The sequence below is a fragment of the Cygnus olor genome, chromosome 2, assembly GCF_009769625.2.
Source record: "Cygnus olor isolate bCygOlo1 chromosome 2, bCygOlo1.pri.v2, whole genome shotgun sequence".
NCBI classification, from domain to species: Eukaryota; Metazoa; Chordata; class Aves; order Anseriformes; family Anatidae; genus Cygnus; species Cygnus olor.
The window spans coordinates 33,306,031-33,378,119 of NC_049170.1; the positions used below are offsets into that span (position 1 = coordinate 33,306,031).

The 72,089-nt window shown below is 42.3% G+C and overlaps 1 protein-coding gene and 1 long non-coding RNA gene across 3 annotated transcripts; one reads left to right on the forward strand and one right to left on the reverse strand.

Annotated features, from left to right (window-relative positions):
- Positions 1–13,259: 13,259 nt before the first annotated feature.
- SP8 (Sp8 transcription factor) lies at positions 13,260–15,772 on the reverse strand. Its single transcript, XM_040548697.1, has 2 exons — positions 15,737–15,772; positions 13,260–14,765 (listed from the first exon to the last, which is right to left on the reverse strand). Exons 1-2 carry the CDS (start codon positions 15,755–15,757, stop codon positions 13,260–13,262), a joined length of 1,527 nt encoding a protein of 508 aa, XP_040404631.1. The 5' UTR covers positions 15,758–15,772.
- A 7,342-nt stretch (positions 15,773–23,114) lies between these two features.
- On the forward strand, positions 23,115–28,585 carry LOC121066312. 2 transcript variants are annotated; one of them, XR_005817665.1, is made up of 3 exons: positions 23,115–25,532; positions 27,237–27,358; positions 27,694–28,585. It is a non-coding gene; the product is annotated as an uncharacterized LOC121066312 (long non-coding RNA). The 2 variants fall into 2 exon arrangements; XR_005817664.1 differs by lacking the exon at positions 23,115–25,532 and adding an exon at positions 26,082–26,315.
- Positions 28,586–72,089: the final 43,504 nt, after the last annotated feature.

The window sequence follows — 72,089 nt, forward strand, 5'->3', positions numbered from 1 at the left end:
AGAAGCAATTAATAGAAGTTAGGAGGTAGATGCATTTAATTGTTACAATTACCTCTTATAAGTCATCACACTTTCACATGAATGTAAACAATTCAAATTCAAGCTCTGGTTTTAAAAATCCAAAGATGATTGCATCTGCTCTCATCTGAACAGTCCATTTCACAAGGGACCCATTCCAAAGCCCGTTATAGTTAATGAATGGCTCCTATAAATTTCAGTGAGCCATGAATCAGGTTCAGAAAGAAGGCTAAATGTGATCCTTCACCAACAGTAAAACAAAGTTCTGCAGAAGTCAGCATTTTATTTTATTTTTAAGATTTTCATTAATTAAATTAATTAATTAGCAAAATTGTCCTAAACGATTTTTTTCTCAAACCATAGTTTTTCACATAATAATCAAGGAATAAGTTAAACAAATGTTGATTTTATTATGCAAACATGAAAGGGTAAATGAATAACCCACTCAACCCTAAATATTCAACTAGTATCTCAGTCTGTTCTGATGGTGGGACTTACCAGAACAGAACCAAGAGTTCAGGATCAGACTAGTCCATCTCTCACAGAATGTGAAACGGTGCATATAGAGTAGATATCCTACAGCCTCCAGCAGTCACATAATTTTGCAGTTAGGAGGCTAATCACTTGACAGCATATCTCCATAGTTTCAGAGATAGTAAACTCCTTGTAGAGCACTGCTTTTATTATCTCTATAATACTTACCAGGGACTTCCCTAAACTATTTCCTGCCTGCACTACATCTTATTTCTTTCAGGGAAAAAAAAAATCAAACAAAAATGTTTAAAGAATTACTATTAACAAAAGTTTTACTGTAGCCTTTGATGATTATTACAATAATTAATTACTTTAATTCCAATGGCCATTTGTCATCACAGTTAAAAATTTGCAACCTGGAGTTTAAAGAACGTACAAAACTTTTTGTACAAATACTTCAGGTGTAACTACTTATTCTTGCCTTTCACAAATTAGAAATAAGTGTTCTTTCAGGCTTTTTTATGTTGTATCCAGTTGTTCAGTTGTTCCTGTGGATTTCCGCTGCTTATTTTTTTCTGCATCTTCCTTCAGTTACACCCTCACTAATATCACTAAATAGCAAACTAAGAGGCACAATCTGTGTCTTTTGACAAGGCAGTTTGTTTTTTGGTTTGGTTGATTTTTCTGTTTTGTTTTGTTTTGTTTTGTTTTTTTTCCAAATACGATCATTTAAATTACCACTTGATATCTGCAACATTCATGACTGTCTTTACATACTGGAGGCAAACATCACCAAAATTTCTTGTTCTGACTCATTTCTACTGTTTGGACCATCTTTACAGATTCTTCCAAGTTAGTTCCTCTTCTTCCTTGCTGCATTCCAACACCTAATTCTGCATCCAACTTTCTGAGTTTAATGACAAGTACCTGTTACTTTCTTTTTGTGTAAACTCATTCACACTAGGATATGAACAAGAGAGCAGTCACTGCTGGGAGTAGGGCATCCCAGCAGTAATGTTGGGCAGGAGACTGTGTCCTAAAAGCTTTAGGTGACAATACACACAAGTGCAAACATGACTGGTCTTTTGAGAGGGAAATGGCAGAGAGGATGGAAGGGAGGAAGAGGAAGACCGTTGAGAGGCAGGCTGGCGTCCCATCTCTGAATTTTTGCATTTCTTAAAGATAAGCTTCTCTTTCACCTTTGTTTTTCTTAGAGCTAAGCTCGTAAATATTTTATTTTACCATTTTTTTTTTTGACAATAAGATTTGTCATTTTCTGAATTTCAGTTACCATGTTTGTCTCCTTTGGGATGCCTTACAAGTTAGGTCTTCTTTTCATCTGTCACTTTGCTCTGGGAAGCATTCTTTCTCTCCAGGGTGCAAGATGAGATTTTCAGAAGAGTTTGGCTGCCTGATTGCATAGAGGTCTACCTGGAAATATCTGATTTACATTATAAAATCTGGAAAAGAAAAAAACAAGCCAGGCAGCAGTTGGGAACCTTTGGCTGAGACAGTGACTTACCCTGCAAGTAGATACTGCTGCTCATTTGGGCCCTCTGCCCTCTTCTCCTACTCGCTCGTTTCAACTTGTTTCAGATACTTCAGGAAACAAACCGTGGCTATGCCTATATGGAAAGCATTTGTTTTTTTACAGAACCTCAAGTAGACACTTCCTGTGATAGTGGTAGTTTCACCTGAGCTTTGCCAGAGGGAGGTAGTCTAGCCTATGGTCCTATAAAAATAAACTTTTTATCTTACAGTAGACAGGACAAGTACTGACCTGAGCACCCAGCACAAGACCTTCAATGTTGACTGAAGTCTTCAGGCACTCTCCCCATGCTAATAATAGTATATCTATTGTTGTTAAAAAGGGTCTTTTTGTGTGAAAAACATGGGAAAGAGACAGAGAAATTCAGCACAGGAAAGAGACAGAGAAAGTTGGTATATTATTACAGAGTTCACTTGTGATTTTACCTAGCTGCATCAGCATCTTTGATTTAATTATACTTCCATAACGTAAGTTTTGAAACTGACTGGAAATTACTGTAAAAGTGTGAAAATATTCTCAGAAAAGTTTACAAATAAAGCAAATTAAGACTTCTCATTTCATAGAAATTACCAGGCTATTTAATAAATTAATATTTATTGTGATGGTCACATCTCCTTGTGTAGATAGGAAAAATGATCTATTTATATATACTACTCCCCTGTTAAATTTTGAAAGTACTCCAGGTATTGTATTTCTTTGAACTGCAGCATAACTCAGGCACATTTCCACTATTCTTCCACTTTAATGTGCGCTTAACTGTTACAGCTGCTGCAGTTTGGCTTTGTGTTTCTTGGAAGGAAGATCAGAGCCTCACCTTACTCACTGGGAAGAAGCTACTTTTAAACAACCCTAAATCCATCCTAAATATGCTGCTTTCCACATTGCTATTGCCTTGTCATACAGAATATCCCCATGGTACCAGTTTTATACTCCAAGCTTCCCAAGGGAAGGAATGCAACTGGTACTGGGAGCAAAACTTGCAGTATGTGAGGTGCCCTCCCATCTGACGGAAGTGAAATCTAGGGTTCTGTCTGCTCAGGGAAATTTGCTGACTTAACTTGATCAAACAAAAGCTATTCCAGAAAAAATCCCCATGTGGAACTAGGTTGTAATGCAATACTTTTTAGTACAACTGATGTGCAGTTTAGTGACTGCAATTTGCAAGCCTTTTGTATGAGGTTCTGTGTTGAACACTCTTTTGTTAATAAACTAGTTTATGTTTCTGGGATAAGTGTACTACAATTCTTTTCTGAATATCTTTTCTTAGAATACTGCACCCATTACCTCAGTTCCATATACCAGCTGTGTGTAACAGGAAAGTGAGTTGCGGTCAATGACACTTGTCAAATAAAATGTAAATGCAACTTCAAGCAATCAAGCAGTGTCTAGTCATAGCAGGACATATTCCTGTACTAACCAAAAAGTGTACAGACTACTGTGAGATCATGAGATTCTGGTTGCCTCTGTTGCATATGCCTGGTTAAGTTTGTCTTTGTTTTGAAGCCATGTCTTATGGGAAAAACAAAACAAAACAAAACAAAAATCTCACCTGATAAAACTGCCAGTCTGCCTATGTACATCTCCTCACAGGATCTCTTGTATCCATTGGCTGGTTCAAGGGGCAATCAGCTTTCTAAAACTTAAATTGGCAGCTCAGAAGTGGAGATTATTACTGTACCCCAATTAAAGAGAAGGCCAAGTTGACATCTCTTTACACATCAGATTATCTGTACAGCATGGCAGTTTTTGTAAATGTTCCCATTGCAGAAGAAGGTTTCATCACAGTTCATATCTCTCCAGAGATACAGATCTCTTTGTGGATTAGCATGAATCCAGGAGAAATGAAACATCATTTGATCTCTGGAGTAAGCGCTTAGCTCTACCCATGTGCATTTACCATTTAGATAAAGCTTGGGTGCAACATAACTGAAATTCTGCTCTCTTCTTGACTTGGGCACCTCTTCTCCAACTGCTCATAAGTCCTACCCTGCACATATCCTCCAAGTAGGGTCCCAGACAAGTAGTGATCTCACAGGAAATAGATACACAGCTGATACCTATAATGTCTTCCCTGCATGTTATGTGGGGACTTAAATGGGGAATCCTCAAAGCATATCATCAGGGTCAAGCTCATAAGAGACCTGGCAGGATAAGGCACCAGACTGGTCAGCTCTACTGAGCCCAAGGGTGCGTGAGGAGATGCACGTCTAGGCATACAGGGGCCTGTCAAGTAAGGTGCCTATCAGTGCTTGCTGGCAGCAGCCAAGCGCCCATGTTGTGTTTCCTGTTTCTTTTCTCTTTACTGGGTCTTATCTTGCATCTTTTGGCAGCAGTGGGAAGGGGAAAGAAAAAAAAAAAAAACTTGTCAACATTCTCTGCTGGTATTATGCTCTCTGGAAATACAGGTTATGCCTCACAAAGCATTGAAATGCCAACCTAGAGAAACTCCTGCTGGCAGGGGAAGCAGCATAGCAAAAGCAGCCTGGAGATCTAGCTGTAATCAAGATCCCTGCTTCTCCCACCTGTCTTAAGTACCTTACCATGGAGGCACAGCATGAATTTTCAGATCAGTCTTCACCCTGGCAAGGTCCCCATAAAATCTGTGTTTCAGTGGGAATGAAAAAATATCCAGTAAAGACTACACATAAGCTATGTCAGAGAAGTTATTACAGTCAGTTTAGAGGTGGCAGCTAACAACAAAAACAAAAAGCAAGGGAAGGATACCAGCTTCAGACAGACCATGATTCCTACTAATAGAGGAGGTGTGGCTAAATTATGTGCCAAAAAATGTATATAGTAGATGCAGCTATTGCCTTCCGACCCCTTCTGTGCCTGTAGAAACACGATAAATTATATGAAAGTATTTGTAACATAACTTCCTTGAATTAAGCCTGACTTCACAAATGCTTTTTCTCATCTACCAAATGAAAAAAGTAATAATAATAAAAAAATAAATCACATATCTTATTTTAAATATATTTCAGAAAGTAAAATGTGTGCTCAGCCCAAAATCAGGAAGTGCAATTCACTGAGACTTTTACAAAAGACTGAACATAATTTTCTTTCATACTTGGTTCCTTGGTCATTCTCTCGTACTATTTCATCACCATGTACATGATGGGAAGTGCCAACGAGAATATTGTCTTGAGCTTCTGTATTTTTTGAACTCCTGTTAATTCTGCTATTAGCACCTTGGTAGCAAGCCAGCAATCACATTATGAAACAAACTTGAATTTTTGCTTCCAAATTGCAAAATCAAAACAAAACTGATAAATACTACCTCAAAAAAGTCTTATTAACTAAGACCATTAGCCATATTTTAGTCTTGATTTTTATCTTTTATTGAAGTTTAATTTAAAGATATTGAAAGCAATTAGTCTGTCCTATATAGACAATTTTGTCAGTTTCTCCTGCCATCTATAACCGTGTAATGTGTAATATGTTACTGGAAATAGGAATTATCTTTGCCTACTCTACAGTTAAAAACAGAAGATATTGAAGCAAAAGGAGGAAGATCTTTTGTTCTGCTTATCTTTATTTCAGCTTGGACATATTTGTAATGGATGTTGTACATCCACTCTCTGACATGTCATGATGCTGTATAAAATGTACTCTGGAATATTTAACTGCCAAGAGGCTGGAAGGAAGAGATGTGGAAACTTAGCACCTTGGCTAATAATTAGAAGTCCATCATCCTTCTTGCCTGACTCATACAGCCAGAAAAATACTAATGTCTGCCACAGTGAGTGAAAATTAGCAGGGCCTGACATGAATATAAATGCTAGCCAGGTTGTGATTTAACGTCTATAAAATATTATAAATCTTCACATACCATGTGTTTTGTAACTGGGTACACGGTAGTTATTCAGAACAGAAGCGAGATTCACATCGTGGTTTTGAAGTCAAGTGCATTTTTTCATTTATGAGTAGAAACAGGTCAGACTGAATTTTTTCTTTTCTGTGTCATTAAGGGAGAAGATAGAAAGGATTAGGCAGAACTACAAACAAATACATTGCACCTACTTTTCCAAGGATGTCCTCGGCAAGTGCAAACTTTTCAGGATCCAAGTCCTTCAGAATTCACACAGCTTTGAGAACTTTTTTCCTAGTAAAGATAGGCTGTTTGCTGTGCTTTCAACTCATTCATTCTTTTAAAAATTCTGTGCTTGGCAAAATGGGAGGTAAATTTACCCTGCAGCTGTTCCCACAGGTGTGGCTCTGTTGACCACATAGAGTAGATGTGTAGTAGATGTGACCTAGTGTCAAAGTGGGCATTAGGGCAGAAGACTGTTTGTTGGAAACCCTAGGCTTGGTGCACGAGACCGGCAAGCCATGCTGGGTGCTGAGCAAGGGATGCATCACTGCACATGAGTGACACCTGTGCTCTGCAGAGAAGTCCTGCTGTGGAGACCTCTAAAAGATGAGACCTGCGTTTGTCCTAACACAGAAAATGTCTGTAAAGAGTTAGCAGTGTGTTTCTGTATTCGGCACAAGAAACAATTTAAAACTGCATTTGGCAAGTGTTTTCCCTGTTCAGCTTTGTTCTTTCATGTGTGTATGGTTAAGTAAATCTCCATTCTTATAGTGGTAGTTGTTGGACTATTCAAACCAAAGCAAACACATAGCAGGCAGTGATACCAGTTCTTTCTGACATTTTAGGTACCAATTCCTTACCCGTTAGGGATTTTCTTCTTGAGATAGCCTGTTGCCCGTGTAAATTCCTAATCCAGCCTCAGCACTCCCGGTTTTTCATCGATTTCATTTTGTAAGTCCTTTATCTATTTGGAGAAAATCAACAATGACTATGGGCAAAGAGCAGAGGCTTGCCTGCTTTCCTCTGCGGGAGCACAGGACTCACCAGGATTTTGTGCAATTGGCAAGGTGTGCAGGCAACACCTTCACACCAGTTGGATTACTTTAGTGGAGAAGAAAATCCTCATACCTGTTTCCAGACATTCATATCTGATCTTAAATTATGAAGATTAAAAATGAAAATAAAAAATCTGAAGGCTGGAGGAGAGGAGGCGACTGAGGGGTTAAAAGCTTGCAAGGACTGTGTGAGAAGGGACAGCAGCGCAGAGGAGAAGTTCCCTGCACTTCTGAGCGTTAAAACTTCCTCCCAGAGGTAGTTCAAAATCTGACCATCGGTTCCTTGAGACTGGAGGCAGCAAAGGAAGCGCTGTAAGCACTTTGACACCTCGCTTAGCATTCCTGGCGGCATTTTCTTCGGCGGCCACCTTTCCTTTGAAAGCACACCTTTGCTCAGCGTGCCCATTCCGCTGCACTCTTCCCCCCCTGGGGAAAACCTCAGGAGCATCTGGGGGAAAATCTGCCTTCTCCTCGGGAAATCTCAGGGGACGGCACCGCCGGGAGCCCCGGCGGGGTGCGGGGGGAGCCCGCCCGGCTTCCGCTCAGCCCTTTCCCCATCAGCTGCCAGCGGAGCTGGAGGAATATCGCACAGCGCGAAGTGTTCAAACAAAACAAAACAAAAGGAAAAGAAAAAAAAAGAAAAAAACTTTCGAAGAAGATTGCGGAGCTCGGGAGCAGCGTTAATTAAGTGTTAATTCGGGTCCCACGACGCGAAGGAGCTCAGGGACAGGGCGAGAAGGGCCGGACCCCCGGGAGTCCCGACGAGTGCCGTCGAGGACGGGAGGGGAAGAGCGCTCCTCCACGGGTGGAGGGAGGGAACGAGGGAGGAAAGGATGGAAGGAGGGAAGGAAGGAGCTGGCTGTGATCTAGAGCGAAACACGACTTCTAAAGACACTTGCGGCTGGTCGCTTAGCCTGCCGGGTTGCGGGGGTGCCGCTTTTCGGGGCTGGGGGTGACGGCCCGTCGGCAGTCCCCAGGGCAGCCCAGCCCACACGCACAGCTCGAAGGTGTCGGCGAGGAAAAAGGTTCGGTGCCAGCTCCGGTGACGCCGAGGCACAGCGGGGTCGCTCCTCTCCTCCTCCTCTTCCTCCCTCCTGCGCCCCCCCGCCAAATCTGCGGTGGCTTTGGCGATCCCACGGTATTTGCCGGCCCGACGGCAGCCCCGAGGCCGTGTCCTCGCGTCCCGGGGAGCCGCTGCTCCCGCCGATCGAAGCGGGAGGTGCTCGGCCCCCGCAGGCAGCCCTGGGGGCAGCGGGGCCGGCACACACCGGGGGGCGCTGCGAGCCCACGGCAGGGCCGGGAGAGCCACTCTGTGCCTGGATCCGTGTGTCCGTGTGTCCGTGCGTGTGTCCCGGACAGGCGGGCAGCCGGGGAAGAGGGGCGGGAAAAGGGGAGGGGAGGGATGGGGGGGCAGCTCCCTCTCGAAAGAAGGAGCCGGGAGGTGATGCGGAGAAAGCCCAGGCAAGGTGCAACACCTGCCGCCTGCCCCACAGTGTTGCTGGCAAAAAAAAAAAAAAAAAAAAAAAGTAAAGAAAAAATAAAATCGAAAGGCTTCTCGCCCTCTCCCTGACGGGGGAGGAAGTTTCTCTCTCACTCTTGCTCCGGGAGGAGTTGCAGCATGACAAGCCCACAACACCCCCTTCTCCTGCCCCGACCTGAAGAGAAGCTTGACTCTTCACCTGCAAATGCTCCGTGGCTGCTTTTTGCACTTTGTAGACTGAAAACCAGAAATCTCCCAATGCCAAGCCCGAGGTCGGTCCCCACGAGAGGTGTCCATCAGCCACCCTCTCACGGGGACCTACAGCAGTACAAGTACACCTTTGCCATTCCAGGAGTAAGGCAGAATCCTAGTTTGTTTCAAATCCACAAGCGTAAAATGGAGTTACTCTATTTAGAGTGCCCCAGCAAAGCTCCTAGGAGGTATTCCTTACGTTATCCTCTAGCTCCCTAATTCCTTTCTGAAAAAGCGAGTAATTCCAAGCAGCATTTAGAAAACCATAGAACTGGAAACGCAGTAATTGTCCTAAATGGCGCTGTTTTTCTCAATGTACACTTTCCTGAGGCATAACAATTTCCCCATACGTTTCCACACACGGTGGCCAGCTAGCTTGAAAAGATGTCACATAAGCAATAGTTGAAAACTTGGGGTTCTGCGTTTTAAAGCAGATATGTGATTTCCTCCGCAGAAACGTTGAGGATTTAAAAAAATACCTTTAGTACCATAAGGTGCAATGGGGCAAGCTCAAAAAGCAGACCTTGATCTATGCTGAGAAACACGAGGCTATTCTGATACAGCAAAAGTTCTGTCCTTTTATCCTATCTACTGAAAGCATGAGCAAGCACACACCTCATTTGGTCACACCTTTTCCTGGCTCTTTCTTCCCAAAGCTAAAGCAGAGGTCGCTTCACAGAACGTAACTGAAGCGTGGCAGGTTTGGATTAGTGCATATTTATAACCATTTGTACTGAAAGATTTGTTGTACTGCATCAAGTATTCCTACTCCACCGCCCCTATAGCTGTGAAGGTGTTGACGGCCGGATTAGCCATCACATCCACAAATAAACCACTTGGGATTTCACTTCTTACTTTCTACTTCTGCATTCCTAGACTGGAAGCAGGCGAGAAGCCAACACCCCTGGGTCACAGTTTAGCCTCGGTAGGCACAGGCCGCAGGTGGTGGGAAAGGCATGAAGGCAGGCAGAAGCGAAGTGGTAGTTTAAATAATTTCAGCTGCACACATCTCCCATCACCGGTCTATTGAAAATTTAAACTGGAAAATGACAATGAAAAGCTGGAAGAATGGGAAAAGCAGGACACAAAATTCGATAGACATTGCTATGAGCTTGAAGGGGAGAGACTTAAAAGGTCAGAGAGCAAATGGGAATGGCCACAATCATCTGAAGGCAGTTGGAAGGTAAGTTGATGGACACCGGTTTGACCTGTGGGTCAGCAAACTAGTTTAACTCTACCTTGATCTGCACAACGTGAGACAAGTTCCCGGCTCCTATCAAACAACTCAATGCCCTTATCTGGAAGGGTTTAGTAAAAGTAAATCAACTACTAAAAGGAGCTATTCAGCCTTCAAGTGCTGGGTTTTGCTGCTAAAAGAAACAAAAAATATGTGTGTCCTTGCACAGCCCGGAACCAAAAAGGCAGCTCTTCCCCGGAAGAAGGAAGAGTTTTGTCACCAGCTCTGTCCCACTGTCAGACAGCCCTAAGACAGAGCAAGCAGCGCCCTACACACACCTGCAGGCACCTGGCTGGTGGTTATTTGGTAGCCTTCTCTTTTCAAGGGCATGTTGGAGAAGCAGTACTAGATATTACCTACCACTACATTTCCCTTTCCTTGTCACTTGGTGCTCATCCCATTCCATCAGGACTAAAACCCCCAGGTAACACAAACACTGTCTCTCGCTCCCACTGCAGAAATCTGGTGCTGCTACATGGCTCCACTTCCATGGCATTAAAATAAGAATTATTATTATTATTATTATTATTATTATTATTATTATTATTAAGGAAGAAAAAAAAATAAAAGCGGAGCAAACTGTTGCTTTGTTTCTGCAGAAAACTTTGCAGGCCTCCGATGACTGCAATAGTAAAGCCACAAATTCAGAACACAGCTCAGAGAAACTCAACAGGAGCAACTCCTGTTCCCGGTGCTCTTTTAAATCCCCTTCTAACCCTATACCATGCACAGAACCGAAACCCTGAACACATCTGGAGTTGACTCCTCTGCACTTTTTCGCTCCGCATTTTAACGCCTGCTCCTCAGGCTGTCGCCAGGAATGTGCTTTCCACGTCTGCACGGAAAATCCCTCTCCTATGCAAATCCCATACTTCAGTCCCGATTTCTCGGTGCCCCGACAGCGTGCTTCGCCTCCCTGTGTAATGCAGGAGGCCGCGGTTCCCAACAGGAGCAACACCTCCCCCCAAAAAGGTGTCCACGGAGTGGTCCCGGTACTTCTTGCCCAAACGCCAAGCAACCTCCCTAGTCGCTTTTCTACCGAACAAAAGGCTCTGAGATTTTTTTATAACCACCCTGCGATTGCTACAGGGCCAGCGGCTAAACGGGAGCGCTGGCCCGGCCGGTGGGCAACCCGCTGCGACCCTGGGGAGCCCTCGGCCCCCTGGTCCTGGGGGGGAAGCGCCCCCAGCCCAAGCAGGGACTTTTCGCACACAGCCGCCAAGTTGCCCACCCCCGAGACCTGCAGAAGTCCCCGCTCGCCACGGCAATTGCCATCGCCCAGCCGCAAATCGGTTGTCTCAAAATAAAAAGCCGCAGTCCGCTTTTTATTTTGTCCTCTGAAGAAATAATTATCATCAGGATTTCCACCTTCAGTCGCCTTTCGCAAGGGAGCCGTGGCTCGCTGGGAGAAATAAAAGCAAACGGGGAGGTACGCGCAGAGCTGTCCTTCACAGTCATCTCAGCGAGAGGCACCGCATCGTTAGTTTGATTTAAAAAATAAAATAAACCGAACATAAAGAGTGTTAACGCCTTTCCTTTAGTTTCCTCTACCAGTACATCACAAAAACATCCCGCAGGGTGCCAGCGAGTTGGTTGGAATACCTCAAAGCCGCTCGCATTGGGTGCTACGATTTACAAACGGGGTTGAATTCGTTGCATTTTCCCTCTTAGATGAAACTCTAGAGAACTCCTCGAGTCACAGGAGTTCAAAGTAAATCATTGCCTGCAGTGGTGGAATTAAAAAGAAGAAGAAAAACAATTAGCTGACCTAAGGTAGAATGTTTTATCTGGAGTTTATTAATACCATTTAAAATATTACAGATAAAAATCAATTACATTTCATGCATTTAAAATGCAAATCTAAAATGTTCCAGCGAAGGGCTTTCCATTTCAATGTGAAATATCCAAATTATTTCAACATTACAATGAGACAATTAGTTTGCAGCAGTGCAAACCGCTAATGTAGTGTCAAGAGTGTTTATTACCATTTATCAATATTATTTTCAGGAAATACACATAGGCCAACGTTAGTTCAGTTTCACTTGGACAGTTTATTTAATACATGGGTCGTGGCAAACCCACTTTATGAAATATAGGAGAACTCTCACTGTAACTATACCTGAACTGCCAGCAAATGCAAATAAGTACATGCTCCATTAAATTAAATGTCATTCAACATTTATCAAATATTGTTTGCTTAATTACAGTTGTATGCCTACCTAAATTAATATTCAAGCAAAACCTATATCCTGAAGTGCGATTTGATGTACACTTCAGGAAACGAGTCCAGAAAAAAAATGCAGTTAACTAGGACTGCAACAATAACGCTTGCTCGTGACAGGAAAAGAAATAAAAATTAAAAAATTAAAAATGAAAAAAAAAAAAAAAGCTCAAGTGTACTTCAATATATTTTCAAATATTTACTGGAAGTAATTTACAAGAAAAATACTATACAAAATCGTCTCCTGGACAACTGCTGCTCACACCGATACATTGGTGGAGTTATAATTAATTGTTAGCTAATCTAGAACGATTCCCCAGTTGTACAAACCTATAGGTTCGGATGTAATTTACAAATATTTTATTATCCTATCCCCCTCCCCCGGCCTCCCTCTTTTTGGCATTCGGACCACAGCTTCGCTTGAAACCAACGGTGCTTCTTCGTTTGTTTGGAGTTTAAAAATATATGTCTTTGAAAGTAATTAATTTCAGCGTATTTCGCGATTCCTACTCAAACGGGAATTAGAACGAATTCCGCTGGGAAACGGAATAAAAGTTTGGAGTCGGGGAGGTAAAAGACGTGTTTAAAAAAATAAAAATAAAGCGAGGGTGGGGGTGGCGGGGAGAGGAAGGGGGACGAATACGCTCCGGTCTCCGGGAGCAGGAGGGATTTCGTGGGTAAGGGGATGGGGGAGCCCCGACGGCGCTGCGGGCGATGCCGTCGGAGCCCGTCGGGGGCAGCCCGGGCTCCGGGGCGCCGCTGGAGGGAGGGATGGAGGGAAGGAGGGACGGAGGGATGGAGGGACGGAGGGACAGACGGATGGACGGAGGGATGGAGGGATGGATGGACGGATGGAAGGAGGGGGCTGCGGGCCGCTTTCTAGCAGGAAAATGAGAGAGAACATGGGGGGTTTTGCTGGGTTGGGGTCTTTGTTGTTGTTGTTGGTGGTTTTTTTTCCTTTTTCGACGCAGCCCGAGCGGGCTCGCTCGGGTCGCTGCCGTCCCCGGAGCCCACCCGGCTGCGGGGGCTGAGGCTACTTACGTGTCCGCGTCCCCGCCGCGGGACTGCGCGCCCGGGGCGGAGCCGGGCCGGGCCGAGCCGTGCCAGACCGAACTGTGCCGGACCGTGCCGGGCCGCGGCGGCTCCGCGCCTCCCCCAGTCACTCGAGGCCGTTGCGGTGGCTGGGCTCGGGGGGCGGCAGCAGCTCCGGGGAGTGGCAGGGCGGGCTGCCGGCCGCGCTGTGCTCGCTGTCGGTGTCGCTGCCCTTCTTGCCGCCGGGGCCGGGGCCGGGGCCGCCGGGGCCGGGGCCGCCGGCGCCGCCAGGGCCGCTGTGGGTCTTGACGTGCTTGCTGAGGTGATCGCTGCGCATGAAGCGCTTGTTGCAGACGGGGCAGGCGAAGCGCTTCTCGCCAGTGTGGGTCCGCAGGTGCCGCTGCAGCTCGTCGGAGCGGGTGAAGCGCTTGCCGCAGAAGAGCCAGTTGCAGACGAAGGGCCGCTCGCCCGTGTGCCAGCGCAGGTGCGCCTTCAGGTGCGACGTCTTGCCGTACACCTTGCCGCAGCCGGGGATGTGGCAGCTGTGCAGCCCCTTGCGGCGCAGGCTGGCCCCCGCCGGCCCCAGCCGCTCGGCCTCCTGGCAGTTGGGGCAGTCGCAGGTGGCCCGGCCCGAGTAGCGGCGGGCGGAGGAGCGCGGCGAGGCGGCCAGCGGCGCGGCGGGGCCGCCGGCCAGCATGGAGCCCCCGGCGCCGGCCAGCGGCGAGGGGGCCGAGTCCGGGTATGAGCCGGGCAGAACCGGCTTAAATCCGTCCATGAGGTGCTGCCCGGCGGGGCTGAGGAGGTGCGAGGAGGCGCCGCTGCTGAAGGCCGAGTGGCCCAGGCCCGAGTAATCCGAGTTGTAGCCGCCCAGCGGCGAGTGGAGCGACGTCTGCAGCCCGCCGGCCGCCGGGTGCAGCGAGCCGGGCAGCGCGGCCGCCCCGTTGGGGCTCTGCACGTCGAGCCAGCCGGCGCCCACGTCCCACCAGCTGGAGGCGCCCGCCGAGCCCACCTCGCCGGCGCCCAGCCCCGGGTGCGAGGGCTTGAACCACGACTCGTAGGGGTGCGCCATGCCCACCCGCGGGTAGATGCCCTGCAGCCCCTCCACCGACGTGTGCACCTTGGAGATGAAGACGGGCTGGTGCGCCTCCTGCCCCGCCGCCCCGCCGCCGCCGCCGCCGCCTCCGCCGCCTCCCCCGCCGCCGCCGCCGCCGCCGGGCGCCTGGAAGACGGCGTAGTCGTTGGCGAAGGGCGAGCCGGCGGCCGCCGCGCCGCTGGAGGTGAGCGAGAAGGCGCTGGAGCCCGGCGAGCCGCCGCAGCTGAACGAGTCCGAGACGAGCGCGGCCGCCGCCGCCGCCGCCGCCGCCGCCGCCGCCGCCGCCGAGGAGCCGTTCCGCGCCGCGCCCGGCACGCCGAAGCCCGGCAGGCCGGAGCCCACGGCGCCGCAGCTGCCCGCCGCCGCCGCCGAGGAGGAGGAGGAGGCCGAGGAAGAGGAGGAGCGTTTCCACGGGTGGAAGCCTTTGCCGAAGGACGCCGCGCTGTCCGAGAGGGCGGACGGCGACGGGCTGGGGCTGCCGATCTTGTTGCAGGTCGCGGCGAGCATGGCCAGCGGCGTGGAGCCTACCCGCGGTTCCTCCTGCGGGCACAGAGGGGAGAGGGGCGCCCCGACGCCGTCAGGGACGGAGCGGCCCCGCCGCCGCCCGCCGCCCCCCGCCGCCCCGCTCCGCCGCCCGGACCCGGGCACGGAGCTGCCGGCACCGCGGCTCTGCCTCCGAGCGCCCTCCCGGCCTCTCCTCGCCTCCCCCGAAAGAGGGGAAGGGCCGAAGGGGAGGGAGAAGAGAGGGGGAAAAAAGTTGCTCCTCTTACCGCGGCTTAAAAGACGCCCCCGGCACGGCGGCAGCCGCGTCTCTGGCCGGTCCCTTTAGCCGGGACCCGGCCGGTCCCCGCTCCGCGGGCAATTGTTAAACAGAGAATTGCAGGCTTAGCAAAGTGCTCCCTTCCAAAAACGGAAAGAAAAAACAAATGAAAGGGCTTCCTCAAAGAGCCTCGCTCGCGTACCGAAGGTAATTAAATACAGACATCAATTTCGCGTATGCACACATGGATGGATGCACGAGTTCAACGTACCTGCTGCACACGGCGGGCTGTGCTATTTTAAAGGGAAATAAAAAGCCACAAATCTGTTGCAAATTAGAAATTGCACAGAAAAAAAAAAAGACTGCTTTTTTTTTTTTTTTTTTTTTTTTTTTTCCCGTTCCAGCAGTCACATGGAAAGAAGAAAGGCCACTTCTCCGGGGGCACAGGAGCAGCACAGCCCAGGCGCTGTAGGTTGTCTCTACAAATGCCCTTCAAAACCTTTTCCTGCTTGCTGAAAAGTGACTCTGCCCCCTTTTCCCCCGCTCGCTCTTTCTTTTCTCCTAAACTCGCTTGTACTTAAGTTAAAGAAAAAAAAAAAAAAAAAAAAAGAAAAGAAAAAGAAAAAAGAAAAAAGGCTCAATAGAGGAGACTGATAGCCCCGGTCAAGACAGGGGTTATTTTAACCCCCTCCAATCGCCACTAAAAAGAAACTAATTAAACCAGCAAGAGAAAAAAAAACCTTAGACTCACCCCTAGAAGTGAAGTTGCCATCACACAAAAGTGCCCTCCTCTCAGAGGATCTTTTTTATATTGATAAATCGGAGGCAGTGTTTTTTTTAGAGGTGTGCAATACAATGATCAGTTCCGCCCATTCCACCACAATTGTAGCTCCCTCGCCGCCTTTGAAGTGCCGCTGAGCCGCCGCCAGCCAATCCCCGGCCCCGCCGCGCCGCTCGCCGACGTGACCGCGTGAGGTCAGCGGCGCCGTCGAGCACGGCTCGGCACGGCTCGGCACGGCACGGCTCGGCACGGCACGGCACGGCACGGCTCGGCACGGCTCGGCACGGCTAGGCAAGGCACGGCACGGCTTGGACCCGGCACGGCTCGGTCGCGGCACGGCGCAGCCCAGTCGCGGGGTGGGGGCCGGCCGCTTCCCGTGCCGTGCCTCCCGGTCCTTCCCGTCCCGGTGCCGTTCTCACCCGGTCCCGGCCGCCCCTCCGCACACAACCGGGCTGGCCGGGTCCTGTTGCCTTTCTCCGTCATCTTCTCAGCGACGTTGTCACCGTTTCGCCCCGTCCTCCCTCCCCGTTCCCGGTGCCTCCCCGAGCAATTTATTCCCCGAGGCCGGCCCCGGGGAATAACCCCCACCTCGCTGCCCACCGGTCCCCATAACTCAGGTGCTCTCACCCCTCGGATTTGGGCTGCCAAGGGCCGTTCTCCCTTCCCCTCGCCCCGTTTCCGTGCGGTGGGGATATTGACTGTACATCATATCTATTGATCAAGGGGGTAAGGGACATTATCATACTTCGAAGCAAGAGGGGAGTAAATTAATGAACTGCTTTCTTTCTCTGAAGGCTGACGGTTACCATAAATGTCGCGTTTCTCTCCGCGAGCTGCTCTGAATGATTTTAGCCTGTTGAGAAGGCGTGACAGGCCAGCCCAGAAGGAGGAAGGGGTGGGGGAAGGAGGGAACTCCGTTTAACAAATAAAAAAGAATTAACTTCATTGCTTTGGTCTCCTTCTATAATGATATTCATTTTACAGACCTAATGCACACTTGTTTAAATTTCGGGTTTAATTTAATCAATACTATCACCCGCAAAGAGGGGAAGAACATTTCCCAGAGATACTCCCTTGTATGAATGCTTATTAACTTTTTATCTCCACTTCCTTTATCTGCTGGAGGTGGAGTAACTATTAAGACATAGATCAGAAAGCGTAAGAGCAAAACAAGCGTCGCGAGCCTTCTATTTTAGAGGAACAGAAAATCGCATTTTGTGGTGTGCCAGGTTGCGTAAAAAGATCGACACGCATTCCTTTCAGCCCCAGAAAGTCCCAGAGACCTTGCCATCCACCAGGCAAGGGGAAGGAGGCAGTGATATATCTTTTTAGAAGAGCCTCACCGGGTGGGTCTTCCTTTCGGATCCGTATTTTGTCTGCACACGTCTGGCCAGTGGAAACGTGTCCTTTCTTGATCCTTTTTTTCGCGTTTGCTTGTTTCGGTGCTCGCCCTGGCTCTCTTCATTCGGGGCTAAAGGTTTCTAATTTTCAGCGCGCTTTTCCTTTAAAAGCGCCGTGTTGGAAATGGTGAAAAACTCGTTGTAAAAATAGTCGTAGGAGTCCTTACAAGGGAGCTCAACAGAGAGGGAGGAAAAGAGCAAATACATCAGAACTGAACAGAAAGCACAAAAGTACTGTCAGTGGCATCCTCCTGCTACTCTGATAGTTTCACTGAAACTGGAAAAACAGCAGCTCCTGAACTTTGCGAGCGGTGAGCTGATCTTTTCTGAATTCACCACGGAATCATCTGTAACCTTCCCCTTTGTATACATTGCCTGCTGGGCAAAGGATTTAAGGAAGCTTACAAATTTGTTTGCATTTGCGTTATTGACCACTGCACTTAAGGGTGCAGTACATCAACATAATATGCAGGTTTGGGGGGGGGGGGGGGGAGAGTCAACAAGGAGAGGTTTTCCCGAAATTAATTAAAACTTTTTTTTTTCCCCCCATTTGAAGTTTAATGTACGGGAGTAGATAAATGTTCGTGCTGTTTCTTGAAAACCTGTGGGATCCACTCTCAATAAAGCTAAAATCTATTAGCATTCTGTATGCATCTGCAGCATAAATTTCATTTGAATTTCAAATTTAATAAACCAGGAGGTTTTTAATCATCCCTGGTTTTATTTGTTTGATATTAACATGCTTATTGACCGGGTCTGTTGACCAGTTTGATCATTACAGGACAGCAAAAAGTTAATTAAAACGACCACAGCTCCTTAATCATATCATCTGTCTCATCCATGTCGCTCCCTTTATTACAGGCTATGATGGATAGTCTCCCAGATTAATTTCTCTGTTTCTTCGATTTGGACAACAGCTTTTGGGACCTAATTTACATCCTGGGAACAACTTGCTCAAGTCTACCTAACATCTTGTGTCTACAATATACATTAGCAATCTCCGAACTTGAGCCACGACGACAGCATTCGCTAACCTTTATGGGGTGGGTGGTTGGGTAGATGGGGGGGGACTTTCCTCGGAGAAATCCCCGGCCCTCCACGCCGCTGCCGGCAAGCAGACAGAGAGATGGATAGAGCCCCCTTCCAGGGGTCGTCGTCTGCCCGCACACAGCTCTCGAGGGCTAGGGGAGAGGTTGCTCTTGGGGGAAACCGAGGTCTCGCTGGCTGTTTGAAAAGGCACAGCCGGAAAGATTAAACTGACCGCTGCCCACGCCGTATGTTGAATGTCACCAGCGGCTAGGGAGAGCATTTGGTGCCCTGGCTTTGCGGTGTGCTCTCTGCGGGTCTGTGCCACCCTTGCGCCGGTTTAGGCGCACCCCCTTTACAGCCGGGAGTACCTAAAGCCTTCCCGCTTCTACCGCCGCCCTCCAAGCGCCCAGCCGGGACGAAACCTTGGCTGGTGCATGCAGAGCGGCCCCTAGCCCCGCTCCCGTGGGAAAAGCCCCCTGGGCGAGGGTCTTCCCCCGCCCTCCCCCGGCTCCGTGCCCTGGAAGCCGCCCGCTCCCCGCGGGAGTCCCACTGCGCTGCGCCCGCCGCCCCCCGGGGACGTGGGGGCCGGCGGGGTCCCCTGCACCTGCAAGGTGTCACCTGGGGGATTCACCCAGGGGTGACAACAAACTCTCCAGGAGCAGCAGGGCTCGGCTTGGACGGGGAGAGGAAAAAGGGGAACACCCCGTAAATGAAATAAACCAGCCACTGGGCAGCCCGTGCGCTGCCGGGTGGCCAGCGAGCAATGGTGATGCTGAGCGTCGCGATTTAGCGTCCATTCCCACCGCCGCGTTGCTGTGCTTTACCTGGGACGTTTGTCCCACTGCCTTACAGGGGCATTTCGTTCATTGCGATGGCCGACCGGGCACCCGGTGCAGGGGGGTGTGAGCGGGTGCCGCATCCACCGCCCCGTCACTTTCCGACGTGAATTTCTCCAGCCGTGCAACAGTGCCGGGGGCAGGTACCCGCAAACCCCTCCCGGTTCCCCATCCCTCGTGTCCTAACCCTGCCACGGAGCAGAGATGCGAGGCCTGGCTGCTCCCCCCGGCAGAACCCGGGGCTCCTCGCCGAGCCCCCTTTTGGCGAGGGCACACGCCGACCTGCCCGCTGGCAGCCGCCGGAGGGGATTCACCTCGAGAGGCGTTCGGGCGCTTATTTATTTATTCGTCTGGGCCTGTGTCAACGCGAGTAAATAAATAAATAAACGCGAGGCAAGCTGGCCGTGCTTCTGAAACGTCCCCGTAATTAGATTAAGCCCGGGGAGCCGCTGTGCACATGTCGGTGTGTGCGCTCCCGGGGAGGAAGAGGCATCTTCGCACCCTCCCTATTTACACTGCCGGGGTGCGCCTAGATGCGATCCGCATCTCCTCCTTCTTCCCCCCGGTATTATTGTTTTTTTTTCTTCATCTCCCCCCCCCCCCCCCTCCCCCCCCCTTCATCCGCCCCCCAGCCCCGCTATTTTCTCGCCGTGCTCGGTTCCTAGGCGGTCATGTAAGTACCGGGAGGCGCCGGGGGGATGAGCGAGCCCCCCGGGCTGGGCGCAGGGCGCAGCGCGGGTGCGGAGCCCCGCTTCGGTCCTTCGGTCCTTCCTCGAATAGATTTGTTTAAGCTGCCTTTTTTTTTTTTTTTTTTTTCCTCTTATACATCACTTTCTCCCGGGCACCGCTTCCAGTTAAAAACTACTAAATTCTTCTCCTCGGCGATATTGATTTCTTTTCATTCTGCTCCGTTAGGAGAGGAGGTAATGCTTCCAGATTACCCCGCGTCTCCTCCAGACGGTTGACAATTGCAATCGCAGTTTCGGGAAGATAAATGTTACTTTGGGAATTGTGTTTAATTACAAATAATCTAGGAGCTGCTCTGGGTCCGATGGTTTAACCACACGTGTTCAAATCACTGTAGAAGCTTTACAAACGAGTGACAAGATACAGTAAACGTTTGAAAAATCGGTGTGCAAGGCAGGACGTTCCCAGCAGACAGGCTGCCTGAAGCCGGGTCATGCCCCGAAATACATGCTGCTTATATATAAACGTATATATCTACCTAAATATACAGGCTTTCCTGTGTATGTGTGTGTATACATATGTGTGGTTTGTCCAGACACTTGTATATACAAATCCTACAGCACCCAAAATCACAGCCTGCAGAGAGCACAGAGGAAAAGGAAAGCTTTCCACGTATGTACGTATTTATTTATTTACGTGTTCTGCCAAGTGCAGAGAAGTGACAACCTGGGAAAAATTACAAAGAGAAAATAAACAACACATCTTTTCTTGCTGCCGTTTACGAAGTGCAAGAATCCCTGGCGCTCCGAGCAAGACGTACCTTCGGAGTAAGCAGCCAGGAAGGTTTTGTCCGTGTCGGTTCACGCACTCAGTGTGCATCGCAGCCTTCTCTTGTTGTGCAGCTCTCCTGCGATTTGACTCGAGAGACCCTAATATTGATATATTTACTGTTCCTTTTACAATGTAGCTGCCACCTTTTCCTGTCGTTATTTGCCTATATGGCAGAGCAATTAGGTCGCCCCCCCGCTCCCCCCACCCCCTTTCCCCACCCCAGCAGCCTTATTAACTTGATGGGAGAGGGAGGGGAGGCAGGAGAGCAGCGGGAAGGAGGCAAGGTGGCGAGCAGGTTATTCCCTTAACCTGACCTGGCTGTAGGAGCGAGATGAGCAACACTGAACAGATGTCCCCATTTAAGCCATTCTTTTCCCACATGCCTGCTGGATGCTGCCACGGCGCAGGAAGCTTGCTGCAGACCTGGCCCATTCCCGGCCATTATGGCCAAGTTATTCTGGACCAGTGAGCACGAACAAAATGGGCTTCAGATCGCGTGCTTTAGAATAATTCGACTCCGAGCCCTGGCAAAGCCCCCTCCCCCCATTTTTTTAAGTGCTGGGGGGGGACGGGGACGTGTTTCGGCTCTGATCGCAGGAGAAGAACTTCTCAAAAGATCGTTAGCCCCTTCCCCCTCCCTCTCTTCGGCAAATATGGTATAATTTACAGAGCAACTTAATAATCCGAGGGGCACCGCAAAAGCCCTTTGCGTTGTAAACCGCTTCTAATTACCTGCCAGAGCAATTAGCTGACTATCACGAAGAAATTAGATCGCTCAATGTAGCATAAATAATGCGAATAATTTTGTAAGGAGAATGGAAAGCGAGACCTGGTGTTTCTTTATAAGGAAATAACACCTCGTACTGTACGAACCCTACATGAACACATATTAATGTCTAGGCATGCACGGAAATGAATCCGAACATGAACCCTCTGGCTTAGATTCAGCACTTTCTTCATTTACATATGCGGGGTGAAAGTCGGCTTCCAGGCGTTTAGATACAGAGCTCTTCCAGATCACAGTAATTAACACATAGCGACTTCAATAGGAAAACCTGTTTTCCAGATGATTTTTACAATGCGGCTTTATGTCTCATTTGGCAGTTTAAATAGCTGGAGTTGTTTTCTGGCTGCATCTCCACTATCATCTGTTGAGCATATTTTGCCTAGAATACTGACCAAAACTTACAAGCAGATTTCTTTTTTTAAAAAAATATGGCTATGCCTAGAGGTTTCGGGCGTTGCCTCTTCTCATATGGGCTAGTTCTTCGAGAAGATTTTAGGGGATTACCTTAAAAGTTGGTGCTATCTAACAACCACATTTATTTTTTCTTCCTGCATTTCGCCTCGAAGGACAGAAAGCCTTCGTACGATTCTCGTTGGTTGAATATTTTATCTCAGGAGGAAAATGTTGTTTTCCAAATTACAATGTACAGGTAATAGACAGTCTGCAGGGATTGCAATGAACGTTTTTAAGCACCTAAGAATTAGGGTTTTAAGTCACAATCTTTGCGAGGTGTTTCTGCGCGGTGCTGGATCTACAGCTGCGGATTTCGGGAAGGAGAGTGTGTCCACAAGCGGCAGGCGCGTCGTGCCATGAAAGTGCACGAATTCAGCGCCAGCGGATTGCGATTTTCTGCCGTGGTTCCCCTTCCACCCCCTGGACTGAGGCAGCTGCTGGGCAGAAATCTAGACGTGAATGAAGGTGCCAGACCGCGGTGCAAGTCAGCCCATCCCAAACTACAGCTCGGAGGCACTGTGGGATTCGGCATAACTCGTGAGGAGTGCGCCGGGTTATGGATAAACAAAACTAATTAGGCTGATCTTTGATAAATAGAAGAAGCTGCAGAACCCACGAGTCGTTTTCAAGCATCTTCCAAGGGGGAAAAATCTCAGCGTGTGATCAACTCTTCCATAACTTTTCCGTGCTTTCTTTGCTCTTGCTCCTGCGCTAGCACAGTAGAAATGAAACCAGAAAGGGCTCGTCTAACACCCCGTCCCCGAGCAGACTCCGCAAAAGTTGCGGTGACATCCCAATAGGGTTTCTGAGCCTCTCCAGGTGTGAACGGGACCGCTCAGCTGTTCCGCAGCCCCGCGTAGCTCACAAGGAATTGTACAGCATGTTTAACGATTCTTGCTCACCGGCTAATTAGAGACGGCTTTGAAGCTCCATTACCGGCTGCAAAATTATTGCGGTCAGTTTAGGCCAAATTCTGCAGTCCTTAATGGAGCGAAACTCCCATTGAAGTCAAGGGGATAGAAGTCAACGGGCGTCGTGCTCTATTAAGGAACACAGAATGCGTCCCTTTGTGATTTAGAGATTAAAAATCGCTATCGAGAAGAGGGACGTTTAAGACGGTCACGCTCTCCGGGCGGGATCTGATCCGCGACACGGGAAGGGCCCGATCCGGCTCCATCCACCCCGCGGACTGAGCCCCGGGCTCCCCGGCAGGATGAGTGCCGCGGTGGCATCGCTCACCAGCTCGACAAAGGGGCTTTAGGGGGGGCTGAACGAGGCAAAACTTCAGCCTCGGGAGGGCTTCTGCTCCCCCTGGGGCTAGGGGACTGTCATCACTGTGGGTCCCCACCCTCGGGAACCCCGTCCCTCTCGCTCCTTGCGCGGCGATGTCTCTGGTCCCTAATCCCACAGCCTTTTTTTTTCCCAAGCGGGTGTCGAGGTGGGCGTGAGGATGCAGTAGCTGAGCCCCTCGCAGCCCGCATGCAAGCACATCATTTGGCTACCGGTGCCGGGGTTGGGAAGTCTTGTTTGTAACCGTGACCACCCACTGCTCTCAACGTGATTCGGCAGTCAAATCGGGAGCGCGGGCTTAAGTTGCTGGTTTTGCGTGACTCTTGAACTCCGAAATGGGTTTTGATTGAGCATTATCAAATATTTCCTTACTACAGGTGCGAAATAGCACTGAAAGTGCGTGAGGAAAAGTCCGTTTTACTTAACTAAATGAAACGTTGCAGGACTTTAGTTCAATATTCTTTCACTTGAGGGGGAGAACTGGGGGGTGGGAAGGGGAGGAGAAGAGAATAACCTGAAATATGGAGATCTTCCTTTCTTCTTTTTCCTGCTCTAGTGGAAAGTAAAAGCCCTTGGGAAAACTTCGCAGCCTTTTCCCCTGAGCGCGGAGGGGCACCTACAGCTGATTCTCTAGGAAAATGTATACAATTACCACTCGTTTTCTTTCTCCTGGAACAACTAATTGTACAAATGAAAGGTCAGGCATGTGCTTTTCCTATGTTTATCAGCCACAACAATGAGCCCCTTCTATTTTTTCCCCTGGTGCATTATATTGCAATAAAGTGCTGCCGTAGTGCCGTCTCTTTGGGTAAACATCTTCAAAGGCGATTTTGCAAAGCCCAGCGGTGCGTATATATTCTCAAAGCTCTCAATGGCCGGGGAGAAGCCGAAAGCGAGGTGCGGGTTGTGGGGGCGTCCGCAGCCCCCCCGAGCCGCAGAGGCACACATTTTCCCCGCTGCCCCCGGCCGGCTCTGCCCCGGCGGAGGGCCCGATCCTGCCGCCCGCAGCCCGGCGTTTCTTTGTCCCTCGTGGCTTGTGTCGCTTTTTATGGGGCGGGACGGATCCTGCCCCTCTCCCCCGGGGATCCAGACCACCTTGGCATGTTCTCCCCGCTTGCCTCCGGAGCGTAAACCCGGTAGTCCCGAAGGAAAGCCTGCCAACGCCTCCTAATCCGTGGCAGGTTTTTCTTTCCATCTTACGAGGAGACCTCTGATCACATCTTCAGGAACAAACCATGAGCCCGCCAAGTCCTAAAAAGGTTTCAAATACGGGACACAACTTCTCTGTGCCAGCTCGGTGCGAAGAGTTCATTGGACCTAGTCCCTGTGGTATAGATGTATAATATTCAATATTTCCATCAACAGGTTCACTTCACTTCACCTGTTACGTGGGGAACAGGTATCCACTGGGACTGTGCCTGGGGCGAACATACCTGGTGCTGATAAAGCAGTTTTATCCCATCCCGTTAACTACTCTGAGGGCATCTTTCCGGGATATTTACCGATGTGTGCTGTTGTCCTTAACCAAAATTTGCTCACTGCTCACAGTCCTAGTGGATGCATTTTTCCACTAATTTGTCCTTGCTGAACAGAAACATCTCTGCACTCCTTACACCTGTGAACTGAAGGAGCAGAATAGCTCTATAGACCTGTTGGGAGCTGGAAGGAAACTTCAGGAGCCATGAAGTGAGCAGGAGATCTTGATTTCTCGTGTGAATCTGTCTATTATGTTGTGCCTGTTCAGATAAAAGTTCATTTTTATTTATTTTTTTAATCGTGCTGGCTTGTGATGCCCAGAAAATTTCTCAGAGGAGTCTGTCTCCACCGAGATCCAAAACACGGGGCTGTTTCTCTCCCTGTGGATAGGCATCACTGCCCTATTCCTTGCAGTATCTGTCAAGAGGGTGTCAGGGTATACCCGACAACCGTGGACAAACAGGTGTCGTTTAAACCAGCACTAAGCTCTGAATGCCTTTGGATCCAGCATTTCTGTCATAACTAAGTGGAAAAAAAAAAAAAAAGAAAAAAAAAAACATAATCGGTCCAGCAGTGAAGGGGAAGAGGTCTCTGACGGACACCAGGCGCAGTGCGGCCTCTGGAAATGGCAGAAGCGGTCAGAGCGGTGCAAAGCCCGGGCGCTCGGCTCCCAAACGAACACACGGGCTGACATTTTAGATCCGGCAGGCTCCGAGCATTTAGGCCTGCACAAGGAGAGGCCAATGCCATTGCTCCCGGTATGTTTAGCTAATTGTCTAACAACTGCGCTGCACAAGAGCTACAAGATAAAAGGCCGCAGCGACCCTCAGCAAGGCGGATGCGGCTGGCAGTAAAACTTGTCGCTCCTCTGAAAGGCCGCTCATTGTGCTGATGGAAAATCGTTCTTCAGACACGGAGCAAAGTCTCAGCCCGACTTCACTGAAGTTGCCTGTTTTACAGAAAGGGCAAATAAAAAGGTGAAATAACTTTTTTTTCCACAGTGGGAGACGGGGTTGTCACTGGGTGGGGAAAAAATAACAGTTAGATAGACACTCAGGCCGAGGTGGAGGTGACGCAGCGTGTGCAGAAGCAGCACCCTCACACCTGCCCGGCCCGGGCCGTCTGTGGGGCGGCAGCCGTGATCCTGCCACTCCTCAGGGTGGCTGAGCCCCTCAGCCGCCCCTCGGCGCCCTGCCCGCTCCCGGAGCTCCCTCACACGCCCTCCTCACCGGCCGGCCGCGACCCTCCCTCTCAATCACGCTCGCCCCCCGCGCTGACAGGCGGGGAGGGCGCAGCACAAAAGGCCGAGGCGAGCGCGGCCCTCCCCTGCCGGCCCCCCTCCGCCCCCCACCGCCCGCTCCCGCCCCGCTCCGCCCTCTCGGCGGGAGCGGCGCCCTCACAGGCGGCCGCGGAGCGGGGAGTGGGGCGGGGGAGGCCGGGCCTCCGCCGCCAGCCCCGGCCGAGTCTGGTCCAGCTGCCGGGGGGCGGTTGGGGCGGGCGGGGTGAGGGCCCCGGTCCGCCCCGCGCACACGCGGCCCGCCCCGGGTCCCCCCGCGGGGCCGAGGCCTCCTCCGGGAGGCGCGGAAAGCCCAAAAGGCTGGAAAAGGCCGCTCGCCCTGCGTGGGGCTGGGGGCTCGCCCCGCTCTGTGGGCTCCCGGCTGCACCAGGGCTTCTCCGGGGCTCTCTGCATTAATCCTAGTGCCAGAGCTGCACACACAGCCCGGGCCTACCTTCCGTACCTCCTCCCCCAGGCGGCCTTGGTGCGATGCTGACTGCAGAGCACAAGAGTTCTTAACATTGTCATTGTCAACACGCAAATCTTACTTTTCTTCCCTTCTTCTTCCCTTTTTCCCTTCTTTCCTTCTTTTTCCACACAAGCAAAGCCTATGCTGACAGATAATAGCAAAATTATTTCATATGCTTCCCCATGCTCGGATCTGAATGTGTAGGCTTCAGTATGATGATCGTCAATTAAAGGAATCTGCAGTTTTAATGACTGCTAAATGTTTGTAATTGGGACATAATTCGTCTGTATGCTGACTCGGTATTTTTCAAATACCGCCATTCAAAATTGACTTCTGCATTTTATGGAATGAACTATTTGTTCCTTCGACGTTCTTGGCTAATGAAAAATTGGATGGTGCCGTGAAGAAGTACCCTTTAAATATCACCTTGTATCACACTATATTAAAAGTAGATAAAAGAGATATTGAATAGCTAAATGGATTTTCTGAAGTGGTTAAAGTCCATTCATTGGTAAATTAGAAATCTGTTTACGTTGAAAAATCTTGTCCTCTAGGCAAAAAGTTTAAAACTATTTCTTTGTATATAAGGCAGTCAGGGTTTCATGTACAGCAGCGGTAAGTACTAATAAGATATTACACAAAACTTGAGGATGGCATTAAATACAAATTTAGGAACCTGGTATGTTCAGCAGTAATGACACATTTCACTCTGTGGGGGAAACTGACATTAAGTCTATGCTTTTTTTTTTTTTTTTTTTTGGTGGAATTACTGTTTCCACAGAATCATTCAACAGATAACATCATGTTCGTAGTTATTAATGTATTCATCTACTTTCTGCTACGCTAGGGATACTGCCTGCAACTGTTACAGAAGCAGCTGGCTTTTTTATACAAATAAACTGGGCTCTGAGACTGTCAATCTTCTTTGTTTGACAGAGAGGAGTTCCCGCCTGCACTGAAAGAATAGCTCAACATCTGTCATCCCATTCTCTGCGATGGCCCAAAATCAGGAAGACTACAGCTGTCCTGTTCCTTTCAGATACTTCTGGGATAGAGAGGTAGGAGGACTGAGTGTTTGGTCAGCGTGTTCATCATGCATTAAGCAAGTCTCTACAAGCTCTTGCATGTAATTGTATTGTTTTCCCACTGCTTGAATAGCAGAATTTGCAGTTTAAATGGTCTTTGGAAATTCAATCCTCCTGTTTTTTTTTTTTTTTTTTTTTTTTTTTTTTAATTTATAATTTTTTAATTATTAACTTGCGTTTGTTAATAGAATGCATTTTAATTGTATTTAAAGTGGTTAGCAATGATTTATACATAGTTGTATGGCATATGGACATGAAAATTGCAGATTTATACATGAGTGTAAAGCAGAAAATATTTATTCTTACAGGTTGGGAGTTATGCTAGAAGTGCTGAGTGCTGGATGAAGATGAAAACAAGCGATGTAAATTAATGTATTCCTTGCAAGCTCAAAAATGACATCGATTGAGATATGTCTGTATGGAGAAGAAGAGAGAGGGAAAGGAAGGGGGAGGAGGGGAAGAGGTTGGGAAGAATATGCTACCACACACACAAAAAAAGTTTCAACACATACCCTCACTGGTTCATTGGTTTAATATCTAGCAAATTAGTCAAAAGCAAAAAATATAATGGAATTTCAAGTCATTTATTGAGTGAATTATACTATTCTCTTCCAATAACAAACTAGGAGTCAATAGTAGATTGTATGTTACTTTTCTTATAACAACAATTAAGAGCTACTGCAGTAATACTCAGAGTCCCAACCAGTGGCAATTGCTTTAGGTATGCAGCTCTCTCACCTGCAATTTAAACTTCACAGTCCCAAGATCTGGGGAAAGCATCACAAAGCGCAGATTGCTCAGAGGGTTTTAGGCATTGTGAGACCCAGCTCTGCTGTCCAGGGTAATCTACAGTCTGATGTTAGGCCTTCAGGCTCCCTGTCACACCTATGGTGATGGTTAGCCTGTGGTTACGGGTGATTTCGATTTGGCTTGCATCCATGGCTGCTGCTGAAAGAACAGCTCAGCTGCACAGTCATGCTGTTACCTCCTACTTAGATTCAAGCATGTTACTTAATGTTTACCTGCTGATCATAGGCACGGAAGAATGACAGCAAAAAGGAAGCAGTTTCTCAACAAAGTTGGTCTTGATCCATTTAGGATTTTCTAATTAAAAATAAATGAGTTACATTTCTGCAGATGCACCAGTCTAACTCCAAGGAATTTACTGTTAGCAAGTGCTAGAATGATGAGAACTGCTGGACCATGGCTATATACCATATCAGATTGTACTTGTGGAAGACTGTAACGTGGCATCACCAACTGCGAAATGATGTCCAAGCCTGCGTAAAAAGATCAAATAAAAATCATTATTGGTATTTGCTGTTTATGGATAGAAAAACAGGCTTAGGTCCACAGGCGCTATTGCAGAATTCAGAAAACAAAACAAAAACAAAAACAGAAATAGGAAATCTATGCTGAAGAAGAGAGTCATGCATTATGAACTCCTCCTTTCCCCCTCAGTCTGTCTGGATCTGGAACTGAAACAGATGCCTTCTGTTTCCTCTCTTTACACATACCGGCCAAACTTGTCTCTGTGCTGTGTGGAGTGACGTACTTGTCTTCATCTAGCCCCCCAATTTTTGGAGCCAGCAATTGATTTGGTGTTTTTTGTTTAGGTGTACAGGTTTCTGCTCTTCTGTCTCCATAGTGTTGGAATCTGATATCCAGAAGTAAGTTTTTAATCAAAAGGACAGTCGCTTAAAGGAAGGACAGTCGCTAGACTACCCAAAGATGGGACATCTTTCTACTTGTGTCTGCTGGGGGAACCAACAAGTAGCTGAATTAGCTGTTGGCTTTTTCTCATTGCTCAGAAAAGACAGCCCTGTTAGAATCATAAAGTAAGTCAACTCTGGCCTGTAAATTTCATTTTCCAGTGGTAATATCCCAGTAAGTTTTCTCCAGATCACTGTGTATAGAAATTTTCCTGGGCTTTAGAACAGAAGGCAAACAGACCATTGCCAGTTTTGCACAGCCTTTTCATGAGATGATACAAATTAAATATTTTGCATTTTCCTTCTGGTTTATGAGTTTGGGGAGTGCACTCATGTTAAGCCTTTTTTATTTTTTTAAATTTTTTTTTGGTGAGACTGCACAGTAGAATTTTGTTTTGTTGTTATGCCTTTTTAATGAGAGATGAGCTTTTTGCAAGAGCATTTTGTTCTCAGATCTGGAGCTTGGGACAAACACCAAATATTATGACACTCACAATAAAATTGCAAGATTTATCAATATTGTAACCAGCCCTGGGGTATTATGACTGAGTACCACCCCTAAATCTTTCCAGGGAGGCAGGTCCTGAAAGTTAATAAGCTTAGGAAGAGTTTAATGAGTATAAAGAAACTGAAGTAACTCAGAGCATCTGTCTTTGTCCTATGAAAAGGAATCACACTTATATTCCGTATTAATTATGACATGTAGTTTGTGCTTTGGATTGGCAACCTTCAAAGGTGTGTTTTCTTGATTGATTAAATTAAGTGAAGTAGACAGAGACAAATTTGCAGCCTTTAATGACCTGACTAAGATTATATTGTCAGACAGCTTCCAGGAAAATTTCTTACCACTATCAATTACATTAGGATCCTTTAAAGCAACATTCAAATTTGCTTTATCACTTATAAATTATAAAAAATAATGCAACAAGGCAAATAGGGCTATTAACATAGTTACCCTGATCTACATACAAGTAAAAAACTTTGAAATGCCTATTACTGAGACAGCGGTCTCACATCAATCTCCAGCTTGGATCACAGTTGGATCACTGGTTTCTCAGTCTTTTGTATCCATGCCATCCCACAGCTGGACAACTACCCTATGGAAGTTATTCCAGTAGATGACCTTTTGCTGTCTCAGTGATACCAATGAAACTGTATCATACCAAAGACTGCATAATTCACCAACTGAATTGTTTCAATCTTACTCCAATCCTTTTTGATCTGTACTAAAATGCAGACAGGAGTCTACCTTAGGCTGTGAATCACTCTTTCCAGCTCCCTCAAGCAATTATGCTGCTTGGGTGAGCTCCCTCTGTCTGAGGTGAAGGAGTTGTGATTACCCCTGATTTCTAGACTACATTTGTACTTTTTGCACAACATAATTTAGCTAATGGTTAAACTGTGGTCTGAACAGGGTGAAAATATATCTGTTAAGAAAAGAGGAGCCCTTGAGTCCAAAGATTATTTGTGGGTTTAGACCTTTTAAGGAAAAGAAAAAAAAAGTTGAATGAATGCCAACTGTATTGTTAACCCTCAGCTTCACAGAAAGCATTTCTACATGAAGCAGTGAACAGGCAGGGACCACCTTTAGGGACGTGTGTCATGGGTGGTTGCACAGGTCACCAAAACGCAGGGTCACTACTCACACAATGTGAGAATGTTGCGGTGTCATGCCTGTGCTGCTGATTCAGCTCCTTATCAGCCCCTTGCTTGGAGCTTTGATAGCTGATGTGACAAACCATAAATAATGGAAGGTCAAACTGAGCAATGTTGTTCACTCTGACCTTCTAATACTTCTGGCTTATTAGATCCGTCATTAGAGTTTCAACAGGCTGCTAAGAAGCAGAGTACAGTGGCTATAGCTGCCAAATCCTTGCCTAGTCACAGGCTGCCTCTCTGGGTAAGTATTAAATGCATCCTAATGCAAAGCTTGTATGTTCCTTATGACATAATCAGGCTACAAAATAGAGTGAAAATCACCAAGTAGACAAATATAAAACAAGGCTAGATGTAAAGCAATCTCTCTTTCTCTCTCTCTCTCTCTGTCTTTCACAAAACACACACAAAGCTTGTAGCTATCAAGGTATAAATCATTTTGTCTTTGATTGTGAAAAGGATATGAGTAGCAATGTAAAAAAAAAACAAAACAAAAAACCAAAAAAAAACCAATGAGAACAGTCATAATTTGACCAGGAATAAATATATTGTTGTTGTCCACCCCCCCCACCCCCACCCCATATTCTGGTGTTAAGAGAGTTCAAGAGTTTCTATTCTAAGTCTCTCTTCTTGGGCTTCTTATAATGTTGATAAATTTTCCATTAAATTGGGAAATTTTACATACTAGGGATCTACCAAATCTTAAAACTTTCAAAAATTTAAAGAAAAAAATGCTTCAGAATTTACAATTCTATCAGTTTCATTTAGCTATTTTTAAGAATGTTACAATTCTTTGGTTGAATAGGGCTAGATGGACACTAAAATATGAAAGGTAGGAGCGCAAGGGCTATATTAGGAGAAAGACACTGCTAGCACACACTCCTCTCAAGATTGTCTCAAAATTTCACAGCTGCAAAATAAACAGATGTAAAATCTACTGGCAAGATGTTGTGTGCACTCCTGTGGTGGCTTCATATGGAGGTCAGCAGCTACCATTGTTGTTGCCCCTATGTTTTCTTGACTTGTAGAAGGTGGTGTTGTAAACCAGTCCTGTGAAAGATTCACCCTGGCTGCAGTGTGGATCTACAGAGCAGAAATCGTGTTTACTCAGGAAGTTAAAGAAAGGCAGCTAAAAAAAACCTGTATACTAAAAATCTAAACTCTAAAAAGTTTCAGGGCCATGCATTCAACTGAGAGGTTAGAAAATGGCACATTGAAGTTTTCCTTGGTGGCCTTAATTATCCCCCTTAATATTATGAATCAATCTTAAATACACAGTCACTCTCAGCTTTTTCTACAGCATTTCCACTTTGTTGAAGGCACAGGCATGGGGTTTCTCAGGAAATGAGCTAGTGTGGTTTAACATAAGAGGGTCTTACCTGCTGGAATATTGTAAAAAATAAGAAGCTGTCATAAGTGAAACAAGAATATATATATAGAGAAAGCAAGCTCCCTGGGTGAGAACAGCTGAATGTTACAGTGAATGGAAGGATTCTCCTAGAGTCATAATGCTAGAAGTGACCTCTTGTTTATCTGGATTTTGTTCCTGTTGTAGTCTCGGGATCCTCATGTGATTAAAGCAGACGTTTCATAGGTGGCCACTTGATATGTATTCCATATTTTGAGTGCACAACTTACTCAGGACTGATTCACAGAAGTGCTGAGTATTCACAGATGCTACTGAAATCAATGGGACTTGTGCTTCAAATGTATGAAGTACCATAAAAATGCTAAGCATCTTGGAAATCTGGCTCTAAGCACATCGTACTGAGGGCCCAAAATTAGTGGACATGTTCATCAATCTTGACCATAACGGCTCAGCACTTCAGTTCCCCATCTGTAAAGTGGGTCTAATAGTACAGTCTCACTTTGCAGGTTTAAAGATAAATTAATTAGTGTTTGGGAAGCACTCAGATACCCTAGCAGAGAATGCTGTAGAAACACCCATAAAGATATTAATAATTCAGTATTCTACACAGGGCTTGAATGATGTGCAGTAAGGAAGGCATGGAGCCACATATTGAGTGATAAGAATAAAAAGAATATTGAACAGCTGCTCACTCAGGGAGCATCGTCCATCCTATGCACTGAATGATGTATGTGTCTGTGCAGTTAAAGACTTATTATCATGCATATGTGCAATGAGCTCAAATTAAAGTTGCAAAGGCAAGCTTAACTCTGGTTGTTTGGAAGTTTAGAGGGCTTAGATCTGCAATAAGAACATACTTTCAACATAAATATTTTGTGTGATCATCTCTGTGATTCCATGTTCCCTTCCTGAAGATGCAAAAGGTTTCTGTGCCAGTGAACACAGTAACCAATTACACATCACAGCCCTGTGGCCCAGTTCACCCTGGGAAAAAATGTATTGATTTCCAGGGGTGAATTTGGTTCAAACCATCTTCTTTGTCTCATTGTGTAGTTTCATAGTGGCTGCTGGGTAGAAGTGAGACATTAAATGTGTTCCAGGAACAGAGTAACAGGCTTGTCTTTTGGCTCTATTTTGTGTCAGGGTGTTTGGTGGTTAATGTAGCATTTGGAGAATCACGTAAACTTCCATCCCAGAAATGAAGTTATTGCCAAAGCAAAAATTCCTATATTTACATATAAATATCCCCATTCAGAATGACTGAATACCTTTCTCATTTATAATGAAATGGCAACAACCACAACAATCAAATTCTAAAACACAGATGTTAGATTAAACTGTCTGTACATATCTTTGGATGCAAAACCAATCTTTCAGAAATTCTACCTGATCCAAATGTGTAATCTGTATTAAACCTATTCTAAATTATGAGCAGATTTCTTGATCCCAGGCATATAATTTGTGAGATCTTCACAATAAAAATAAGACTGCTGGATCCTTCTGTCTCATGCAAGAGTGTAGGTCTGTTTTTAGTGTCATCTATCTTTAGATCAAAGACCAAAAGCTCAGATTTTCATAGTGACCTAGAGCAGTCAATGAACACTGTGGTCTTCTATTATCTGTGAGCAGACCACAATCTGGTCATTTCAAACCTGTCACCTACTTAACACTTCAAGTGCTGGAAAGAATTGGAATGAAAATTTTATTTTTTTGGCTGGTCATTTAATACAGCTAAATATATCTGCTTTCCCTTTTCTTTAGTCTCACTTTATCTCAGATTTCATAACAGAAGTGATGGGTTCCAAACTCAACGTGGTCCTGTTCCTGGTGAGATTTTTGTATTAAGCTAATTTAAAGATCATTTCAGAGAAAACAGTACAGGAGAGAATTAAAAATATTAAATTGCATTGATTTAAGTAAACCCTTAATTGTATTTACATTTCTAAATGCTTTGCTGAACACAGAGACTTTTCTAAGGAGAATGCCTCACTGTTTATTTACATAACTCTCGTTTTTACTTTTTTTTTTTTCTTCCAGAAACATAACTTATTATCTACTCCAAGATTAAAAGCATTCTAAACCAGATAAGCTGCAAGAAATAGCTATCTGGTTGATTTTCAGAAAGTCTACAATACTCCATATAATGTATTCAATGAATTATTTATTTCTTAAAGAGATACAATAAATCTTTACCTACTGTATTTGATGATTTTCATAGTAGGAATAATAAGTAACATGATTTGAGTGTGACTGGAACCAGGTACAAGGAGGGGGGGAAGGGAGGTCAATTTAGACTATTTACCAAGCATGTTGGAAGAGAATACATCTGTAAACAGGACATTGCTATTCACTTGAAATTTTCAGGTGAAGAGAAAACGTGTATTTTCATTGAAATTAAAGAGCAGGAATGTCTTTAAATACTTGATTTGAAGGAGCAGCTTAGGTGCAAAAGCACAATAGTGATGTTCAGTGCCATTGTTCTCCGTTACATTGGAGTGAATCCAAAGTAATTCCATTGATTTCAGTGGACTTTCATTGGGCTAACTGAGAATAGAATCTGACTCCATGTTAGCTGGGGGTGGGGGAGTGACAAGAATATAAATAACCCAAGATAAGTATTTGAAATACAAATACTCTGCAAGATGGTCTCTATCCTTTAAGACTGATCCTGTACTGTGTCAGAAAAGTTCTTAATAAATCCTCTCCCCTTTAGTTCTCACAGTTTGAAAAAATATATCAAAACAGTTGTCTTTTTGTGTCTTTTTGGGGAGGGGAGGAAAGGGGGGAAGCTGCTATATTTTGTTAATGTCATGCACTGAGACATCCATCAGAAGATCTCAAGAATACCTCAGAGATACTCTGTCTCACAGCACACCTTGAATCAGGCAAAAGTTTTAAGTTAGCCTAACTTTCTTTGACAGTAAGGGGAGTTGGTGACTCATTGGTGATACTGCTGCACTTGCTGTGGATACAGAAGATGAATAAACAGTTAGGAACATGAACACCAAGCCTTTTTATGTTGCTGTTTTCCAAGCTTCTCAAAGGCATCTTGCAGAACATTTATGTACAATACAAGCATTTCAGAATTTACAATTTCATTTCTCTTCTTTTCTGAATTCTCACTCTGTCCCATATAGACACTGCTATTTTCTATGCATTAGCATTTATTGATGGGATGGAGACTCCAGTTGAAGCAGAGCTTCAATTTTTAATATAATACGTTCCTCTTCTTGCCTGCTTCTGCATTAAGATGTATTTGGTGTGGCTTACCTGCAGTATGATCTTGTTCTAGCTAGAATCAGCAGCAAAAGCACAAACTGGTACCAGCTATCTCTATATTTATACTTCTGTATGCTTCATCCATTCTCTTCGGAGGCTTCAGGGATATAGTCAGACCTACAATCTTTAAATCACCTTGAGGTCTGGTTCTTCCAGATCACTGGTGCTATGCAAATGTATATTATCAATATTTTAGTCATCAGAATACCTGATCTTCAGAATATGCTGTTAAATAGCAAACAGATTGACTTAAGTAATTTCAGTGTATACACTTCCCTACTTAAATATGTCTCCTGTAAAAAGCTATTCCAAATATCTGTTTGCAAAAATGACTTAGTAATTTGCATCTGTTGACTGGATTGCAGATTCTGTTTTCATTTTCAGGAACAGTTTGCCTTAATATTCCTGTTAGTCAATGACTTTTGACTGGTAATAAGACACAGTGCTAGCATACCTAAGTAGATGAATTCTTGTTTCACTTTTTTTCTTTAAAGCAATTTTATCTTTCTCCTCTCTTTTGCATGAGAGTTTTGTGCAACCACCTAGTTAATACTTAGACTGCTGCTGCTTGAAAAGCTTTTCTCTAACAGCACAAATGAACTCAGCGTAAATGTAATTCTAAACTTTGGTTGACATAGCTCAATAAATCAAAACCTTTATCTACCAATCATACACTTAGGTTCATTATGTATGTAAGAGTAACTGGTAATAGCATTAACATGGTAAAACAAATAGCATGCCTATCTTTCGGAAATTCCCCTAAAATACCGCTAAATAGACACTGATGCCATGAAACCAGCTTATTTTAGGGCTGAATATGTCCTTATGCAGATTTACACTGCACTTCTTTTACCAGTCACGATGGGGAGGGGTAGTTCTGCATTATGGACGCCTCTGGCAGCATGGTTGCTTGTTTCTCTCTGCAAAAAAGGACCATTCCGGAAGCAAATAGTCCCCACCTGTTCCGTCTGTCTGGAGTAAAGAATTGGGGGCTGTGGAGACTCTGGGTCTAGCTGGGGAAAGCCCTGTAGCCAGCACAGGTGAGGAGGAACCCTGTGTGTCCTTCCTCGTACACCCATGTCCACACCAGAGGAAACTGTTCCCTTGTGGGTAAGCACTGATCTTAGCTGTGTTCAAGAGACACAACTAATTCAGCTGAAGAGTGTTGTGGTTCCATAACCAAGCCCCTACTAAACTGCAGTGAATCAGCAACCACTGCTGGGGTGACTCAACTACAAACCAAGGCATGGGCTGGTGATAGTAACCCTCATTTACTGGCCTCATAGTAATACCCCCCCCCCCCCCCCCCCACCCCCCCCCCCCCCCCCTTTCATCATAACTACAAAGAATGGGAGAAGCTCCGTTCAGCTTCATGCTGCCACCGGTGGCTGGGTGCTATGGGGACTCAGCCCAGCAGAGAAGGGAGGGAAGGGCAAAAAGGTGAGCGTAAGCTGCCACTCACCTACCTGTGGTTAGTAGATGGCCTCTTTATGGAAGCATTTAGAAGAAGATAGCACAAAATAAACTAGGGGTTTTAGATCTATAATTTCAGCCAAATCAATTGGAAAACTTAGGCAAAGCCAAAGGTCACAAAATCTGTCCCAAAATAACCCCTATCTTTGACAAGAAACATGTTCCTATAGCCTTACAGCTATTGCATCCGGTATTTATAGTAGACCCCTAGATTTGTCAAGGGACATAGAATGTATTTTGAGTTTTATAAAGGAGGTGGAAAAGCCCTCTCTTTTTGCAGCATAGCTTATACAGGTGCTACACAGTGTAACTGTGAGTCTGTTATCTGTGTTAAGCTGACTCTACAGAGAATCATGCTGAAATAAACCTTCTAAGTTTTCTTGCTCATTGCTCGCTGTTTTGGCTTAATTCTTTTCCACATTGATTTGTCAAATATGGTATAGGTTAGGGACCAGGAATCTTATTCTGTTCAATATATAGAAAATCTAACAGCATTAGTTCCACCCTAGTTTGGTAGCCAACACTGTTTTCTCATGGCATCATGGAAATGTTTTCCAGCTTAATATCAGGTGATTAAACTTGGCAATATCTGTTAAATCAGCCTTCAAGCTTCATGCTGTTCTTTCTAAATTAAAACTTTTACATATTTATTCCTGGCTTTACTGTAGTGTGACGGGCTGCTAAATTGCCAGTAAAAGATTCATTTAGTATTAAATGAAAGAAACTCTTTCTGAGTCAGCTTCACATGTATTTTTCTCTTAGATTAAATTATGTTCTTTGATATTAGTGAGGTACCTGAGGTTTGGCTGTCATTAATAAATAGCATCTACGCATCAGCATTGCTATAGGAATGTTGTGTCCCATTACGATATTAACTTTTTAAAGGGATGATAGAAAATTGGAGCAGGTTCAGAAGAAATCTGCAGGAATGATTGGAAGCCCTTCTTGCAGTGACAGCCTGAAGGAACTTAATCTACTTAGTTTATTTAAAAGGTAAAGAAGCAACTTAACTGTGGTCTATAGCCCTTTGCATACTGAAGTATTAGCTAAGGCAAGAATTTTTTTTTTTTTAAAAAAAAAGAAAAAGAAAAAAAAAAAGAAAAAAGCCACATATAACTAGATTAAATGGCAGAAGCCAAAGTCAGCAGTTTTCAAACTGGAAACTTTTGAGTAGGGAGAGCAATTAACCAGTGGAAAAGATTGCCAAAGGATGCAATCAATTTTATATATGTTAAATCATAACTGCATGTTTTTCTGAAAGTACACTGCAGTTCTACCACAAGCTGTGGCTTGAGGCAGAAATTTTTGGGAGAACTCCTGTAGTGTGTGCTATGCGGGAAGGCAGAGTACATGATCGTAACTGTCTGGCTGAAAATGTGTGATTCATGTTCAAGTGCAAGCATGAGGCATTCTTTCAGCAGTCTCTCTAAATTTATACTAGGTGCTGTCCAGGTCATTACAATCCCTTAAAAGAGAATAACAAGTCTCTAGTTATTCACAGACTGCCTTTTTTTTTTTTTTTTTATGCATATCAAATCAAGTTACCACTACTTTTTCTTGGTGGGAGGGGTAAACTTTAATCATAACTCATGGAGCAACTGTGAAGGAAAAAAAAAAAAAAGCCTGTATAACATCAGTTTTCTTAATGCCTTCCAGCAACTACAGGAACATATCTTGCTTGATGCATTTAGGGCAGCTTCAGTAGAGAAAAGGCAATGGAGTATGGAAGTCTGCAGTAAGAGCACTGTCCTTTTCCCCAGCCCTGTCTTCTCTAACTCAGCATGAAGTTTAAGTTTTTAGTCACAACTTACCAAGAATGTGTGACCTAGATATGTGGGGTATTGCCAGAACTACAGTTTTGCATCTTATACAAGGCTTGTTTCAACCCCAAACCAATATACCACAGATAAGAGTTTTCAATTTCCTAGAGAGGTGCTGAAGTCTGAAAGCAAAAATCTGAGCTACTGCCAGGTCAAGCCAAACAGTTAACTAAACAAACAGTATGTAGATCTATTCTTGGAGGGCATGACTATGCTGAAGATTGCATTTTGGAGGTGTGGCTGGATTGCCTACAGTACCACAAACAACTCTGTTACCTCTGCCTCATTTCAGTCTCCAGTGTAGACATACCTTGAGAAATGAGTGGTGGAAATGATAAAGCAATTTTTGTGCAAACTGTTTGACCTTTTGCAATAAACTTCAATACTGATAACTAAGTTATGAACTGATTTATTATTATTATTATTATTTATTTATAGTTGTACTACATCAGGTCAGTCTCAAGCTAAGTTTAAAAAATACTTTGTCCGCATTTATAACACTAATGAACCTTTTTAAGTTTCATTTTTAAGGTAAATTAAGGTTCATTTTTAAGGTTCATTTTAAGGTAAAGAGAACAGATTTCTCTGCTGCTACCTCATGGTTAGAGTCTTTTGGTGTGTTAACTTTACCTATTTGCTAATGGGTAGCTCTGACAACTTCCTGGGCACCTCATGGGTTTGCATCAGAGCTGCTGTGTGAAGTGCCCCAGGCTTCCCAAGCCCCACTAAGCTACATTCCATTTTGTGGCAGAGACCTGTTGAAATAGCCTTCTTAGTGACACAGAAGTATTTGATCCGTTGTCATCAATCACCAGTAGTAACTGTCACTTCATAGGTGTATCACCAGTTCAATAAGAACAAATTGTTATTTGGTATTCTGGCCCGTGAGTTAGCACCAGTATGGCCGATGATTTGATATGGTTTGAGGAATCTGAGCTGTGATTCAGTCTGTTTATATCCTGCTTGAATCAGGACAGGTACTTGAAAACCTGTATGTGTTCCAGACATCAATCCTGTCAACCTGTTTCCAGTGCTGCCTTACTGTCTAGGTTTCCTCTGTCTTTGCTGAAAAGCAGGATCTTTTTTGCTTTCCTTCTCACCCAAGGATTTTCACATTCCCCCTTGCAAATGAGCTAGCTTGCACAAATGGAAATTCTCTAAGACTGTATTTTAGCCTGACGGTTATGATCCTCTCTTAGAGGTTTTGTAAACCTTACCTACCCCACCTTCACATGTGCAGTTTAAGAATGTCTGCTCTTAGATGATGTGCTTATGTTCACCCCATTCTCGGTTTCTCTTTCTCTCTCTGCTCTTAGCCCATGCTTGAGCTTGATGGAGTCATTCTTTGTCTCTGGTTTACTTCCTGTCCTTTCCCTGTTTTGTTCGTACATTTGTACAGCACCTTGCATGACCAGACACTGAAACACAAACAATAATATGTTCTTAGAGAGAGAACAGGAACACCATTTCTCACCAATGGCATGCCATCAGCCTCTGGGATCTCAGAGGGATTAGAGCAGCTAGGTTTCATCTATTACCAGGATCATGCAATCAGTCAATCAAACGTAAAGAGGTCTTAATTAACTTATAGCTGCATTTTGTCTTCTGTGGAAAATTTTGCCTTAATGGTGAGATGTACATTTCTTGAAGTCACAGACCATGCTGATCCTGCCTGGGTGATAAAGCTAGGACTAGGACAAGAGAATTTTAGAGACTGGAAGATGTTCAGGGTGTTACTGCTCTGCCAGCTGATTTTGCAGAGAGCAATTGCTTCTAAAACTCCTACAGCAGTCAACACCAGTTCAGTTTAGCTCGTGCTGTTGCATATATTTTGCTATTGGTACTGCAAATAGGGCTTTTCACTGATACCAATGCAGTCTTGTGAAAGCGGAGAATGTATTTTTTCTCATTAAGACTAATTAGGTTTTGTGGAAAAGGAAACAGAAAAAAATGACAAAACCAAATGATGATGCCTAAATAGTTCCCATAATTGTAGTCCATACCTAAAATCAAGATTTTTATGAATTCATAATAACAAATTTTTAAGTTACTTGTGACCCAGCTTTGTTCTGTCATTGTCATTAGTGGCTACAAGCAAAAATAGCTTGTAAATGAACGTAGGGGGAAAGGACTTGTTTGTAGAACTCTGTTAGAACAGATTGCCTAGGAAAGGCACTGAATTTATATTTATCTTAATTTTTGTCTCCATTGCCATTCACCTGGGCCTGTAACCTCCAGGCACCCAGACTGAGTAGATCTCTTTTTTCTGTGGTGCCTTTGAGGCAGGCAGACCCACCCCAGGGAGAAGCAAGACTCTAGCTTTAGAGAAGAAAAACACCCAAAGGCCTCTATAGAAACTGCTGAAGTTGAGAAACAAAGCATTTCTCCATCTTTGCCAATCCCTTGGCCTCTAAGTGTTGCAGAAAGGCTAAAGAAGTGTGTAATGTTGTCAAATATCTGATGCATCTAACTTAAGGACATACTGTCAGGCCTTTCTTTGAATTCTTGTCTTTTGTTGTCTTGTTTCCCAACCAGAAGGTTACTTGAAGCTCTCAATATGTTAATTAGTATGTTGTTAATTATTTTATTTTAAAAAAACCCTTTGTCTTGGTGCATTTCTATCTAAGGAACATGTAAACCTTTTACATATTTCCATATTTTCAGCATATTTTATGCAAATAGATGTTAAAAATGAAAATTCTAATTTCAAATGAAGAAAATTCATGACATGCATCTTGTGTTGCAGTTTAATCACTGTATAGCCAGGAAAGTATTGACAGTTGTCCCGTGGAAGCTATTAAAGTTCCTGTCCAAGGTTAAATGAAATTGCAGTTTATCAGAGCAGCATTGAGAAAATAAGGGAATCTGTTCATGGCTCTTGATTAATGCCAAGCATGATCAACACAAGGGGGTTCATTAAGCTATACATCATGTGGGTAATTTAACATGTCATTGTGCCTGCTGTCTGCTTTAACTCTCTGCACAACCCAGTGTTCTGAACTTGCATCAGCCCTACACCTGAAGTTTTGTCTCCCAGACTTTGTCATGCTTGGGTTGGCTCGACATTTTCATTTATACCAATCTTTTTTTTTTTTTCCTTAATGTCTGTTCTGCTTTTTTTTTTCTTTTTTTTTTTTTTTTTAAGAACATTTACAATTTCCACAGTTGCACAGTTTTCTGTCTTGTCTAAATACACTTGTAATCTGGTTATGTTTATGCAAGAGATGCAAGGAATGTGTCCTTCATTGTCCAGATTTTCCCTGAATTTTTTAGGTTTTTCTACCTTCTAGGCAGTTGGTTTTGTACAAGGCATTAGAATGCAAGGAGTCAGGTCCCAGTCTTGGGAGAGAGCAGCCACCTCAATTCCCAGTGAAGGACTGCATCTCCTTACAAGATCAAGCCTGACAGCCTTCCACATAGCTGTTACACTGAAGGACAAAATAGAGGAGGCTTTCTACAAACAGCTAGTAAAAATCTCATGATTACAGGCCCTTGTCCTCCCTGGGGGATTTCAACCACACAAACATCTGGTGTGAAGGCAGCATAGCAGTGTGCGAGCAATCCAGGAAACTTCCTGGCTTCTAAGGGGAATTTTCTAGCACAAATGTTAGCCAAGGTAATGCTGTGCTTGGCCTGCTGCTCAAAGGCAGGGAAGATGCAGAAAATGGTGGGGAGTGTAGCCACAGCTGACAGTTTGGGTTGCAATGTGTTGTGGCTTAGTTCTGGGCAGCTGAGCACCACCCAGCTGCTCACTCACTCTACCCAGGTGGGATGGGGGAGAGAATCGGAAAGGTAAAAGTGCAAGAACTCATGGGTTGAGAGGAGGACATTTTACTAGGTGAAGCAAAAGCCACACATGCAGGCAAAACAGAACAGGGGATCCATTCACTGCTACCATCAGCAGGCAGGTGCTCAGCCAGAGTAGAATTGGGAAGCAGAGTAAGGTTTCTGGACTTAATAGAGTAGATTTCAGCTTGTTTAAGGAAATGCTAGTTAGAGTGTCCTAAGAAGCTCTCAGGAGGAGGAATCAATCTGAGGATTGAGACAACATAAAATTCACGAAGTTCAATGGGATCCTGTACTTGTGGCAGAGTTACCTCATGTATTAATACAGGCTGCGAAGCCATTGCCTGAAAACCATCCTGTCTGAAAAGGTCCTGAAGACCACAGTGGACATCAGGCTGAGTATGAGCCAACAGTGCAGTCTCATTGCAAATGTGACAAATCCTGTGCTGGGCCACGTTGCAAGGAATGACGCCAGCAGATCTACTGAGGAGGTTGTACTGGAAATATCTGTAACCTTGGGTTCTTTGGTTCTAAAGGGATGTGTAGACACTGGAGAGGAGCCAGCAGATGGTTATGAAGGTCAGGAACCTAGACTATTTGCCTTTCAAAAAGAGGCTGAAAAAGATGATCTTGTTTAATCTGGAAAAAAAAAATACACAGAAAAGATACATAGAAATGATGGAGCCAAGTTTTGGCATTTGGTAGGAAAGAGGCAATGGTCTAATACCCCACTATACTGTAGCTGAAACTGTAGGAATGTCCAGCTCTGCATCTGGATGCATGTCCAGGCTATTTCCAAGACCATGGTGGGATGGAAATGCCTGTGAATGCCCTGTCCCTCTCCCCCCATTTCCTTTCTGTATCCATCCTTCAGTCCATCTTCCCCGATCTCTGTGGGAGGGAATTCTGGACACATGGTTTGGAAGGCAACTACAGCATCTGGGTGCAGTGCCATATATTGAATCCAAACAAGTCGAAGGATGTTGCACTTATTTTTCCAAGTGTAAGAAAGATGTCAAATAAAAGAGTCATAAGAACAAGTGATTTACAGGAGGAACATCTACAAATGCAAGTAGCGCAATTCATATTATTTAATATGTTTTATTTGAGCAATTGGAATGATTTTCTATTCTCCATCTATTCACTTGTCCTCTTGCTGTTCTTTGGGATTAGATGGAGTTGTTGTATCTAGAAAGGATTGGCTGTGAAGGAACTTTCAAAGCATTCTCATTTAATAAGAATTTTATCTTAGCTATGCATTTCTTTTGCAGAAATTGGATTTGCTGCCTACATCTGAAAAAAAATTAACTAATTTCTTCCAATGGATGGACTGAGAATTAAATTTAAGTAAGACAGATTTTACAATCTAAAGTCAGATTGTAAATGTGTACAGTGGTTATAGTGAGTCTCGCTTTTTTTTTTTTTTTTTTTTAATATAACAGTAGTTATTGTAGCACTGCTTCTACTAAGTCAGCCGTTAGTTACAAGCTTGCTTCCTGTCACAGTGTGAATACCTTTTTACCTTGCAATCTAAAATAGCTTTCAAATATTCATAATTCCATACTGGAATACTTCTTAAAGATACTGTATTGTCTTCTGCTACCATTAATTAACAGGGGTTTATTTACAAGGCACTAATTAATTATACTTCTGGGATGCTCAAGAGTCTAACATAAATCAAAGCAGACTTGATAAGAAGCGATGAAAGTCTCACATAATTAAGCAGGGCACTAGAGACCAATTGTTTATAGAATGATTTTGCTGGGGCTAATTGACACTAATTATTTAATCTGATTTTCTTCTTCCCAGTAATGCTACTACCAACTCACTGTTCTCGGCTGATGACACAAGCATATTTGACTTTATCCAGGTGTTCTTACTGTATCAATACAAAGGACTTTCACCTATTATCTCCACTAGAGGCTTTTTTTTTTTTTTTTTTTTTTTTTTTCTTTTGTAGAAGCACAAGAGAGAAGGATGGAAAATTAAAATTGTGATCATTAGGTTTTGGTAATAATTTCCTAACTATACGGAGCATTGAAGTGTAAAAAATAGGCAATTAGTTCATGATAAAAAAATAATTCTGCAGTAGAAGCAGCCTTGGGACTAAGGCAAACATGAGAGATATTTGCAATTCAACTGATAATTTATCTCACTTGGTAGAACTCTCCAGCTACTACAAAAAATTTAGTACACATTTATTTCTAGGTAACATTAGTAACATTTCCCTCAAGCTTAACTGTCTCCTGTTTGATAAGTATCAACATTTGACAAAAGAAGCTGTTAGTGGAATTCTTTAATTTCTTGCAAAGAGCCAGATTCAAGGCCCAGAGATGCTACTGTGTGTCTTCTGTTATTTTACTGGGTCATGACTCATATGCTGGACCAGAGCATCAGTATACAGCATACAGCATGACATACTCATTGTCATACAGTTCTGCCATGTACCTGTTTCTGTATCTGTATAGAAATAGTAAAAAATACAGAAAGAGGTTAAATAGGGTAATCCTAACATACCATTATGTTATTTCAATACATGCTGTTTATTTTATAGACATAGCGTTACTTGGTCAGTAACATACTTGAAAGACATTTATATGTATTTTTAGCCTGCTTTCATAAGGTAAGGAGGCTAATGTGATACATCTATCAGCATGCCCAGACACTCTTCCTTCACCAAAATTTTAACTTGCTGAGCAATTTGAAACAGATAGGAATAGAGGCCCCAATTACATGAATTTCCAGTGAAATTCATGTCAATAGGTGTTTAAGTGGAAAAAAAAAGTATTAGAATGCCTGTGGAGATGCTTACACTTTGATGTAAGTTCATGTCATCAAACAACAGGGAATCCATGTAGGATATGAACTAAGATTAGTTACACAGATGAAGTTTCTTAAATAGTATTGAAGTAATTATAACAAAGTTTTGGTCCATGGTTTGCAAGCATTTGATTTCAAGTGGATGAGTTTGTTCCCCTCAGTGTTTAAAGTTAAATACTAGTGGGTGTTTTCAGCATGTAATTGTTTAATGTTCCAAGCCAGAAGGGACAGTATTTCATAGTGTCTTTTTTAAATAAATGAATCATTTTCAAAATTCTAAGTATGATCTGGCCCTCAGTCCTGCTCTTTTCCTACATATCCTCTCAGATTGGGAGTTAGTTTTGCATTCTAACACAAGTAATTCAGATATCCTGATTATGATTGCTACTGTTATTATTCTGACAGCATAGAGAATATCCTCTCTCAAAGGCCACTGGTTTTTCCTTCTTCAAATTATTCTCCAGTCTCTATTTCTCACTACAGAAAGAGTTTCAGCACGTAATACTGGGTCAAGATTTGCAAATTAACCCACCCAATACTTCACAAAGTGAACGACTCAATGAATACATATTGTCTAGGAATATGAACACTGCTCACTGGTGGTAGTAACTGCAGAAATGGTGGTTTATCCAAGGCAATGATACTACAGCTAATATATCACCTTGTTATCTCCTGACTAGGACAGTATAAAAATCTATTACTAATTATTTATTACTAAACTCCTTCACAAACAAGATTCTTATTTGTGATCAGTGTTTTCCCATCTTGGGGTCTATACATATGAACTTATATCCCACAGAACCTCTGGTCCATGTTACTGCTGTGATTTTTATATAAACTTTTAAAATGCCTCAGGACACTAGGATAAAAACTGCTGTAGTGTATAAAGCTGTGTGCATGCAAATATTAGCATTAACAGCAAATTATTAATAGTAATTTTTAATAATAAACCATACACTAATAAGTAATTTATGATGCTGGCTATTTTCTTCTTACATCTTATAACAAGAAATCTGTTAAAGTGCTTGTTAATAGAAATCTCACATATAAATAATGTTATGCACGAAACAGAAATGCTCGTAAGTGAACAAAACACAAAAAAGAGAAACTTCACTTGTCTGAGGTGACAGCTAAATGTCTGTGTGTCTCTATGTCTCTCTATATACACATCCACAACTTTTGTGAATTTCTTTCTTATAGTAAGCTACAAGAAAGCAACAGAAGTCATTATTTTCTATCTCCTTGTTTTTTATCTCGATGCAGGTTTTAAACGAACTTAAATCAATTTCAATTGAGTTTGCTTGTATGCACCTTGTAGGGAAGATTTAATCAGTCTGTTATAAATTTATTTTTAACAGGCAAGGTAAAAGATGGTTTAGTGTTAGAATCTAATTGTCTGTATATAAATGGATCTTGTATAGAGAGGCAATAGAATAGTATGGTTTTGAGGATATCTCAGAATTGTAATTCAAAACTGAGAGAAGGATATTGCATTTTAAATAATGGCTTTCTAAATGGAGAAACTAAAGCTGTGAGGAAAAAATATGAAGATGTAAAATATAATATGAAAATACGAGTCCGTAAGCATTTTAAGCTGAAAGTAAAGGAAGAGTTTAAGGCTAAAATGTGAAAAAAGGTGCCAGAAAGAGAGTACTTAAATCTATAACGTATTAATTTGGCTATGATACTCATATAAATTATGGATTTTTTAGATGGCTTTCCAAAAATGTCAAGCAAGTTCATATTTAGGCATTTAAAGGAAATTTCCTGACTTTTCAAAAGTACTGTACCATGATCAGCCTAATTCTAAGCCAAAGTGCTCTTTATTTGCTCAGATTTTCAGTATATTCCTGGATGGAATTCAAGGGATGGGTTTTAATCTATAGACTTCTGTCTGGCTGGGGCACTGGGGGCAGATCTCTCTTTCCCCACAGTACACTGCCCCAGTGGCAGACAATGCAGGAGGCTCTGCAAGGACGGCTCAGCCACAGCTTGCTCTGTCTCTGAGCCTAGGTGTGCAAGTATCTCCCACTCCTTGCTAAGACTGCTGAGGAAGGCATCTTTATAGACAGATTTTTGTATTAGCTTTTTTATGGTACAGGCCTCAAGAGCAATAAAACTGTAATGTCAAACTCAGTTGTAAGACAAAGAACATTTGGCATGAACTTTATATAAATGCTTATAACCATACAGTCAATGTATTGCACCTGGAGCACCTGGAATTAATTTTGTTTTAACCAATGACATTGAACAAATAGGTGTTGCTCAAAGTGTTTTCTAGGGTTAAAATTCAGTATCAGTCTATAGCAAAGTTCTGTGTGTCAGCAAGTATGGTCCAACAAACATGGTTTAGACTTTGCTTCAAACTGCAGTGGCATGTACAACCAGTAGAGCTGGCAAAGAGTCTTGCAAAATTTCTCCCAAGAGTAACCTGGCAAATTTGATCCACACAAAGGCAACTTGTAGGTTTAGAGGTCCATAGCATAGGGATAATATTCATCAGTGGCTGTTGGGTGTTTAACAGCACAGTGGAAATGCTAGACACGGAGCATTTATTGGGTTGTTCATGTAACTGCAAGATCAAGTTCAGATATTTTCAAATTACGTGAGAAGTTTCCCAGGCCAGAAACTCATCTGTTCTCACTGCTTTCAAGGAAAGCTGTAGGTTGTGACAGTTATCTTGTTGGTTATGACATACATCACTGCATTGTCTTTGATAAACCGCTATGGTTTTTGTGAACTTTTATGTTCTCTTGTCCGCTCATCTTGGGATTATGCCTCACTGTGTTAACTTATAAATACATATTTTGAAAGCAACAGGTTTGTCACAAGTGTGCACAAAGTCACAAACGTGCTGCTTAAAGGAGAAGGGAACATTGTTGAGTTTATTGCTGTTTTAAAAGAATGCACACCATTCCCGTCTTCACACGTTAAGTTTAATTTATCCACAAAAAAACAACAACAACAAAAAACAAACAAACAAAAAACAACAACCAACGGACATATCCCCACAAACACCAGCCTTAGATACAAATGATTCACTAACTCCAGTGTCTGAATTGATTGAGAATTTTTTGCCAGCAATATTCTGTTTCCTATAGCCACGGAGTTTGTTCTAATCATAGTCCAAATATCTGTGAACTATCAAAATTCAATCTGTGGTGCATATATAATGAATACATACTGTGAGTTTTCAGTACAATCAGATTTGGAATGAAGATATCAAACCTTTGCTCATGTTCCTGTCAATAGGAATTTGTATCCTGTGCAGGTTTATAAAGAGCAGCCCATTGCTGTATGCAGCAATGCCACAATTCTACCTCAGGATCAAGGATATAAGAGAGGAATTTCTTTTTCCTCTGCTACATTGAGCCTGTTAATCAATGTGAATCAAAGCAGAATCAATTGTAATTGATCAGTTAGGTTTTTAAATAATTGGCATTCAGTCCAGTCTCTTGACAAAATAACAACTCGTATTTGGTGTTTGGCATTTTCCAACCGTATTTGTTTTGTTTTGTTTGTTTGTTTGTTTGCTTTCCAAGCTCGTGTTACGGCTGCTGTGATGGCAGAAATGCTGCAGCCATTGGAGTATGCGGAACAGCTCCCACTCCTGTACTGGTGCTACAAATGAAACCCAAACATGTAGAGACAGTGTGGTACAGCATCTGGGCATGTGCTTCTGTTCAAGTAGAGCAGCAGTCAGCCTCACCTTCAGATGCTGTAGGTTTTGTTCCTTTGATTTCCTCCAACTAATTCTAGCACTGCAATGAAGCCAGCATCACACAGAGCACATGTTGCCGAGTGAACCTCAGATGCTGAGATTTTGTAACTTTTACTTAGACAAAAATCTTTTTTGAGTTTTGTTTGGGAGTGTAAGAGCTGCAGCATGAGGCTCAGTATGAATGCAGGTGTTGGAAATACTGCCAGTGACACACTTGTTTACCTCACATCATCTTTGTACAATTCTTCAGAGCACACTAAAGGGCTAACTGACACCACTGGCAACAGCAACAAGTTTATAATTGTAGAATATACTCTGTTAGTGTAAAAATATGGACCAAGTTTCACTGGGTGTACACACATGTTTTGCAAGGAGCAGGGGAGGCTTGGATGGCCTTTTGCACCCTATAAACCTCTCCTCAGGCTTCTGGGGATACATTTGAACATGGATGTGGCTATCCCATTCTTGGCACTTCTGTGCCTGTTATTGCTATTGAGACATTCACTCAGCATTGAATCAGGAAGAATTGCTGGTACCTCTTTTCAAACAGCATCTCTTGTTAGGTGCCCTCAACACCAACAGCAGGATGAATTGTGGTCTTCCAAATCTGGATTCTGAATTCTTTGGCTGCCGGTGCTACAGCCTTTCTGTAGATGTCTCTGTGTGGTTACCCCTAGGTTTATGTGACAGCCAAGCACAACTTCTAAAATGCTCTGCATAAGCTCTTGCTAGGATCTATTCCTTCATCTCCTCCTATTCTGATTTCCCAATTCTGAAAGAGTTAGGAAATCTTTACAACACAGAAGTGGTATGACAGAAAAATGTGAAAGTCTGTGAGGTGATCATGTTTATATGTTTCCAGTCAGTTTCTGGCAGGATGCTGTATGGGGACTCCTTTTACAGTTACCTCTCAGAGAAGAAAAAGAAGGTCACTGAGAACCTGAAATTTGCTCCTGCAATTCAGGAGTACACAGTGCTATTTTAAAGTTCAAATGTTTGCTGGCTGCCTATTTACCCAAAGGTATGGAAAAACATATACCTGAGGCATTTAGTGTTGGTAAGAAAACATTCCAAATCCTTAGCTGCAGAAAGTGGTTCTCAATTGACTTTCTGATATTGTGCCTGAATTTATGTTGTTTGGCACTTACTGTACATGCCAATTTTTTATTGTGTAAATATGACAGAAGCATATTGATCACCTATCCTAAGTGCTTAATCACAAACTCAATTATACTGCTAACTGTAAACCAGCTAACAGAAAGTTACTGCCTCAAAATGTTACTGACTATGGATCAGACTTGAATAAAGAAAGTAAGTAATCGTTCATGCTGTTTTTCTTGGGTGTGATAGAAGCCTCCGCTTCCTGGAACCAAAATGTTTTCACACTTTGCTATTAAGTTTCATTGTAGTTTTGTCTACTTTTATGTTAAGTATACTGATTTATTAGAAAGCTCACTCCACAGTAAACTGATAATTGGATGCTGTTGAAAGAATGAGTTTCATTGATCTAGTCAATGACCACAGGCATTACTGAAGTAAACCTCTTAACAGTGCTGAGGCGTATTTTGGCCACAATCAATTTTTGTGAATCTTCCCTTATAAGTTTTTTGTTGTTGTTGTGGTTTTGTTTTGTTTTATTTGGCACTATCTGCATTGATCTAAACCTGGTGCAGATTTAATGTGTAGAATTTATCTTGACAGAAAGTTTCATTGCTTTTCAGTTAATGTAAACTTCTCTTTCTTTATTATAGATTAGAAATCTGCTGTGACAATCTGTGTAAGTAACATATGGGTACCTGTTGCATCAGTATGCATGTGCCATCGATGGAAAGAGGATCATACTCGGAGAGTTGGGCTGCAAATAAATGAGACACTGCACTTGCTGGCATTGGGTGGAATGTTTTTTAATACCTGGTGGGAGGAAGATGCCAAATGTAAAGACTCACTTCTTGTTGCTTAAAATTGTTTTAATTTATTGGGTAGATAAAACACCATAGGACAGTTTAAAGAGAATTAACTATATATACATCAATAAAGCTAGTTAAGGCCACAATTTTACTGAGGAACATCAAACCTGTGACTAATCTCACTACAGGTAAAATCTGAAGTCCTACAACTCTGCTTTTGTTAAACAACGTGAGTTTCAAGCTATGTACATTCTTTAGGTGATTTCAAGAACAGAGCCTGCTTCTTCCCTCCTCTGCCAGCCTGTATGTGGCTCAACACAAACGCAACCATTTTAGCATTAAACTCCCTTGACTCACTGACAGAATGGACCAAAAGGCAAGAGCTGACCCATAGAAAGACAAGAACACTGGAAAAGGCTCCTATTTTCAAAGATGTTTGACAGATGATATTTTAAGGTGGATCAACAGGATATTTTAAATGTAGTTAATGCTTAGAAATCTGAGCAGAGAGTTGGTGTTTACTTTTAATATAAAATATCATTGATCCTAGCATTTCTTGTAAAAAAATGAAAATCTGTGTGTTTCAGATGAGATGCTTCATTTAACGCCACCTCCAGGGAAGTTTGCCCCACAGCAAATCAGAAGCACATGATTTGCAGGTGAGCTCTTAGGATTTTATTTAAATCATATTTGAAATGCTGTTGGTGATGAACTAGATATATTATCTGAAAACCTTGATTTTGCTTATGTTGCATTAGGTTATAAGCGGGAAGAAAAATAAATAAGTGGTGAATACGCCTCTAGTCATGCTGATAGAGAACAGGTTCTAATTTTTTAATCAAATGCACACTATCCAGTTTGTGTTTGCTTCACTTCTGGTGGTAACTTCTTCTCATTCTTGGCTGGTGTAGAAGTATATTGTTTACAAATAGTTACATTTGCATGATATTTATTCCTGGGGAAAAAAACAAACAAACAAACAAACAAAAAAAACCAAACAATTGTCTTGAGGGAATTATGAACATTCATTCTTATGAAATACAAATTCAGAAATAACTTTGATTAGGCAGTCAGCACTGGATTTTTCCGTTTTTGATATATCAGCTAGAGGAAATATTTGCAGGGTAGACATTCCATGATTTAGTTAAAGGCACTAATAGCTAAAGGCAGCTGCATTCAGCAACATGTAAAGTTTAAATACCTTTCCGAGTAGTGTGAATTACAGCCATTTCTGAAGAGAATTGCTGTCATCTAGTTCCTGCTGATTTGTGGACTGACTGAAGATGAATGTCAGTCTGGCAGGGTTGTTTGTTTTGTTTTTAAAAACAAAATAACTTTTATAAAGAACCTGCAGCCCTTTAAACAGAGACATGGACTTTGCAATGAAGGTTGGAATGACTTCGGCTAATGCCGAAAATCTTTATGAGAAGACATATTATATAGCTGGGAGTTTTTCTAAAGGGAAATGGAAGCCTCCCTACAGGTTAACAGTGCTTTGCATCACCAGGATCACTTTGAACCTGTCTGGATCCTTTCTGTGATTCACCTGTCTGAGATGGAAATAGTTAGATCTGGTGAACTGCTGGTTCTGAGTCCCCAGCCCTGACCACACTGGCACAAAAGGAGACACATTTGATTCTCTGTGCTTGGCAGTGGTGAAATGTATATGATTTTAAGTTCTTCTGTGTAAAGGACAACTGAAAGTGAGCAAAAGGAATCAGTGCTCTACCTTTCGTATATTCCAAAAGCAGAATGATTAGAAAGGTCATTGAATGGTTGTTCTAGGTATGAATAGACAAGAGACAATCAAAGAATGGACAAGTGCTCATTCAGTGGGGCTGAACTTTACAGGAGATTTGATAGTGGAAGAGTTAATTTCCCTGGTGACCTAAGTGAGATAGCATAGTTTTACCTTTTTCAGAAAATTAAGGGTAAATTGCCTGGTTCAATAACTCTCACTGACTACTTTTAGATAAGCATTTTGTGTGTTTATTAAGTTGTTTATTTGTTATAATAATACTAGTGATTTAATAAAGATAAGAATTTAGATGGAAGTCAACAAACTTCCCATTATGCAGCTGGCTCATTTCAAGCAGTGAGAATAAATTAAATGATAAAATGCACTCTCTTGTTTGATTAAGAGACCAAAATTAGTCATTGTGGAAGAGAAATGTTTCAGATTGTAAGAAGCAGCTTTCATTCTCTTTGCAAAGAGATAGATGTACATGTGCAGTGAATGGTCTAATATTTAGTTGCACGATTGTGTTATTTTTAAAGAAAGACAGGACTGAAAAAGGCACACGTTTCATAAACAAGATCATAAATGGCATGTAATGAAAGAAGCACAGTCCACTTTTGAGAAAGAATATTGCTTAGAATAGCTGCAGTGCTGTATAGGGTACCAATTTATCTTACTGCAGCAAGATATCTGGAATTTCACACAGTAGAAATGGGAGATTTTCCACTCTGCTGTTGAATTCCATATAGAATAAATATCTGTTCATTACCCATCTTTATGCACACACAGCGAACTCTGAAGCCTGACTGTCAGAGAGGAAGAGATTAGTTTGAGTCTGTTAAACACTGAATACTCCTAAGTGCTTTTATTTTCTTGTATCTTAAAAGCTCAATCTGCACTTGTATATGCAAACTGCAACGCGGTGTATCATCAAAAGAAAAGCTACTGCATTTGTGCATGCATGTGTGGTAATTGATTTTTTCCAAGGTAGTTGCCTGGGTGCAGCATTGCATATTTTGAGGGCAGGATCAAATAATAAAATAGTGTTGATGAATAACCTGCTGCAATATGGTAGTGATAATGGGAGCACAAGTGACAACCAGGTTTTGAATGCAGACATTTTAAATCACTGCCTTTCTGGGAAATCAAGGTAAACTTTAATGGTGGAAAGGTCTGCAAAAACAATTGTGCCAGAAAACAAAAAGGCAAAAGTACTGGCTGATTAGAATTTTTCCTTTCTCTTAAACCAAACTGTGTGATAGCTATCAAGAGTGAAACCCTGGACACTGGCTTTCTTAGGGTCTTGCCAGAGGTCCTATTACCTACCTATTATCTCTGGCTGGATTATCCACTCTGTGATATCCACTGGGACCCTTAAGAGCAAGTAGTGAAAATATTCCATTAAGATTTGCCAGTTTTGCCCTGTTAGGAATATGCAAACATTTGGACTGAGCAGATGATATATGAGAAGAGGCTAAGAGAGCTGGGTTTCATCAGCCTGGAGAAGAGATGGCAAAGAAAGATCCATTTTCTGTCTTTAATTCCTACAGCTAGTTATTGAGAAGATAAAGCCAGACTCTTCTTGGAGGGGCATAGCAAAAGAACAAGAGGCAGTGAACATGAGTTGAAATAAGGGAAATTCCTATGAATAACAGGGAGTCTTCATAATGAATTTGATTTAGCACTGGAACAGGTTGCCCAGAAACATTGTGGAATCTCCATCCTTGGAGATATTAAAAACTCAGATTGACAAGACCCCAGGAAACCTGGTCTAGCCTTGAAATTAGCCCTGCTTTGAGCAGTGATTGGACCCAATAACATTTCAGGGTCTCTTCTAATCATAGAATTGTAGAATGGTTTGGGTTGGAAGAGACAGTAAAGATCATCTAACTCCAACCCCCTGCCATAGTCAGGGATATCACCCACTAGATCAGGTTGGCCAAGGTCCCATCCAGCCCGGCCTTGAACACCTCCAGGGATGGGGCATCCACAACCTCTCTGGGCAACCTGTTCTCATGCTTCACTACCCTTACAGTGAAGAATTCCTGCTAATGTCTAATCTAAATCCATCCTCTTTTAGTTTAAGACCATCCCCCCTTGTCCTATCATTATCTACCTGAGTAAATAGTCCCTCTCTAGCCTTTATATGACCCTTTTAAGTATTGAAAGGCCACAATAAGGTCTCTCCAAAGCCATCTCTTCTCCAGCCTGTTCCCATCTCTCTCAGCCTTTCTTCATAGGAGAGGTGCTCCAGCCCCTTAATCATCTTTGTGGCCCTCCTCTGAATTCGTTCTAACAGGTCCGCATCTTTCTTGTGCTGGGGGACCCAAACTTGGATGCAGTACTCCAGATGAGGGCCTCAAATATAAACTATTCATAAACTCCAACGTATAACATAAACTACAACATAAACTATACCATGATTTTATTAAAATAAAATAAAATAAAATAAATAAAATAAAATAATTAAATTAAATTAAATTAAATAATAAATAACATAAAGGTGAGTTTAGAGCTTTTTGCATGGCCAGTCAAGTGCCCCCCCCAAGGGGAAACATTCATACCTATACTACTATTTGGGTCAGGAATTCATTTTTCAGCATTTTTCATTTGGCTTTGCAGAGCATCAGTAGCAGTGGGATACTTACCCTATGACTAGGGCTCTTCAGAGCTATAACAATACAAATATACAGAAAAGAAATGTGGCCCCATCAGATCAGAAAAGTATGGAGGATAAAGGTTAGCAAATATCTAAGCCATTGGGTATCTGAAAATAAGAACTGAGAGTCTATCAAATCATACCCTTAGATGTGGAGGGAGGTAGCCTGACAATTCAAATGATACTGCTTCTCTAGAGACTTGAACAATCACGTGAAGAATCTGTGACTGTCAGGGAATGAGAACAAATGTGCTGACTGGACTGTGACAGGCAGTTTGGATGTCTTGTGATGTGATTTGACATCTTCTTTGTGGTTTTGGTAGTGTAGATGGCTTTGATCAAAGGATATGACCCTCCCATGCCTCTTTAAAGGCAGCGTGGCTTGTCTCAACTAAAATTTGGTCACTCTTGGAGTAAGGAAATGCTTGCTGTGGAAACAAAAGTACAGCCAAGTATTATCCATCTCACTACTGAAACAGTATCCTTGCTGGAGGAAGAGTGACAGATGGCTTACCATGCGTAGCCCCGTAATTCACAACCTGCTTTATGCGGACCTCCTGGCTATTGCTTTCTTCTCTCCCTCATTTCCATTTCCATTCCCACTCCCACCATCCCTTGGGCCTTTGCCATCACCCTCCCACTCTCTCCCCATTCCTACATTGTTGCCTCACTCCCACAGCACTGCAGCTGCTCGCATTCTGCACTTTCCTTGTTGGCACAAGCCAAACTATGGGTCCAGGGGGATGTGAGCCAGCAGGATGTGGTGAGGAGAACCCGGCAAGGCACTGCAGTGCTGCTGGGGTTTCTTCAGGTTCTCAGTAGTCTTATGCATCTCAGCTGCCAGGAAGTACTCTTTTAGCATGTTACGGTTTGTTGTAAGGACAATTTTCACCTGAAAACATTATCTTGTTTAAACGATGAGGGAGAGAGCTTGTGTAAAATGTTCATTTGCATAGGACACTCCAGGGAAAGTTTCACCCAGCTCCTTAGCTGTGATTTGTTTTTATTGTTGCAATTCCAAGCTCACTTGCTGTATACGTGCCATCAGAGTATTTGTATACACTCCAGGGGAGGAAATCAAGTTTGGATAAACGCAGAATCTTCCTGAATCTAAGTCCAAATATTAAAGTTCAGTAAAACTTGCTGAATTCTTGCCAGCATTTAGTTGCAATGGAGGTCAGAAGTACTGGAGATGAAGCACCAGCGAAATGAATCATGCATTGCTCCTGGTGTGACAGGAAGAAGGAAGTACATGGGAGGTTTTTCCCATGAAAACTTCTTTTCTTGAACCTTCCCACCTAAGTGATTTAGACCAAAGAGGTCATGTAAAGTTCAAACACAGTCTTGTCCAAACTGGATTTCTTGTGATCCAATCACATTTAAATGTGTGTAATTCCCCCTCTGAATGCTTTTCACCTGTTTTCCTTGATTACTTCAGTAACTGTTACCCATTGTGATTGCGGCTTACAGTTGTTTATGAATGTCATGTAGCCCAGATAGGTCAGCATGGGTGTTTCTGGAAAGCAATGTCACCACATTTGAATGGATGCTGGCACCAGCTCAGAAATTTTGCCACTAGTTCAGTGGGAAATGTGAAATTCTGAGGGAATCGTGGCCCACTGCCATTTGCAAGCTGTAAAGACAAGGAGTGTTGCAAAAGGACACGTGTCGCGTGCAGAGGCTCAGACTGTAAAATAGGTTTGGGAGAAAGTGCAGCCCCACTTTTACTTTCTGCTCCCATTGTGGCACACACTGGGCAGAAAGCTTTGGTCTTTTGAAAGCCTCCTGATTGCCTTTCTCCTTAAATAGCCCTGTATGGCAATAGAAACTGAGTGGCTCTGTTACACAGGCCAGGAGATTTTTGCAAGTTTTCTGTAAAGTTTTAACTTCATGAACTTAAGAAATGTTGTATTTAAGACTTCAAAGTCTCAGGTCACTCTTAAGATTGGGTATTAAGAATCAAAATTAAAACTCAGTTTTGAACCAAATCGACCCCCCACTAGTCATTGCTTTGAGTAAAAGCAGATGCTGGCAAAAACTTACTCAATACATATTGAGCTTTATATGTATATTCTAGTCAAATATTCTACCGGTAAGTAACACAGAAACATTAGCAGCTATGCAAAGGGAATATGTCGGTAATGATTTAATGACAAATGCAGAGTTATAGTACAAGTGGGTAGTGAGGAGGGGAAATGAGCTTTCTCCCATGGTTTATATTGCTCTACTTGCCAGATTGTTGCATTCTTTTGACTTTTAGATGAGGCCTACAGATCAGGGGGAACCGTTGACAAAGGGTGATGTTTTTTAAGGATTTAAATTGGGATAATAAACTATCTTAATAAAATGAAGCCAATTGTAAACAAAACAACACACAACAAAACCTGATGTAAATATCTAGTTTTAGTCTCAGCTATTTTTAGCTTTTCTTCTCAAGGAAGAACTTGATTTTAGTTAATGTTTAAGTTTAAGCCTGTCATTATGCAGAGAAAATAACCTTTATATTATTTGCTTTTCTTTTCTTTTTTTTTGGGTGGGGTGTGTGAAGATTTTTTGTTTGACAAATTCTCAGGTTGTATTACAGATTTAGGGACCAACCCTGTAGAAAAGGTTAAGCTAACTTTGCAGAGAGAATATATTTTGTGGAGAAAAAATTATTCTCAGCTTTGCTGTGTGAGATGATCCACTGATTCAGCCTGCCTATTCAAAAGAGGAAGACGTACTTAGCGAGTAAGATTTGCTAAATTGGCTGAAATTACTTCTTTAAAGTTTTTGTGTAAAGGGAAGGAGAGAAAGAGAGAGTAATGAAGTACAGCGGGACTTGTAGAGACTAAAAGAAGAAAAGTATTATAGAGCTAAGTCACACTAAGCATGATGGGGAAGGTCAGCCTGTGGCTTGAAGCAAGGGCAAGCATTAAAAGGAAATGCTACTGAAGAGCAAGGTGAGAAGGAGCGTTTGAAAGCAAAGAATTAGAGAATATGGAGTGCTAGTGCAGTAGAAGGAAGGCATTACTTTCTGAACCCTTTGCCTGGAAAAGCATAACTTTGACTCTTTTTAGGAAGATCATGGTATATGATCAGTCAGTGGCAATACAACATACAGTATTGCAGAAAGCAGTGGAAAAACATATTGCAACCAGTTTATATAATTTGTTCCTGTTGAAATTTGATTCTAGGAGTACTTCTCATTCTGGCAGCTAAATGCCAAGAAGTAGCATCTAGTTATCAAGGGTCTTAGGTTTCCAGGGAGAAGGAGGAGCTGATACTATCAGTAAAATTTCAGGATCAGTTTGCAGAAGATTTATTCTTGATTATAATAATAATAAAAAAAAAGGCAAACCATAAAACCAACCATCCAACACAGAGCTTTGTATCAATCGTTCTGAAAAAGGTGGTATTTCAGGTTATGTGTTTGCAAGAAAAAATGGAGACTAGCAGCATTCAATGCCACTGTGGAAGTAGAGGTCTATCCTAGGGTTTGCAGTGTCTGTCTATGTAAAATCATTGTTTAATAAAGAAAAAAGATAAAATGTGTCTGGTGGTGTTTTTCTGAGGCTAAATGGTGTTTTATTTCCAACTTTTATTATTTTCAGTACATGGCCCTAATACTTACCATATTTAATACTACTGTAATAGCATGCTTCCTGGGATTTTTTTATTTTATTTTATTTTTTTTTTCTGCAACTTGGCTAGAGGGGAGTGAAGAGTACTTTTAATATATGGAAATGAAGGGACTGAATGTGTCTTTCTTGGCCAATGTTTTATCACAGGTGGGTTCTTCATGAAGTAATTTGTATCTGCCGTTTAGTTGCAAACCACAAAGTACCTCCATATTTGTTTTTCAGTTTCAGTCTAGTTTTGAATAGAAATAGTTCTAAAGTATTAAATAACCTATTAGACAGCAACACTTTTTTTTTTCTTAACAAAAAAAAATCAAAAAAGATATCTCGAGAGTCAATTTTTCAAAGAATATCAATGAAAATTACACTTCATGTATACATTTAAGCAGTATTAAGGGTAAGAAGTTCAGCTGTACTTCTTAACAACTCTCTAGTAGCTGCATTCTCACACAGAAAATGATTCCATAGCTGGAGCTGTTTATTGAAATATATGACATAAAAATAATCCTCCTCTTTGAACAGCAGGAAGGATTCATCTCCAGAAATGTTTGCTAGGACTGTGCATGTGTTGAAATTTGTCACAGAAGAGATCAATAAGTGGGCACTGCTTGAAAAGTAAATCACCTGGGGAGAGCCAGCGAATTGTCATTGTAGTGGAAGTATCTCCATAGAAAGAGGTATCTGTCCCTGTTCATTAGAAAGGAAAATGAAGAGGGGCTGAGGGAATGAGGAGGGTGGATTGACTAATATAAAGAATAACTGTGGGGGGTTAACTCTTCCTGCTTGTGCTGTCAGAACTCGTGCTTTGAGTTAACTGATGTCTTTGGGGACCCCAGAAGGAGGTAACAAATTGTCTCCTCCTTGTACCAAATTCACTGACTCGACACAGTAGTCTGTTCAAATGCAGAGGGAAAACATTAAATGGAGCTAAAAAAATTATCTGTATTTGTATTAAATGCAGTGCATTCGAGGAAATGTTGAGAGCAGTGACATGGTAAAAACTTATATTGTTCCAAGGAGTTATGTAGTAACTTTACTGTAGTAACTACAGTAAAGAAAAACAGAATTAACCCACCTAATGAACAAACGGACTCTCTACTCAAAGCCCATTTTAAAACAACAGGGCTTGTTCCATTAATTTCAGTGGGTTTGGGATGGGGATCTAAATTAGTGGGAGGGGAAAGACTGCTTGCATCTCATGAATTAAGGTATTCCTTTCCGGGACAGCACACCCACGTCAAATACATATGAGTTTTCTGAAAATGCAGTAGGTTCAAAAAACTTGATAGGTTTCCATTTATTTCATTGTTGCTATAATTTGTAGGTGCTAGGAAAAGCAGATTACAAACAAGACAGAACACTGTGTACATGCAGAAAGAAATGGAAATCACATCTAAGAAATCTAGTGGGTTTTGACATATGGAAGTAACAGAAATCACCATTTTTATCTTGACTTTCAAATAATTTAATTTTTAAAATGGTAAATATTCATAACCTCAGGAGTTTGTGTGTGTGAAACTACACATGCTGTAAAGCACTTTATGGTTGGTGGGTAGTAAAACCCTACTATTCCTACACAAATTTAGTGTTTTGTGAAATACAGTCTGTGCAGAAAATCCCAAAGACACATGGAACTTTACAGCCTCAGAACTGTGTTTTGTAGCTGGTATAGCAAAGGCTCATAAATTAAACTAACTCTCAGGTCTTCCTGACATCAAACAAAAGGTGACATGGGTTTGTGAAACTTGAACAACATCACAGATAATGGGAAAATATACTGCTCTTCATCAGTAACTTTCTAGAAATGTCTTTCCCTTGTTTTTCCTATACTCTTTTGGCTCTCCTGTATGCCTTTTCCAGCTCCTTCAACAAGTGAGACAAGCTTTTGATTGACAACAACTTCATTCACTATACAGCCCCCAGAGAAGGTTAACCCTTTGAGTGACATTCACACCCTGCATGATGAGAAAAGAGGTTGTAATTGTGGTGTAATAATAGTACTTAAACACCTACAAGATGTTTATGGAAAATGATGTCATAAGATGGTTTACTATGACTGAAGCAGTCACTGTAAGACATAAGAGATCCTGCAGGTCTCTTCTAGACCTATGTTTTTCATAAAAAACTGGATCATAATGCAGTTATACTGTACTGTCTGCTTTAGCACCTCCTAACTTTAAGTGTTCATTGTTTGCAGTCTTACAATGGGAAGCATAGCGATAGCAAGCAATGCTTCTGTTTGCAGCTACAATTAGAATTCCACATGGCCATTCATTTTTGAATGCTATTTTCCTGAGCACTTAATGAACAGCTAGCTCTGCTCTGCCTTAGTGTTTTTGTCTTTAGTTAAAGATGTTCTAATGGAAGTAGAAGGATTACTTCTTTCATTTTACATTTGACAGCATAGATCTACTCGGGAAATCAGACACAAAAAATGTTGTTTAGAAAATGGAGAGCAAATTTGGCAATCTTATTTTTGTTTTCCTCATACACATCCAAAGTAAAAGAAGCAGTTATCCTGTGTGGTTAGTGTGTTACTGACATAGCTTGAGAGTAAAGCTTTTGCATGAATTCACCTTGCAAAAGTCATTACAAGAGAGACTGTATGTGTATAGACTATTGGATACAAGGACTTTATCTGAGCACTGCTGATATCTCTGCTGATAAACTGATATTGCATTTCTTTCTACTGCTTTCTCTTAGGAGCCATAATAGGTCTGTACAATCACTAGGGAATAAAAACATCAGATAAACTGTTCTTAGAATCTGTCTTAAATCTCTCCCTAATTGACCAAATACATTTCAGGACTAGTTTAATTAGATGTCTGTCCAAAAAAAGAATCGAATATCCATTCAAAGCCTCAAGTGGTTAAAATAGATCTAGAGGTTGGCAACCTGCAAATATTTCAGTTCACAGAAAATGATGTGAAATGTCTGGTTTTTTGTTTTGTTTTCCAGAAAAGCTGGCAAGCAGCTGTTATGGCCTCTCCCCCTCTTGTCACCACTGCCATATCATTTGTAAAGACAGGTATTTATACTACTGTGTAAGTGATCTTTCTTTTGAAAGTGCTAACTACCATTTGCTTCACTGTTCAACATTTCGTGTGCTGTGGCCTGAGTATAATCATAGATGAAGAGAGACCAGAAGGTGTTTTTTTTTTTTTTTTGGGTGAAGCAAGGTTGATTTAAAATGAACAAAAACTGGTTTTGGTGTTTTTTTTTTCCTAGCCTGGTAGAGAAATGAATAAGGCATGAGACTCTGGCAATAGACATTCCACAGAGAGAAACTGAGAGGTAATATACAAAGGAACTAATACCATGTCTTGTCTGATGCTTGTTGTCTACCTTCTGTACTACAGAGTAGCATCATCAACTTGCATCAAGTTTGCCATCATTCTCACAAGCTTTCATCCAAAGCAAGCTACTTTACAAGCAATCCTGAAATAAACAAGTAACTAGAAAATGTATGTTTTCACTCTCCTGACAATAAGCCATGTTGTCCTGAAGGCTTACTTTACAATTTTAATTACTAATTGCATCTATTTGAATGATCATCTGTGAGTCCATGACACATGTTCTGCTTAGTATTCTTCTAGATGTCTTTATAAAAATTATTATCCAGCAGCATTGAAGTACATTTCCAGTAGTGCATTAAGTAACATGACTGACATCTGTCACACATGATTTGTTCTCTTCTCTCTGAAAACATACCTGTGTCTTGCTCTATTAACTCCCTTCAATCAAACAACTCATATCAAAGTTAGTTTAAAAGGAAACTCATCTCTTCTATACAAGGATAAAATGATTATTAATGCAACAAGCAATGATATTTTTGTACTACCTGGAGGCTGTTTGACCTGTGAGCAGTTGTTGGCCTTGCTGAAGCTGATGGGTGGGTGGTATCTGGACTGAGAAGAAATACCAGTCAAGTATTCTATGGACTGAACTGTTTGTAACAGAGGAAGCTGATGCACCTATTTAACACAAGCCACAGAACTGCACAAGCTGCAGTAGGCTCTTGGGCAAGTTTACTATTGTTCCCTTCACTTAACAAGGAATGTGCACCATACAGAATTGTGTTTTATGGGACAGTCAATCTGCATTTGACTTTTATCTCTTAAACAGTGAGATGATTTTTGATGGGACTGATTGAACATGCAGGAACTGTGAGTTTTATTGGTGAAATTTTGTGCATAGAATTAAAATAGCTAAGAGAAAGTCAAGAAACAGGAATAACATTGCCATGTAAGGACAGACAGAGGTCTAAGAAGGCAAACAGACTCATGAAATGAAGCTGCAGGGGTGGCTAGGAAGAGGTTATCCATCAGACAACAAATAGCTTATAGTCTAGCAGTTGAGTGTCCTTAGGCTTAAGGTGAGTAGCAGCACTGTGAAATGGCAGCAAATAAGACCAACCAGTTCGATCTGTCCAGCCGCCAACTAACTCCTCCTCTAGGCTATAAAACTAATAGATGTTCATACTTTTTTTTTTTTTTTAATACCTCTCTGGCACCCCTATCTTTCTGTCAGAATCTTAGTTGCCATACATATTTTGCATGACAGTGTGTGTCATGTTAAGGTCTGTGACCTTTCCGCTCTCCAGTCTGCTGAGCACCTCACTTTGTCCTTACTTTCACAAAGCTGTATTGAAGAATTAAGATATGCACCCAGCTGAAAAAGATCTTATTGAGCGTTTCCTGCATTTTGCTTACAACCTCTTGTTTCCCACCCAACTCCTACCAACTGATGTATACCATGCCAGCAATGAAGACAAATGAGCTACAAAGACATACTGTGAACTTGAAAACTCCAATAATACATATTCACAGGGATAAGAGAAATAGGCCACACATCTGTCACTTGAACTTCCATCCTTTAATTCTTTCTCACTCCCCAATATACCAGCAATGGGCCCGAGTTCTCATTTTGGAGGGGTCTAAGAAATTAGATAACATTTCAGAGGCTACCAGTCAGTAAGGGACAGTTTGGCTTGGCAGTGATATGTGTGAGCACATGGAATAACAAGAACTACCTCTAAGGCAAAAACATTGTTTGGTGACACTGTCTCTGATGAGAATCATTTGTTAGCAGACTCACTTACTGTATTTTTTTTAATTTAAGGATTAGATTAACATTAAGATAATGAAATATGCATTCTCCCTGGATACATAGACAGGCACTAAAGATTATTTAAACGACAGTTATTAATAAAATATAATGCAATTACTGTAATTCTTAAAAAATAACTAAAGGGAGGGGGAGATTTGTGGTGGAGTTTTTTGCATACACACTAGTTGAATAGCTGCAGCATGGTTTCAACAGGTCTTTCTCAGTGACGGCATCCAACTGGCAAACCAACAATTACAAGATACCTGTCTTGAAGGTGCTACAGCTCTTTCTTAAAAACTATGCTTGCTCCCTCCACATCGATGGAAATCTTTTTCCCTTCACTTCCTTGGGACATGTGCAGGTGTATTTAAAGGACTTTTTTTCTTTCTTTTTTTCTTTTTTTATTTTTTTTTTTCTAGGAAGAGTGCATTTATGTGGGAAGATATATAGGGTCTGCTGCAGTTCCTAATTCTGATTTAATAGAGACATATTCCCCTGTGCTGGGACAAGATACAGCTCAAGTCTTTAGGACTTTTAGTAAATATTACTTTGAGTTCTGCATGTTATAAAAAGTGTGAGAAAATCAGAATTCTCAAGAGCTATGAGAAGTGTGCCCTGCATGTTCCCTTGAGATACAAAGGATGAATGATATACTCTTGCTTGAGAAAAAAATATTCTTGGAGCTACCTCAGTAGCATGGCAGTCATGTTCTACTTGCAGGTGGTCTGTGCTTAAATGTTGTCTGTTGGTTCATAGATTTTATTATCAGTGCATCTAGTAGGCATATTGCAGCTAAGACATGCATCCCTCTGAGGCACAGAATGTGTCTTGTCTGGTGAGTCTGATGCTGTGGTCTCTGTGACCTACAACCAATCATCCATTAAATCTAATTTCAATTAGATTAGATCAGGCCCTGAGGTCTACCTGAGCATCCACTCAGTGCCAAAAATTCTAGAATGTTTTTATTCTTCAGCAATAGTTTAACTATTGCAAAATCCGATTCAAAATACTGCAGGTGTTTGGCAATATCAGCCCAGGGGAATTTGATTAAATTCAGCATAATCATGTGCTTACATCTTGTTTTAAGGCCTAGTAGAGTACACAGCAAGCTCAACTTTCAGCAAAAATCAACTCATGCCCAAAAGCGGTAAATTCAAAGTGCTACTCCTGTTGATTAACTGAAAATGCAGAAATGAAACTTATAGTTAAGTAGGGAAGTCAAATGGACATGTACTGGAAAGGCAAGCTGTTTCCATGATAAATAGTTGAATACATGTTATAAATTAGCAGTTATTGTGGCCTTTCAATAAGGAGATATTGCAACTACTAGCTCTAAAGTATAAAATATAAAGAGAATTCTTATTGTGAAAGTAGACCAAAGAAGGAAGAAAACAAACTTTTGAGTGAAAAATAATAGGAAGTTGACAAGAGCACCGTCCTTGGAATTGCTAACTGCTTTCAACTGACATTGATTTCAGTGGGAGTGCAGAATGTTCAGGAGAAGCAATTGATTTAATATCTCTTAAAACAAAAAAAACATACCGGGGAGACTTTTCTGTTGTGTTCAGCCAAGTGGCACAGGAGCATACCTAAGAGCTGTTGATCGTGTGTGAGGAGGAGAATCATACTGGGAGGCTGGTGCCCTTAGGGGCTGGGAAGCTAACTTATTAGCTTTCTGCAAAGAATATCTGTACAAAGAATTCTTGTCCTAGTTATGCTAACAGGAAAATAAATGACTCCTAAAACACTGTCTGTATTTTAAGTGACTCAGAGTCTGCAGGTATTTTATACTCATGTATTGTTCTTCCAGTGTGTGCCTTTTAGCAGTTACTGTAACTTTTCATACCAGCAGTCAACATATATTTGTTCCTGTTAAAACTAGCACTCCCACAATATTCATGTTTGTTTAAATGTCCCATAAACTGTAAATATGATTTTTAAGTTGTTATACAACTTCACATAAAAGCAGGCCTTCAGTTGTTAATATCCATTTAAATTAATTCCTAATTCAACACCAAAGATTGGCCTGTTGGAGGGTGAGGTTATAATGGAAACAGTGGCAAACATCTCAGGCTGAGGGAATGGAGATTGTGCCATGACTCAGCTACTCTTTTTGTTCAGCCAACCAGGACTATTTTAAAAAATCAAGAAGTCCAAGTAGCTTCCTAGAGAACTCTACAGGGAGTTCCCACGTACTGGTGTACCAGTAAAGAAACACATTGCTTCCACCATAGACCAACAAGAGCACATAAAAGGAAAAAAAAGAAAACAACAACGACAACAACAACAACAACAAACGTTAAGGTGACTTGCACAAATAGAAAAAGTTAAGCTGGCAGTAACAACTCTTGCACAAGAGCTAGAGATTCTGCTCAGAAGCATGAAGATCTTCCACTGAAGTCTTGGACCAGAAAATACAACTCCAACTACTTTGTAAATGTACTTATCATAAGAAGGTTAATTGAGATCTTCTAAAATGATTGGTAAGCTTAAGTTCCTTGATTTTTAAACACACAAATGAAGATTCTTTGAAGTGACTTGATTTCAGTAGAATACAGAACACAGTAGAGCATCTATTGCAAATTAATGTTTATTTCATGTTATAATTTTTATTATTTAAATAAACATATTTTAGAAATAATTAGGTGAAAATTGAGCATATACCTGGAAGCAGATGATTTTGTAGCAAGCATATGCTTGAGCATAAGTTACATGAATAGTTAAAACCATTCCTCAGAGGACAGCCTGACACAATAATACACAAGAAAGATTTGCCCATTAAACTGCCTGATTGTTGGTTTGTTGGAGGATCTTCCTTGGTAAATCTCACTTCTGGGGTCTTTGAAGATTAATTCACCCCCTTCAAAATATTTGGACAAAAGACGTGTATCAGAGTTGGTTAATGGTTATTTAATTTCTCCAATTTATCCATCATTTTTATTTCATCTATATGTTTATGCCTGAAATTGTCCTGTCTGTGCTACCTGGTGTTTCTCCATTATTCTCACATACAAAGTGCAATGTAAGAAAATCATCCAGCTCTTTAATTCATTCTCCTTATCTGATTTGTGCTTGGGCAATAAATTCTTATTCTTTGGTGATCAGCCTCTTTCAGATGTAGTAGATAATTTCTTACTAATTTACTGACATGGCAGTTGCTTTTATTCTTCAGATTTCTTGTTTGTCTCTGTAATTTCTTTCATGGATTTTATGTGTTAAGGTTTGCTCCCTTTCATTAGAGTCACTTAGGCTGCTAAAGGGACACAAATTAAAGTAAAATTGTGAAGCTGATGAATATGTGAATATTGTTGCTAGGCATTTCCCTTAATACTACTGTATCTGAAAGGAGGGAGGATGAGGTGAATAGGCTACAGAGGTACTTTGAACTCATTAAACTACTGTGCAAGACTTCAAGGGTCAAATAGTTGTAGCTTACAGCTGTTAATTTTTGTTCCTTGGGGGAAGCTTTATGCACAAGCACAAAGACACTGTGGTCTTGGAGTACTGTAATTGCAGATCTGTTGACAGTATTTTAAAATCTTGAAGGTTATTCATGCTGGCTTGCTCACCTGCAGTAAGTTCTGAAGTCCTAGAAGGAGTGGAGCTAAAGTAGCAATCAAAGCAGGGTTTTGTAGACGTGAAGCATTTTAATTCTCTGCGACAGTTCATTCAATAAGCTTTTCATACAAGAGATTTTATTTACTGTGTGACTGGGATCTAAGCACTGAGAACAGAAGAGCGGCTTTGTGAGCAATGTGATTTTCCTTTCATTTGTGGCTTTCTGCCACGTTGGTGAGAAGTTACAGTGGTTCTGCCATGTGAAAGTAGGAACAAACTTAGGTTCGATATCACACTGGTTTCACACACGTTTAAGTGCTTTTGTTAGTTCATCTGTTGTGTGCTTCATGGTGGTGTTGTCACTGTGTTCCTACACCATAATTTGCTTGAGCACCATTACTTTATCTTAGGAGAAACTGTAAGGTTCAGCGATCCAGTGCACCACCACTTCCATTTCCTCATTACAAAAATTGACCTTCTTGCTGTTGTTTGAAAGGGCTCAGGCCACTGTCATTCAGACTTCAAGACTGGTGAGCAGTAATAATAGTATAGGAAGTAGGAGCAATAGTTAAAGCAGCCTGGCATTGTGTTCCCTTCCTGGAATCCATTTTGAATTTCACAGTACGGGCAGCGGGTGTTCTTTGCTACCTCCAGCGTGCATTGTGTTTTGCTGTAATCCCCTACTTGTCATTAAATCATTTAAATGTATTAAGGCAACACACTGCAGGAACATTTTGCCATGTTTCTTTTGCCTTGTGGGTGATTTTCCTCAACCTGTTTCAACAACCCAGAAATAGCACAGCGCTATTCAAAAAAATAATCGTGGATACTTGTTTAAAACAAACTGAGAAGATTGCATACTGACCTGTTCTCACACGTTATGCACCATTCTGCACGACACTCCTGCACCCGAGCACCCAAGCCTGCAGCTCTCAGTAATATCCATAGTTGCTGGTGTAAACGGCCCAGCACCCCTGAGGGCTAGGCCAAGTTTCTGAGACAGTAGTTTTCTACTTCCCCAGTCTGGAAGTCCTGGCTCCTGCCCTTCTGCGAACGTATTCCGTGGGTCTCAGATGCGGCTGTAGTACATACAAGGCACATCAACCTCTCTGAAACTGCTCGCTCACACCACATGTTTTCCAGTAAAGCACTCTTACAGCATCCAGGAAATTTGTACTCTGACTACTGTAGTACAGCAACATCCTATAGCACAGTCAGGTACGGATTGTACAGTATTGCAAGTGCAAATGCTGCTCTCGTGAAATCAGTAGTTTTCTCGAAGTTTGGGAAGCAAAACTAATATTTTCCACAGAATAAACTTCAAAATATTTTTGAAACAATTAGCCTCATTTTAATGGGGCCAGCTGATCATATCATTTGGTTGATTGCCAAAGGGTGAAGATTGCTTTAGGGGACCCCCCTCTTTATATTCCTCCTGCCTCCCTTTTTACCCAACTCAACCCCCCCCCCCCCCCCGCCCCCTTTTCTTTTTTTCCTTTGACATGTGTACTCTTCTTTCACAAGTGTCTAGAAAAGGAATCACAAATAGGAAATCAGAAGAAGTTTAGAAGAAGTTTGGATGTCATCAGCTGTGATATTTTTTTTTAAACAAAACAAAACAAAACTCATTTTCTTAACTGCAGATTACTTAACAGTGAAGAGTGGTTCATAATAGAGTTCAACCAACAGCATTTGCTTTGGCAAGGTTCTTACTGAAATCCCTGATTAAACACTGTAAAAGACTTAATACATTTTTAAAAAGTACTGTAAATACTTCATAAATTGTTCAATAAATTCAAGAGCTATTACTTGTTCATTTGTGTTGTATTCAGATTTTGCTGGCTTTCATTTTTACAGACAGATTGTATCCTCCAATGTGTTTTTTAAAATATTGGTTTGATAGTCCAGAACATTTCTACTTATTCTTAAAATCCTACAAGGATAATCCCCATGCTGATACAGATAGATTCAAAACAAGGCCCTAAATCTAGAAACTTTGGGAGTTGTATGAGTGTAGGATAAAAATATAGATCCTACTTCCATAACTTGTCACTGTATTACAATAGGTTAAACAACAACAGAAAACAAACGAACAAACATTCAAAGCATTCATTAACTTTGTGATGGAAAGATGGAAAGTCTTACACTCCATAGAGTCTAGCGTTGAGCCTGATCTCAAAGTATTACATCTCCATTTTTTTCACTAGGGTAGTAAAACTTGTTAAGATCTATAAATTGTATTTGGGAAACTGAGTTCTCAGAAAATCACTTATGTTATGGATTGTACTGAATTTAAGCATGTGCTCTCATGCTTTCCCAAATGTGGATCTTTGCTTCTGGGCAAATATGAATTCTTGAAATATAGGAGGATTGTGACCATTTCAATAAATGCCCAGACATTTTCTCAAATGGCACTAAAACTGTAACACAATACCTCCTAGCATACTGGAAAGGTGCTTTAATTAAGAAAACTTTGAGGAATGCGTATTACTTTTGACCTGTTTATTTGATATGCCAAATGGCTTGCAGTATGGCAGTGATGATGTCTGTAGTGCAGTCTGGCTCTAGGGATAGACAAAAAAGGTAGCTGGGAGAAGCCATGTCCCCTTTACCTATTTTGGTTAAAGTTCTGAAAAGCTGAACTTGGTCTAACTATGGAGGCAAGGGGCAATGTAGGCACTGCTGGCAGAGGGTAGCCCACCCACCTAGCAGTAGATAAAACCCCAAGTGTATTACCTCCTCTTTTCTCATGTGTGTTCCGTGGACATTCTCCATTCTCCAAATTCAATCAATTTTTCTTTCCCCCCCCCCTTTTTTTTTTTTTTTCAAAAGCTTTGAGATAACTCTCTGTAGAGGAGGCTTACATATATTGCAGAACTACTTGAACTATCTGAATGCTCTTAAGGCAGGATTGGAATCCATTATTCTGATTACTCAGAATTAAAAAAAAAAAAAAAAAAAAAGGAAAAAATTGCATTTGCCAGCAAGGAGATGATAATACATTATGTAAGTGGTGCAAGAGGAAAAATTCTCAAAAATATGGAAAGATTTTAATATAAATAATGCAGTTTTAGTATCATATGAGACAAAATATCAAAAAAATTGCATTGTGATCTAAAAAAGGTATAATAGATCATTGCTAAATTAAGCTGGCTAAGTAGTTAAAGAACATGATTTCCAAGTCCAAAAATGAACCTGATGTCATAGGTCTAGTTTTGTACACTTCCCACCCTCTGGGATTACTGAAATAGTCTCCAAATTTAGAGAAAAGACCGATAAACCCAGAAGATATCATATATTTCAGCTTGATTAAGTATTCACCTGGAACCTATACCAGGCACTAGCAGTTCTTGTCTGTAGTTTTGTTGATTTCCAGCTTTAGACACTCAAAACTTATTCATCAATCTTCCAAGCCAGTAGATGGTTTAAAAACAATGATAAAGTTAAAAACTATTAAAAAGCTTGGGTACTTTGAAGTTACTTTCTTTTTTCAAAGCTCGTAGTTTGTACTCCATTAATGTTTTCAATTTTTCTCCACAAAAGTGAGATCTAAAAATTACTTCCCAAATCTGAAAGCTGGCTTTCTCGAGATATCATTTAAAGTTGAGAGCTGAGGTTCAAAGAAGTACTAGAGAAATCCAAGAGAGAAACCTTTTCAGTGGAGTGACCATTATTCTGTTTAGAGATGTTGTTATCCAGTCAAGCAGCAAACTTAATTCTGTGTGATTATTTTACTGGGTCATCATATAAAATCTACGATTCTGTGATTCTATGAAAACAGGCTGCAAATGATGCAGTGGTTGAAGATGATTTGTGCAAGTTACCTGATGAATTTGGACTAACAAGGAACCATGTTTTGCTAATGTTTTGCTCTATTGATAGGGAATGTTTGCAGACTGTGTGAATGACAGTCACTTTTTCCATTGAAGATTGCCCTGTTTAAAATACTCCTGACAGAAGCAGCACAATTCGTCACCTGACAAGGTTGTCAGCATCAAGGGCCATGTCTGTAGGACATGACATGAATGTAAGAATATTATCCAGCAAGGACTGTGAACTTTGCTGAACTGATCTATCTCCGTTATCTGTTGTTGAATCCTAAAGTCAGCACACCATCCTCAGAGAAAGCAGCTAGCTTTTGCAGGATACCGAGTACATGAGGCATTTATCCTAATTTGTTGTCTCACTGTGGACTGGAATATTAAGAAATGAATGAAAAAGAACTTTTTTAAAAAAGGGGGAAAAATGATCATTGATAAATTGATCCTGCAGGAACTCATATACTTTAAGCTTTTAATACACCCATAATCCTCTACTACAGTTAACGGTTGGCTGGAGCAGAGGCTGTACTTGTCTGGTCTTACTTGTCTCAATACTTCATGTTCAGTTGAAAGCCTATGGGAGTTATCAGGAAGTCACTCATGGGGTTCATTGGGGTACATTGTTCTTCTGTTAATTGGGAAGAAACCAGGAAGTA

Excerpts from the sequence above, each read along its gene's own strand:
- SP8 (XM_040548697.1), bottom strand. The coding sequence starts at position 15,757 with ATGGCAACTTCACTTCTAGGG. Across the intron at positions 14,766-15,736 it reads TGGCAACTTCACTTCTAGGG|GAGGAACCGCGGGTAGGCTC; the intron begins GTGAGTCTAAGG and ends CTGTGCCCGCAG.